Here is a 72,089-nt window from a genome sequence, read left to right as displayed (position 1 = left end):
ACATGTCTCCTAGTCATCATTCTTTCAAGAGCCAACATATTTAACATTCTTAAACAACAACTTCAAAAGACATATGCACTGTTCAAGCATACATTCAGAAAACAAGAAGCATTGTCACCACATCAATATAATTAAACTAAGTTCAAGGATAAATTCGAAACTCATGTACTTCTTGTTCTTTTGAATTAAAAAATTTTTCATTTAAGAGAGGTGATGGATTCATAGGACATTCATATCTTTAAGGCAGAGTTACTAACTACTAATGATCATGTAATGAAGACGCAAACATAGATAAGCACATAACATAGAAAATGAAAAACAGAGAAAGTAAGAATAAGGAATGAGTCCACCTTAGTGATGTCCTTGAGCTCTTCTATGTCTCTTCCTTGTCTTTGCTGCTCCTCCTTCATTGCTTTTAGATCTTCTCTGATTTCATGAAGGATGATGGAGTGCTCTTGATGTTCCACCCTTAGTTGCTTCCAATAATTGTGTGGAAGAAAATGTATCCCCTGAGGTATCTCAGGGATCTCTTGATTTGCAGTCAAATGTTCTACCACTGAGCTTTAGACCCTTGATGGAAGCTTTTGTCTTCCCTTTCCTCTTTCTAGAGGCTTCTCTGGCCTTAGGTGCCATCAATGGTTATGGAAAAAAACAAAAAAGCTATGCTTTTTACCACACCAAACTTAGAATGTTGCTCGCCCTCGAGCAAAAGAAGAAAGAATAGAAGAATAAGAAGAAGATATGGAGGAGATGGAGGGAGTGTGTATTCGGCCATATGGGTGGGATTGGGTGGGAGAGAGATGTTGAATTTTGAAGGTAGTGGGTGTATGGATGTGAGTGGTAAATGGAAAACAGAAGGGATGATCATGAATGGAAAGAGAGATGATGAGGTAGGTGGGGATCCTGTGGGGTCCACAGATCCTGGGATGATCCTGTGGGGTCGACAGATCCTGAGGTGTCAAGGCATTTACATCCCTGCACCAAATTAGGCATATAAAATGCCCTTGCACACAACTCTGGGCGTTCAGCGCCAGGTTGGTGCCCATTTTGGGCGTTCAACGCCCATTTGCTGCCATTTCTGGCGTTGAACGCCAGAACCATGCTTGTTCTGGGCGTTCAGCGCCAGGATGCTCCCATTCTGGGCGTTCAGCGCCAGAACTATGCTCTGTTCTGGCGTTTGAACGCCAGACAGATGCTCCTCCAGGGTGTGATTTTTCTTCTGCTGTTTTTGATTCTGTTTTTGATTTTTTTTGTTTATTTTGTGACTCCACATGATCATGAACCTAAGAAAACATGAAAAACAATAAAAATAAGAATTAGATAAACATTGAGTTGCCTCCCAACAGGCGCTTCTTTAATGTCAATAGCTTGACAGTGGGCTCTCATGGAGCCTCACAGATGTGCAGAGCTTTGTTGAGACTCTCCAACACCAAACTTAGAGTTTGGATATGGGAGTTCAACACCAAACTTAGAGTTTGGTTGTGGCCTCCCAACACCAAACTTAGAGTTTGACTGTGGGGGCTCTGGTTGACTCTGCTTGGAGAGAAGCTTTTTCTGCTTCCTCTCCATGGTTGCAGAGGGAGATCCTTGAGTTTTAAACACAAGGGAGTCCTCATTCCATTGAAGGACTATTTCACCTCTGTCAACATCAATCACAGCTCTTGCTGTGGCCAGGAAAGGTCTTCCTAGGATGATGGATTCATCCTCTTTCTTTCCAGTATCCAGGACTATGAAATCAGCAGGGATGTAAAGGCCCTCAACCTTTACTAATACATCTTCTACTTGTCCATAAGCCTGTTTTCTTGAGCTGTCTGCCATCTCTAGTGAGATTTTAGCAGCTTGCACCCCATAGATTCCCAATTTCTCTATTACAGAGAGGGGCATGAGGTTTATTCCTGAACCAAGGTCACACAGAGCCTTAAAGATCATGGTGCCTATGGTACAGGGTATTATGAACTTTCCAGGATCCTGTCTCTTCTGAGGCAATGTCAGTTGATCCAGATCACTTAGTTCATTGATGAACAAGGGATGTTCAACTTCCCAAGCATCAATGCCAAATAATTTGGCATTCAGCTTCATGATTGCACCAAGAAACTTGGCAGTTTGCTCTTCAGTAACATCCTCATTCTCTTCAGAAGAGGAATACTCATCAGAGCTCATGAAGGGCATAAGGAGGTTCAATGGAAGCTCTATGGTCTCTAGATGAGCCTCAGAGTCCTTTGATTCCCCAGAGGGAAGCTCCTTGTTGATCACTGAACGTCCCAGGAGGTCTTCCTCCTTGGGATTCACGTCCTCTCCTTCCCTTACAGGTTCGGCCATGGCACTTATGTCAATGACCTTGCACTCTCCTTTTGGGTTCTCTTCTGTATTGCTTGGGAGAGTACTAGGAGGGATTTCAGTGATCCTTTTACTCAGCTGGCCCACTTGTGCTTCCAGATTTCTAATGGAAGATCTTGTTTCATTCATGAAACTTACAGTGGCCTTAGATAGATCAGAGACTAGATTTGCTAAATTAGAAGCATTTTGTTCAGAGTTCTCTGTCTGTTGCTGAGTGAATGATGGAAAAGGTTTGCTATTGCTAAACCTGTTTCTTCCACCATTATTAAAGCCTTCTTGGGGCTTTTGATCCTTCCATGAGAAATTTGGATGATTTCTCCATGTTGAGTTATAGGTGTTTCCATAAGGTTCACCTAAGTAATTTACCTCTGCTATTGCAGGGTTCTCAGGATCATAGGCTTCTTCTTCAGAAGATGCCTCTTGAGTACTGTTGGATGCAGCTTGCATTCCATGCAGACTCTGAGAGATCATATTGACTTGCTGAGTCAATATTTTATTCTGAGCCAATATGGCATTCAGAGTATCAACTTCAAGAACTCCCTTCTTCATAGGCGTCCCATTACTCACAGGATTCCTTTCAGAAGTGTACATGAACTGGTTATTAGCAACCATGTCAATGAGTTCTTGAGCTTCTGCAGGCATTTTCTTTAGGTGAATGGATCCACCTGCAGAAGTGTCCAGTGACATCTTTAATAGCTCAGATAAACCATCATAGAATATATCCAGGATGGTCCATTCTGAAAGCATGTCAGAAGGACACTTTTTGGTCAACTGTTTGTATCTTTCCCAAGCTTCATAGAGAGATTCACCTTCTTTCTGTCTGAAGGTTTGAACATCAGCTCTAAGCTTGCTCAGCTTTTGAGGAGGAAAGTACTTGGCTAAGAAAGCCGTGACCAGCTTATCCCAAGAGTTCAGGCTGTCTTTAGGTTGAGAATCCAACCATAATCTAGCTCTGTTTCTTACAGCAAAAGGGAAAAGCATGAGCCTGTAGACTTCAGGATCTACTCCATTAGTCTTAACAGTATCACATATCTGCAAGAATTCAGTTAAGAACTGAAAAGGATCTTCAGATGGAAGTCCATGAAACTTGCAGTTTTGCTGCATTAGAGAAACTAATTGAGGTTTCAGCTCAAAATTGTTTGCTCCAATGGCAGGAATGGAGATGCTTCTTCCATGTAAATTGGAATTAGGTGCAGTAAAGTCACCAAGCATTCTCCTTGCATTGTTGTTGGGTTCGGCTGCCATCTCCTTTACTTGTTCGAAATTTTCAATCAAGTTGTCTCTGGATTGTTGTAATTTAGCTTCTCTTAATTTTCTCTTCAGAGTCCTTTCAGGTTCTGGATCAGCTTCAACAAGAATGCCTTTTTCTCTGTCCCTGCTCATAAGAAAGAGGAGAACAAAAGAAAAGAAGAGGAATCCTCTATGTCACAGTAAAGAAGATCCTTATTGTTAGTAGAAGAAAAGAAGAAGAAATTCGAACACAGATAGAGTAGGGGGTTCGAATTTGGTGATGATGTGAGGAAGTAATGTTAGTTAATGAATGAATAAATAGAATAGGATGAGAGAGAGGGGGGGGAATTTTCGAAAATTATTTTTGAAAAGGAGTTAGTGATTTTTGAAAATTGGTTTTTGAAAGTTGTTAGTATTTTTTTTTTTCGAAATTTTTGAAATTAAAAATAAAAAATAAAAATAATTAGTTAATTAAAAAGAAATTTTTGAAAAAGTGGAAGATATTTTCGAAAATTAGAGAGAGAGAGTTAGTTAGGTAGTTTTGAAAAAGTTAAGAAACAAACAAAAAGTTAGTTAGTTAGTTGAAACAAATTTTGAAAAGATAGGAAGTTAGGAAGTTAGAAAAGATATTTTGAAAAGATATTTTTGAAAAAGAAGGAAGATATTTTCGAAAATTAGAGAGAGAGAGAGTTAGTTAGGAGGTTTTGAAAAAGTTAAGAAACAAACAAAAAGTTAGTTAGTTAGTTGAAACAAATTTTGAAAAGATAAGAAGTTGGGAAGTTAGAGAAGATATTTTGAAATCAAATTTTGAAAAAGATAAGATAAGAAGATAATATATTTTTTTTTTTTTGAAAAGATATGATAGAAATTAGTTTTTGAAAAAGATTTAATTTTTAAAATCACAATTAATGACTTGATTCATAAGAAATCACAAGATATGATTCTAGAACTTAAAGTTTGAATCTTTCTTAACAAGCAAGTAACAAACTTCAAATTTTTGAATCAAAACATTAATTGTTTATGTTATTTTCGAAAATTTAATACAAAAATAAGAAAAAGATTTTTGAAAAATATTTTTGGAATTTTTGAAAATAACTAAGAATTTTGAAAAAGATTTGATTTTTGAAAAAGATTTTGAAAAAGATAAGATTTTCAAATTGAAAATTTGATTTGACTCATAAGAAACAATTTGATTTTAAAAATTTTTTAAAAAGTCAATCCAAATTTTCGAATTTGAGGAGAGAAAAAGGGAAAGATATTTTTTGATTTTTGAATTTTTATGATGCAAGAGAAAAACACTAAAAGGATGCAATGCATGAAATTTTTAGATCAAAACAATGAATGCATGCAAGAATGCTATGAATGTTAAGATGAACACCAAGAACACTATGAAGAACATGATGAACATCAAGAACATTTTTTTGAAAAATTTTTAATGCAAAGAAAACATGCAAGACACCAAACTTAGAATTCTTTAATGCTTACGCACTAAGAATTCAAGAATGCATATGATAAACATGAAAAGACACAAAACAAAAAATCATCAAGATCAAACAAGAAGACTTACCAAGAACAACTTGAAGATCATGAAGAACACTATGAATGCATGATATTTTTGAAAAAATGCAAGATGCATATGCAAGTGACACCAAACTTATGATATGACTCAAGACTCAAACAAGAAACACAAAATATTTTTGATTTTTATGATTTTATGATTTTTTTGGATTTTTAACTTATATTTTTCGAAAATTATTTAAAAAAAAAAAAGAAAAATAAGGATTCAAAATTTTTAATATGAATTCCAGGAATCTTATGCTTTAAAGCTCCAATCAAAGGGTCAGGCATGGCTTAATAGCCAGCCAAGCTTTAGTATGTAACTCAGACATGACACGCCTGACATTCCTTGCATTCAACAGCCAATTGGCTAAGAAAGACAAAGAAGCTCTTCTCTTGAGTATAAGGATTGAGACATGGCTTTACAGCCAGCCAGGCTCCAACATGCTTCATGAAACACTAGAATTCATTCTTAAAAATTCTGAAGCCATAGAATAATTTATTTTTGAAAACATTTTTATTTTTTTTTCTCGAAAACAGATGAGAAAATTTTGAAAATATTTTTGAAAAATTTTTGAAAAGAAAATAAAAAGAAAATTACCTAATCTGAGCAACAAGATGAACCGTCAGTTGTCCAAACTCAAACAATCCCCGGCAACGGCGCCAAAAACTTGGTGCACGAAATTGTGATCTCCAGGTTCTAACAAATCCTGGTAATGGCTCCAAAGCTTGGTGCTCTGATCTTAATTCATAATTGTCACAACTTCGATACAACTAACCAGCAAGTGCACTGGGTCGTCCAAGTAATACCTTACATGAGTAAGGGTCGAATCCCACGGAGATTGTTGGTATGAAGCAAGCTATGGTCACCTTGTAAATCTCAGTCAGGCGGATTTAAACATGATACTTTATTAGATTAAAATAAACAATAAAAGGGATAGAGATACTTATGTAGATTCATTGGCAGGAATTTCAGATAAGCGAATGGAGATGCTTTTCGTTCCTCTGAACCTCTGCTTTCCTGCTATCCTCATCCAATCAGTCTTACTCCTTTCCATGGCTGGCTGTATGCAAGGGCATCACCGTTGTCAGTGGCTACATCCCCTCCTCTCAGTGAATCATATGCTCACGCACCCTGTCACGGCACGTCTATTCATCTGTCGGTTCCCGATCATGCTGGAATAAGATTTACTATCCTTTTGCGTCTGTCACTAACGCCCAACAATCGCGAGTTTGAAGCTCGTCACAGTCATTCAATCATTGAATCCTACTCAGAATACCACAGACAAGGTTTAGACCTTCTGGATTCTCTTGAATGCCGCCATCATTCTAGCTTACGCCACGAAGATTCTGGTTAGGAGATCTAAGAGATACTCATTCTAGCTTAATTCATGTAGAACAGAAGTGTTTGTCAGGCACGCGTTCATAAGGGGGAAGGTGATGAGCGTCACACATAATCATCACCTTCATCACGTTCTTGGGTGCGAATGGATATCTTAGAAGCGAAATAAGAGGAATTGAATAGAAAACAGTAGTACTTGCATTAATCTTTGAGGAACAGCAGAACTCCACACCTTAATCTATGGAGTGTAGAAACTCTACCGTTAAAAATACATAAGTGAAAGGTTCAGGCATGGCCGAGAGGCCAGCCCCTCTGATCTAAGAACCAGGCATCCAAAGATGTCTAATACAATAGTAAAAGGTCCTATTTATAATGAACTAGTCACTAGGGTTTACATGAGTAAGTAATTGATGAATAAATCCACTTCCGGGGCCCACTTGGTGTGTGTTTGGGCTGAGCCTAAGTGTTGCACGTGCAGAGGCCATTTGTGGAGTTGAACGCCAAGTTCTGTGCCAGTTTGGGCGTTCAACTCTGGTTTTGGATCCTTTTCTGGCGCTAGACGCCAGATTTGGGCAGAAGGCTGGCGTTGAACGCCAGTTTACGTCGTCAATTCATGGCCAAAGTATGGATTATTATATATTGCTGGAAAGCCCTGGATGTCTACTTTCCAACGCAATTGGAAGCGCGCCATTTCGAGTTCTGTAGCTCCAGAAAATCCACTTTGAGTGCAGGGAGGTCAGAATCCAACAGCATCAGCAGTCCTTTTTCAACCTCTGAATCTGATTTTTGCTCAAGTCCCTCAATTTCAGCCAGAAAATACCTGAAATCACAGAAGAATATACAAACTCATAGTAAAGTCCAGAAATGTGAATTTAACACAAAATCTATTAAAAACATCCCTAAAAGTAACTAGATCCTACTAAAAACATATTAAAAACAATGTCAAAAAGCGTATAAATTATCCGCTCATCAGACATCTATTTCTGTTCTCTGCTACTTTATTTTATTTTGCACTTTATCTTTTAGATCATTTTGGGATTACTGTACATATTTGCTATGGTGGATACTCTTGTTTTGGTTGTTGCATACTTTTAGTATCTATATATATTTTGCATCTTAGTTTTTGATTGTGATTAGAAAATGTTTTGGGATTGTTAAAAAAATGAAAAAAAAAAATCTATTAACCCTTTTTATATAAGAATTGTGTTTTGATTGAAAAAAAAGGGTAAACTAGGAAAATTTTTAAAATTTTCTAAATCACAACATTGCACTGGAATAAGCTTAGTCAATATGATGAAAATTTCAAAGAAATTCATTTTTAGGGTACCACCCAATTGGTTGAAATTTTTTTTTTTTTTAGAACTTGCTTGAATTATACACTTGTGGATCATGTTTTGAGCAAAGAACACAAGCATGTGAGATTTGAGCCTAATTGTGTGGTTACATCCTATGACCACTTGCTTTCATTCTTGTGTGCATTATTCTCTTCCTATGATTGTAATCTTTGATTTGTTTGATTCTTTATGTCCATTATTTTGTGTATACATGCATTTATATGATTGAGGCCATTGTTCAAATAGCTCACTTACCGAAATAGCCAACCTTTTATCTTCCATTGTTAACCAATCTTGAGCCTATACTTAACCCATTTGTTCATAATTGTAGCACATTACAAGCTTAAGTGAAAAAACAATAAATGTCCCTTGGTTGGATCTTTGATTAGCTTAGGCTAGTGAGAGTGTTCATTACTTAATTTTGGGAAGGTTGGATACATTGGTTAGAGATAAAAGTATGTTTATATTTTGTTGAAAAATTCTCAATAATTGGGTACATACTCATGTATTAATCATATGTAAACCATATGCATTAATGTTCTTTTATATATTTCAACTTATAAAAAAATGAATTTAAAAAATTTACAATGCAACAAGAAGGGAACAAAATGTCCCAAGTTTGAAGTTTAATAATAATCAATGCATATGTGAGGTATTAAAAAAGAAATGCATGATTTGTGAAAAGTGAAGAATGAATAGCTAGGTTTGTTTAGAATTGTTTAGGTTGTCATAGGTTAGGTGAGAAGTTTAAGTTAATCAAAGATTCAAATTTCAAGCTCACTTGACCATATGCATCCTACCTTGACCCTAGCCCCATTACAACCTATGGGAAGTCCTCTTGATATTTGTATGCATGCATAAAGTAATTGTTGATTGTTAGATGAAAAACAAATTTTGGAAAGCATGATTAGGACAGAATTGAGTGAATCAACCCCATACACTTGAGTGCATAGAACGGATACACATCCAGCGAGGGTTCAATCGCTCAATTACATGTTTCCACCCATGATCATCTTTTCTTGCAAGTTTGTGAACTCTTTCAATGATTTAATCCAATTGTGGTTTGCTTTGATTGCTAATACCTAAGCCCTTGTGCTTGCATGTGTATTCTTGAAAATTGATTTATTTTGACTAAGCCATTACATCATGTAGATAGGTTGTAAATAGATAGATTGCATTTAGTTAGTTGCATTGAAAAAATGTTAATACCCTTTGCTTCTTTCTTGATTTTAGCATGAGGACATGCTTAGTTTAAGTGTGGGAAGATTTGATAAACCCCGATTTCGTGATTTATCTTGTGCTTATTTTAGGGGATTTTACCACCTTTTCCCACATTTATTCAATGAAATAGCATGGTTATGTAATTCTCCCTTGAATTTTGCTTAAGTGTAAAAACATGCTTTTTAGACCCTAAATTGGTAATTTTGATTCACTTTAATTCCATTCGATGCCTTGATGCGTGTGTTGAGTGATTTCAGGTTTATAAGGCAAGTATTAGATGGAAGAAATGAGTAGAAAAGCATACAAGGGGAGAATGGATGAAGAAACAAAGATTGGGAATGCATCCAAGGACGCACACGCGCAAAAGTGGTCTCGCCTATAGACGCGCACGCGTACATGCCGCATCCGTGCGGATGGAGAATTTGCCAATCGACGCGCACGCGCCGGAACTCTCACGTGACCCACTTAAAGGCAAAACGCTGAGGGCGATTTCTGAGCTGTTCAGGCCCAAATCCAAATTGTTTCTGAGTGTATTTCATGCAGAATTGAAGTCCAAGCAAAGGGGGAGCAATTAGTTTAGCCAACATGAGCCTTTAGTTAGTTTTCTAGAGAGAGAAGCTCCCTCTTCTCTCTAGAATTAGGTTAGGATTAGGTTAGATTATCTTAGATCCATGTTCAATTATTTGATCTTATCTTGTTTTCTTTACAATTTCATGCTTATACTCTTGATTCTCTTAGTTTGTAGTGTTAATTTTACTTTTATGTCTCTTTTGTGATGATGAACTCATGTTGGATTTGGTTTACATTTAATGTAATTTTGATGTTGATGTTCTTTTTATTGATGAATTGAATTGTGTTCTTACTTTTCTTACATTTAGTAGTTGGTAGATTTTATTATTCTTACAATTTATGATGTTTACTTTTATTGCACTCTATGTGTTTGATGAAATGTTCTCTTTAGTTTTTGAGTATTTTTGTCAACTCTTGGTTTAAGCCAAGGGAATTGGGTAAACTTAAGTCATTGGGTATGATGGATTTGGTGATTTGAGAAACCATGGTGATCAATTTGATACCCATTGACGCTACCCTACTACTAAGTTAATTAGTAGGTAGGTTAGGACTTAAGGGTGGATGTGATCAAACCTATTTAACGTACTTCAAGCTTAGGAGTAAATATTACGTACTTAAAGCTTTTGGGAAGTAGACTTAATGGGTTGGCCTCTCACAATTATCCATATTTGGTTTGTTGACAAGGATGGTGATCTCAGTTACTTAAATCTTAGCCAAGAGTTATTTATCTTGCTTTCTTTACCTACTTACTTAATTTACTTTCTTGCCATCTCATGAACCAAAACACCCCCCTTACCCCTTTATAGCCAATAATTAAGCATTACATTGTTTTCTAGGGAGACGACCCGTAGTCCAAATACTTCGGTTTATAAATTTAGGGGTTTGTTACTTGTGACAACTCAAATTTTTGATTGGGAGAATTGTTTGTTGGTGTAGAACTATACTTGCAACGAGATTTCAATTGTGAAATTCTATACCGACACGACAAATCTTCTGGTAAATCAATGATCTCCTCATTTCTCTTCAAAGGTTCAGAGGAGATCCAATTATAAATAGCTTCTTTCCCAAGACAACTATCCAATTGGATGAAGAACGAAAGCTTTCTAGCAAAATCAAGAGAAAAGAAAGAAGAAGAATAATGAAAACTAATATTGATCCATTGAATTACAGAGAGCTCCCTAACCCAATGAAAGGGGTTTAGTTGTTATAGCTCTTAAAATGGAAAATGGAATTGAAAGATACATCGCTTAATTGAAAGAATTGCCAAAAATTAAATGAGCTGAAAAGTAAAAAGTGAAGTACAAGTCCAGTAAAAGTTTTTTTCTCTAACTTAAATTCTAAGATATTTATACACTTTCTTCCATTGATCTTCAATCTCTGAATTGGGCTTTTGGCCTTGATAGAATTGGGTTGAAGTTGCTCAAATTTGTTTCCCTTGCTGTTGAGAAGAGATCTGTTTGAATTGTAAAGTTCTGGTGCTCAAGTTGGAGTCAACGTTTGATGGCCAACGTTGACTCAAACGCCTTTCTTAAAAACCAGATATACCTGCTGTCATTGGCGTTTGACTCAACGTTAGAAGGCCAACGTTCTGCTACCCACCCGTACGCGTGCACCACGCGTACGCGTGAAGCCTGTGATTTTGCTTATTCACGCGTGCGCGTACACCACGCTTACGCGTGCATTGCCATTTTTTCCATCCACGTGTACACGTCACTGACGCGTGCGCGTCGATTCAAGTTTCTCAATTCCAAATTCTGGTATTCTCATCGCGGACGTTGGAGGCAATGTTGGACCTCCAACGTTCGTTTGGTGACGCGTACGCGTGCCCCACACGTACGCGTGGATGGTCAATTTTTCCATTCCACGTGTGCGCGTGACTCACACTTGCGCGTGGATATAGAAATTTTCCTCTTTCACGCATACGCGTCATAGACGTGTACGCGTCGCTCAAAAATCCTTTAGCTCCAGAATTGAACATTTTCAATGACGTTGGAAGTAACGTTGGTTCACCAACTGATAAACCCCTATTTTATGATTTATCTTGTGCTCAATTGAGTGTTTTTATCAATTCTTCACCCACTTATTCATAAGATTTGCATATTCTATGATATATGTGAAGACATGTTTCCTATGCCTTAAAAATATTAATTTTAATTATCCTTTATTACCATTCGATGCCGTGATCTGTGTGTTAAGTATTTTTAGGCTTCATAGGACAGGAATGGCTTAGAGGACAGAAAGGAAACATGAAAAAATGGAAAGAACGCACAAAATGGAGTTTTGAAGAAAATAGCAGCGACGCGCACGCATGGACGACGCGGACGCGTGCCTAGCGCAAAACGCAAGCGACGCGCACGCATGGACGATGCGGACGCGTGCCTCGTGCAGAGCACAAACGACGCATACGCGTGACTGACACGTACGCGTGGCAAGAAAAATCTCCAAATGACACGCACGCGTGACCTACGCACACGCGTGACGGACGCCACGTGCAGGAAATTGCAGAAAACGCCCTCAGTGATTTCTGGACCCTTTTTCGGCCCAAATCCAAGCCCAGAAACATAGAATAGAGGCTGGAGAATGGGGGAATCAAATAATTCATTCATCATTAATTCATTATAGAGATAATTATAGGTTTTAGATGTAGTTTTCTAGAGAGAGAGGCTCTCTCCTCTTTTTTAGGTTTTAGAGTTAGGATTTCTCTTAGTTTATGGTTTTTTCTTCTTTCCAGGTTCAATGTTCCTTTAATTTATGTTTCTCTTCTATTTTTATTTATTCTAATGCTTTTAATTGTTTATTACTTATGTTGCCAAATTGGCTTATGAACTCTTCATGTTAGATTTGAATATTCTATTTAATGCAATTTGAGGTATTTCAGATTTATGATTGTTTTCTTCTATTTATGATATAAATAATTTAGATTTTTCCCCCTTTGCTCTGGCTGAGTAACTGGTGATACCTGAGTTATCAAACTCAGCAGTTGATTGAAAAATGCAAATTGCTGATTGATTTAGATCCCTCTAAAGCTAGTCTTTCCACAAGAGTTGACTAGGACTTGAGGAATCAAATTGATTAGTCCACTTGACTTTCCTTTATTTAGTAAGGGTTAACTAAGTGGGAGCAATAACAATTCTCATCACACCTGATAAGGATAACTAGGATGGGATTTCCAGTTCTTATACCTTGCCAGGAGTTTTTCTAGTTATTAATTTACTTTCTTGCTATTTAATTTCTCTGTTCAACCTTTCAAAAACCCAAAAACGTACTTTTTTCCATAACCAATAATAATTCATACTTCCCTGCAATTCTTTGAGAGACGACCCGAGGTTTCAATACTTCGGTTATCAATTTTATTGGGTTTGCTTAAGTGACAACCAAAACTTTTGTACGAAAAGATTCTTTGCTGGTTTAGAAACTATACTTACAAGCTGATTATATTTTTATAAAATTCTTTACTAGCAAGAAATCGGTTTGTCACCAACGTTCCCTCCAACGTTGGCACCCATGTTTTCTTCTTTTCCAGAATGTTGCCTTCAACATTGATGGGCCAACGTTGGCTCCAATGATGGCCTCTCCTTCTCTTCTTTCTTGCTCTTTTTTTGTTTCTTTCTTCCTATATCAACCAAACAAACTCATCAAATCCTTGACATAAGTCATGAGATTTCTCATCATTCTTAGCACACAAGTAATTATAGCATAATTCTCATAAAATTGCATCAAATTAACTATGGTTGAATGAATCCAGGCATGCATGAATTTTTACCCCAATTGCCTACTTATAACTCAAGAAAGTACATAAAAATTATTAAAAACAAAGAAAAAAGGCTAGTGAAACTAGCCTAAGATGTCCTGGCATCATTGTCCAAACTCAAACAATCCCCGGCAACGGCGTCAAAAACTTGGTGCACGAGTCTCCACACCTTCGTACAACTATACCAGCAAGTGCACTGGGTCGTCCAAGTAATACCTGAGCGAGTCAGGGTCGATCCCATGATAATTATCGTTTAAAGTAAGCTGTGGTTATCTTGCAGGTCTTAGTCAGGCGAAATCAGAATTTAGTTAGATTGATGTAAAGCCAGACTATTTATAATTTGTATTTGTGAGATTCAGTAATAGGAATATGGTTAAGGATTGGAGTTGCTTAGCCTTTCTGAATTAACTCTGGTAATTACTGTCTTTTTTGCTTGTGAGTGATTTCTTCTATGGCAGGCTGTCTGTGATCAACGCCATTGCCCATAGTCATTGATCTCCCCTGCTCCAGATCAAACAGCATTACTCGTGGTCATCCAATCTGACGGAGGAAGAAGCTCTAGCAGTTCATTCTCTTGGCGATCCTACTCAAAATACCACAGACAAGGTCAAATCTATTGGATCAGAGAATGCTGCTTCTTTGGACTCTAGCCTATACCACGGAGACCCTAATCTTTCTGTAAATTAGCTGAACTGATGTCTCAAGAAGTCCCCAATGAAGTTGTGGATTAGCCGTCTGAGAGATGCATAATCAAGTTGGCTGATCGCGCTTTCCAGCCACGTATTCACACGAACCCAAGTAGACACGGGTAGTTGTCAGGTACGCGGTCCTAGTATGATGAACAAAGCTGATTGTCACTGATCATCCTATTCACCATGTTGAAGAACGAGTATGTATCTTAGAAATAAATCAAACACGGATCGAAGAAGAAATAGTAATACTTTTATTAATTCATAGGACTGAACAGGGCTCCTCCCCTCAACCTAGGAGGTTTAGAAACTCATAATGAAAGGAAAATACAATGTAAAACGTGTAAAGTGGCTGAAGATCCTTCACAAAGAGTGATCTTCTACTATAAATACTAAACTAATGACTAGTAAGGGTAAAACAGTATTTTTGGTGCTAAAATCAACTTCTGGGGCCTACTTGGTGAGCATTTGGGCTGAGCTTTGATGAGATCCATGTGCTATGACACCTCTAGGGCGTTGAACGCTGGCTAGGGGGTCCTCTTTGGGCGTTTGGAAGCTGGTCTCTTCTCCTTGGGCACTGGACGCCTATAAAGGGGCAGGAGGCTGGCGTTGGACGCCAGTTTTGGGCCTTCTAATCTGAAGCAAAGTATAGACTATTATACATTTCTGGAAAGCCCTTGAAGTCAGATTTCCATAACCATTAAGAACGCTCCATTTGGACTTATGTAGCTCCAAAAAATTGCTTCCAAGTGCAAGGAGGTCAGATCCGGACAGCATCTGCAGTGCTTTCTCTGTCTCTGAATCAGACTTTTGCTTCAGCTCCTCAATTTCAGCCAGAAATTACCTGAAATTGCACAAAAACACACATACTCAATGTACAATCCAAAAATGTGAATTTAACACTAAAACCTATAAAAAATTAATAAAAACTAAACAAAACATACTAAAAACCATATGAAAATAATGCCAAAAAGCGTATAAAATATCCGCTCATCAGCCATGGAAAGCATTTTCAGCCTAGAGCCCATAACTTCAAAAGGGATGGACACACTTCTCAAAACCCCTAAGGTCAAGATAGCTTCAGGAGAGCCAACTATGATCATTTTCATTAGGCAAAAGGAAGAGGTAAACAAAGTAAAACTTCTCCAAATTTAACATGTGACTGTTGCAGACATTTTCATCCTTATGATTCATACAAGATGGGTATAGGTGGATGCTTTATATGTGGATTTCCTGGACTCATGTCAAGAGATTGCCCTCGTGGGAGAAACCAGAACGCGATTTGGAACTAATGGTGCGGATTTAGAAAACCACAAACTAACTGGCAAGTGCAGCGAGTCGTACCAAGTAATACCTCAGGTGAGTGAGGGTCGATTCTATGAGGATTGATGGACCAAGCAACGATAATTGAATAATTTACTTAATTCAACAAGCAAATAGTAATAAGAGGATTAAGAAAGCAAATAGTAAATTGGTTGTGAGAATTAAGTGAGAAAACAGTTAATATTTTGGAGTTATTTATTCTTCCGTATTAACAATTCTTATTAACCACTTTGATTATGCAAGGGTATAATTCATAGCAACTTTGAGTGATTAAATTCCAATTTCTTGGTAATTTAATCCTCATCTAACTCAATTAACCGCCAATTCCTTGGTCACTTAATATAATTGAAGGGTTTAAGTTCAAACCCTAGTTTATAGCCACACAAAATCATAAAGATCCAAAGATGATATGGTTATATGTCACTGATAAACCACTATTTTATGATTTATATTGTGTTTAATTGAGTGGTTTTTATCAAGCCATTACCTACTTATTCATATGAATTACATGATTTTATAATTCCTTCCTAGTATTGTTTATGGTTGAAAACTTGTTTCCTAGAAACCTTTAATTAGTACATTTTAACTCTCCTTTATACCATTCGATTCTGTGATCCCTGTGTTAAGTGTTTCAGGCTTCATAGGGCAGGAATAGCTCAGAGAATGGAGAGAAAGCTTGAAAAAATGGAAGGAACACAAGAAACTAAGGAGATGACCAGCGAACACTGACGCAAGCACATGGCTCACACGAGCGCGTGAAATGAAGAAATCGCAGCGACGAGAACGCGTGCCTGACGCGTACGCGTGGATTAGAGTCTGCACGAATGACGCGAACGCGTGGACGACGCGTACGCGTGACAAGGAAAATCGCTAAATGACGCGAACGCGTGGACGACGTGTACGTGTGACCTGCGCGATCTGCAGAAATAACAGAATACGCTGGGGACAATTTCGGGCCGCGTGTTAACCCAGTTTTTGGCCCAGAAATACAGAATAAAACCAGGGAACATGCAGAGACTCAAGAGAGGCAAAAACACACATTTTGATACATTGATATTAGGATTACTTTTAGTTTTAGATCTAAATCTAGATTTGCCTTGCATTCATAGTTTATGCTTTTGCTTTGGATTTTGGATGTTGAAGAGTCATTACCTCCATTGAAGTTACTACTTTAGTTTGTTTCCTTATTCCTTTACTCTTTTCAGTTGATCATTGAAGAACAAAGCTCTCGCGCGATCTAGAATTTTCACAAATAAATTCCCGTTGTAAGTATAGCTGCTAGACCGACAAGAATTCCTTTCTTACAAAAGTTTGGTTGTCACAAGTAACAAAACCCAATAAAATTTTATAACCTAAGTATTTAAACCTCGGGTCATCTTCTCAAGGAATTGCAGGGAGGTATGATTTATTATTGGTTATGTAAAAATATATGTTTTTGGGTTTTTTAAAATAAGGAACAAGTAATTTAAATGACAAGTAAAATAAATTAATAATAATAAAATCTCTTGGCAAGGTATGAGAAATTGAAGTCCTATCCTAATTATCCTTATCAGGTGTGAAGAGAATTGGATTCTGCTCCCACTTTTAATTAACCCTTGCTAAACAAAGGAAAGTCAATTGGACAAATTAATTTGATCCTCAGGTCCTAGTCAACTCCTATGGAGAGACTAGAGTTATTGGATTGCAAATTAACCAGCAAAGAATTCCAATTTCAATCAATGGCTGAGTTGATAACTCAAGTGTTATAAATTACTTAACCAAGGCCAAAAGGGGAAAATAAATCTAATTTGAATTGAAATCATTCATAAATAAATTAAAGCAAAATAAAATCTGAAATACCTCAAAATATATTAATTAAGAAAATCATAACATGAATGGTTCATAAGCCAAATTGAAAAGATAAATGACAATTAAAGTAGTGAAATAAATAAAAGTAGAAAATAAATTAAAGGAATATTGAACCTGTGATTGTAGAAGCAATCCTAAAATAAGAGAAATCCTAAATCCTAATCCTAAGAGAGAGGAGAGAACCTCTCTCTCTAAAACTACATCTAATCCTAAACTTGTGAATGTGTATTAAAGCTTGATTGATGAATGAATGGATTCTCCCACTTTATAGCCTCTAATCTGTGTTTTCTGGGCCGAAAACTGGGCCAGAAACAGCCCAGAAATCGCTGGAGAAGAAATCTGCCACGATGATTTTCGTCACTGCGATACATCCGCGTGGAGCACATGTTCGCGTCGCCTAGATGTATAGCCACTATAGCAAATTAAATATCAAATTGAAGCCCCAGACGTTAGCTTTCCAACGCAACTAGAACCGCATCATTTGGACCTCTTTAGCTCAAGTTATGACCGTTTGAGTGCGAAGAGGTCAGGCTGGACAGCTTAGCAATTTCTTCAACTTCTTGTATTCCTTCCATTTTTGTATGCTTCCTTTCCATCCTCTAAGCCATTCCTGTCCTGTAATCCCTGAAATCACTTAACGCACATATCACGGCATCGAATGGTAATAAGAGAGGATTAATATTAGCAAATATAAGGCCAAAGAAGCATGGTTTCAATCATAGCACAAAATCAGGAAGGAAAAAGTAAAACCATGCAAATAGTATGAATAAGTGGGTAAAGAGTTGATAAAAACCACTCATGAGCACAAGATAAACCATAAAATAGTGGTTTATCAATCATTGACCCTATTCAGATAAGTATGTTGCATTTTGGATTTATTAATATATAGAGTTACCTTTACTTTTAATTAATTATTAATTCTCTATTTTATTTTATTTAATTTATTATGTCTTCTTATATTTTTATGAGTATTATATCCATGTAAATGGAGTAGTTTTTCTACTTGACATGGGGGTTGATTAAGAGGAGACACTTGAGTTGGAAGGCTAAAGTGTCGGTTAAATTGAACGTTGTTGGCTAGTTTTGTATTTACTAACGCTAGACCTTCCTAAGGGAGAGGACTAGGATTTGCGAATAAGAGTTAGCTCAATCACTTGACTTTCCTTTATTTAGTAAGGGTTAACTAAGTGAAAACAATAACCTTTTTAATACTACACTTAAGAGACCCCAACAAGGATAGAACTTCCAATTAATCATTCCTCCAGTCAAGGCTTTTTATTTTAGAATATCAATAATTATTCTTTGTTTATTTTTATTGCTCTAATTTATAATTATTCAATTGCTCATCATTATTCAACTCTCAAACTTTCGGAAAATTCCTAGTTAATAAAATAGCACCCTTTCCTGCAACTCGTTGGGAGACGACCTGGGACTCATACTCCCAGTATTTTTATTCTTAATTTTGTGACATCCTTTTTAAATTGGTGAGGCGGATTTTAGCTGGTTAAGGGCTATACTTGCAACGCTGTTCTCTTATTAAAATTCTCTTAATTAGTCTAACTTCTGCCACGCACCAGTCACGTATCACATTAAATTTAGATAATTAGAGAGTTATGAGAATTCAATTTCAAACGGTTATTCAAGTGAGATAACCTTTCTAAGATTCAATAAGAATTCAAATTAGAAAATAGTTATTTTCCAGTACACTCTAATCCGTAGGATGAAGAACGAAACTAATTCTTGAATATAAATCAATGCATAAATTAGAAGTCGAAAACAATTGTTAATCCATCCAAATAAACAGAGCTCCTAACCTTAACAATGGCTGTTTAAGTTGCTCATGGCTCAGAGAGAGCTAGGGTTCTAAAATTGTGTAAAGTGCGGAATGAGGAAGAGAAGAAAGAAGATCTTGAAGGGCTGAATCTTTTTCCCTTATCAAACCTAATTGATTTGGAAAATAAATAAAATAATAAATTCTAAAACCTGAAAGATTGTGTTTTGTTTTAATAATAATGAAAAGAAAATAAAAAATCAAATTAATAAATAAATCCAAAACCAACGAGCCCTTCTTTGAATTCCAAATACGCGTTACTAGCGCTAAATACCAGCCTCGGCGTTTAGTGTCGCTCAGGCAAAGAAGATTTGAGGGATTTGCTGTCTTCCTGGTGCTAAACGCTAGGGTTGGCATTTAGTGCCACTAGCATGGGGTCTTCTCACTATTTACGAGGTGCCTAGTGCCAAATGCCAAGGCTAGTGCCATACGTAATTATGTAGTACATGTTAGACCTTTTCAGTGTCCTATTACTACACCTTTCTTCGATCCCGATATTCCCTCTGACTTTCCTCTTTCTTGGATGCAACCTGAGGAGGACCCTGAGATCGTAGATATCTCTTCTGGAGGTGAAGAGCCAGATGAGGCATCAGCGAGCGGGTATCACCACCTGCCCAATGGTTGTCTGTGAGAGGCTTTTGGATCAGAGACGAGGAGACTTTTTAAGACGTCTAGTCTAACTCTGATACCTTAGAGTGTCTCCCTCACTTTTGCTAGCATTCTTAGAAGAAATAAGCATATCATAGAGTTAGGCTAGCCTGGTTGCCAGCTTAGGGGCTTTTTGGATAGGCCAGGCCCTAGGACATCTTATGTACATATATGTATAAATTAAATGAGTCACTAACTAAGAGATGCTGTATTTTAGTCTAGTACTTGTTTAACTGAGCTACTCTTATATCATGATGTGTATTATAATGTGATGTTTCATATACTGCTTCCTATTGTTCTATATATGTGTGTGTTTGTTACTCCTCATTACATTGAACGTATCCAACTTTTTAACTACTATTTTTTTTATAAAAAATATACACGTAAACTCGCAAAGTGTTAACAACGAACAGGCTTATACTTATTAATTATTATTACGTATGGAGAAAACAAGTTGGTAACGTTCAGCTTCTAGTATGATCATGACATGCTGGGAGTTGGGCCGTTACATTCAGTGCCAGAGCCTTCGAGTGTAATGCCACCCAGGGGGCTCTGTTTCTCCTCCAGAGTCCTCCGTTCCTATTCTAGACACTTTGCATGACCATTATCCTCATAAAACTAGGGAAAATTATGGAAAAAAACCAAAAATTAATGAAAATAAAATTGAAAGAAAAATTAAAGGATACTCAGGGTTGGGTTGCCTCCCAACAAGCGTTTATTTACCGTCACTAGCTTGACAGTTAGTGCTGCTAAGTCAACGTGTGAGTGGACCTCTGGTGATCAATATCGACTCCAAGATAGTGCTTTACCCTCTAGCCATTGACTGTGAACCTTCTATCTGAATTTTCTTCTTGAAGTTCCACTTGACCATAAGGGGACACTCTGTTTAACGCAAAAGGTCCTGACTACTGGAACTTCAGCTTTCCAGGAAAGAGCTTGAGCCGAGAATTGAATAATAGCACCTTTTGGCCTGGCTCAAACACTCTTGTGGCTATCTTTTTATCATGCCACTTCTTGGTATTTTCCTTGTAGATCTTGGCATTCTCATAAGCAGAGTTTTTGAACTCATCAAGCTCATTCAGTTGGAACAGCCTCCTCTCTCTTGCAGCTTTGGCATCAAAGTTCAGAAACTTTGTTGCCCAATATGCTCTATGCTCCAACTCCACTGGCAAGTGATAGGGTTTTTCATAAACCAACTAGTATGGGAATATTCCAATAGGAGTCTTGAAAGCAGTCTGGTATGTCCAAAGAGCATCATCAAGTTTCCTTGCCCAGTCCTTCCTTGAAGTACTTACAGTCTTCTCCAGGATCCTCTTGATATCCCTGTTGGAGACTTCAACCTGTCTCCTTGTCTGAGGGTGATAGGAGGTTTCCACTTTATGATGGACTCCATATCTCTGCAGTAGCGAGTCTAACAATTTATTGCAGAAGTGGCCTCCACCATCACTAATCAGTGTCGTTGGGACACCAAACCAACTGAAAATATATTTCCACAAGAAGCTCAGCACGACTCTAGCATCATTGGTGGGAAAGGCCATTGATTCCACCCAGTTGGACATATAATCCATAGCTACTACTATGTAAGTATTTGAGTATGAGGGAGAAAAAGGTCCCATGAAGTCAATACCTGATGAGCAGATATTTTATACGCTTTTTGGCATCATTTTCATATAGTTTTTGTTATGTTTTCTTTATGTTTTATTATATTTTCATAGGTTTTAGTGCAAAATTTATATTTTTGGATTCCACTTTGAGTTTGTGTGTTTTTTTATGATTTTAGGTATTTTCTGGCTGAAATTAAGGAGTTTTGGCAAAGTTTGATTCAGAGACAGAGAAAGGACTGCAGATGCTGTCAGATTCTGACCTTCATGCACTTGAAGGAGGATTTCTAGAGCTATAGAAGTCCAAATGGTGTGCTCTCAATGGCTATGGAAATGAAGGCCCAAAACTGGCATTCAACGCCAGCCACCAACCCTATTCCTGGCGTCCAACACCCAAAAGGGAGTAGCTGGTATCTAAGGCCCATTCAGGAGTCCAAAGCTGGTGTCCAATGCCCAAAACGCAATACCAACTCGTGGCTTCACTCAAGCTTAACCCAAACACTCACCAAGTGGGCCCGAAAAGTAGATTTTCACACCACAAGACTAGTTTATCTTATTTCTGTAATCCTTACTTATTAGATTAGTATATATAGGACAAGGATCACTCTTGTTCAAGGACTTTATGCCATATTTTCGAATACATTACTATTTTCTGTAAGTTATAAGTTACTAACTTCCTAGGTTAAGGTTAAGAGCTCTGTTGATTCTTATGGATTAATAATATCACTATTCTATTTCAATCTATGCTTGATTCCATTCTAAGATGTATCTTCGTTCTTCATTCTAATGAATTGGGAGTGTAACTTGACCGTTAGTGCACGAATCCCCACACCTTCGTACAACTGTACCAGCAAGTGCACTGGGTCATCCAAGTAATACCTGAGCGAGTAAGGGTCTATCCCACGAGGATTGTGGTTTGAAGCAAGCTATGGTTATCTTCGTTCTTGCAGAAGGTTGTTGATTTGAAAGATGGAATTACAATGTTTAATTATAAGAATAGGAATAGAGTTGTAGGAAAAATGTCCGAAAGGGGTAAAACCAATTAGATTATGTAATAGGAATAGAGTTGAGAGTTGGAGTTGCTTTGTCTTTCTAAATTAACTCTGGTACTACTGCTCTCCTTGCTTGTGAGTGATTTCTTCAATGGCAGGATGTATGTGATTGACACTAGTTTGAGCAGCTACCAATACTCCTCCAGATCTGAACCCCATGTTTAGTGTGGATCCATTCTGATTGAACGTGAAGCTTCTCAGGATTCTAGCCTCTACCACAGAGACCCTAATCTCCCCGTAAATCGGCTGAACTGATGTCTCGAGAAGTCCCCCATCGAAGTCGTGGATTAGCCGTCTGAGAGACGTGTATTCAAGCTGGTGGTTCATCATTATCCGATGAAATACACACTCCGAACCCATGTAGAATGCGATAACCTTATGCCAGTTCAACGCATTCATATTGATGAAGAACGAATACTAAAAGTAATACTTTTTATTAATTCATAGGACTCAGCAGGGCTCCTCCCCTCAACCTAGGAGGTTTGGAAACTCATAGTGAAAGTAAAATACAATGGTGAAAAGGAAAATAGGGCTGAAGATGTCTGTGATACATGAATTAAATCCTTTAAATACTAAACTAATGACTAGTAAGGGTAAAATAGTCTATTTAGTGCTAAAATCCACTTCTGAGGCCATCTTGGTGAGTGTTTGGGCTGAGCTTTAATGAGATACAAGTTCTATGAGGCTCTTTGGGCATGGAACGCCAGCTAGGAGGTCCTCTCTGAGCCTTTGGATGCTGGGCTCTTCTCTTTGGGCGCTGGACGCCTGGATGAGGGCAGGAAGCTGGCGTTGGACAACAGTTTTAGACCTTCTAATCCGAAGCAAAGTATGGACTATTATATTGCTGGAAAGATCTAGAAGTCAGATTTCCTTATCCGTTGAGAGCTCTCCATTTGGACTTCTGTAGCTCCAGAAAAGCTCTTCTGAATGCAAGCAGGTTAGATCCAGATAGCATCTGCAGTGCTTTCTCTGTCTCTGAATCAGACTTTTGCTCCAACTCCTCAATTTCAGCCAAAAAATACCTAAAATTGTCCAAAAACTCAAAAACTCATAGTAAAATCCAAAAATGTGAATTTAACACTAAAACCTATAAAAACTCAATAAAAACTACTAAAAATTATATGAAAGTGATGTCAAAAAGCATATAAAATATCCGCTCATCACAACACCAAACTTAAACCATTGCTTGTCCCCAAGCAACTAAAAACACAGTAGGTTAAAAAGAAAATTAAGATACAATAAATCTCTAAGTTTCAAATGAAGCTTAGTTACAATTAGATGAGCGGGACTTGGTAGCTCTTTTCTTCTGAATAGTTTTGGCATCTCACTATCCATTGAAACTTAGAATGGTTGGCATCTTTAGGAACTTAGAATCCAGATGATATTAGTGATTCTCTTAATTAAGCTTATTTTGATTCTTGAACACAGCTTTCAGAGTCTTGGCCGTGACCTTAAGCACCTTGATTTCCAGTATTACCACTGGATACAATAATGCCACAGACACTTTACCTGGGTGAACCTTTTCAGATTGTGACTTAGCTTTGCTAGAGTCCATAAATAGAGGTGTCCAGAGTTCTTAAGCACACTCTTTTTGCTTTGGACCACGACTTTAACCGCTCATTCTCAAGCTTTTCAGTTGACACTTTCATGCCACAAGCACATGGTTAGGGACAGCTTGGTTTAGCTGCTTAGGCCAGGATTTTATTCCTTTGGACCCTCCTATCCATTAGTTCTCAAAGCCTTGGGTCCTTCTACCCTTGCCTTTTAGTTTAAAGGGTTACTGGATTCTTCAATCTGCCCTCCTTTTCCTGCATTTTTGGGTAGTAATGGATTTTTCTGCCTTTTTTTTTCTTTTCGCCATTTTTTTCTTTCTTTTTCGCATGCATAATAATTTTTTTCTTTTGCAACATGCTTTTTCTTTTGCTTTTTGCTGCTTTTTCTTGCTTCAAGAATCAATTTTCAAATATTTCAAATTATCAATAATATTTTTCCTTTTTTCTTATTCTTTCAAGAGCCAACATTTTAAAATTTCAACTTCAAACATGCACTGTTTATTTCATACATTTAGAAAACAAAAGCAAATGACACCACATCAACATAACTAAACTAATCTTATTTTAAACTTGAAATTGATGCATCTCTCAAATCCTTACAATAAAAAAATTATTTAAGCAAGGTGAGAAATATATAGAACATTTTACAACTTTAAGACATCAATGCAAATGATCATGCAATTAGAACTAGAGAACAGATAAATAAACAGACAAAAAACAGAAAAATAACAGAGAACGAATCCACTTGAATGATGGTGGCTAGTGCTCCTCATTGAGGATCCAATGCAGTGCTTGATCTCTTCAATGTCACTCCTTTGTCTTTGTTGAGGCGACTACACAGGCTCTTGTCCATGCTTCATAGTTTGCTCCATCCTCTTCTTCCATACTTAGGAGTGGTAGAAATCAAAAAGCAAAGCTTTTGCAACACCAAACTTAAGAGTTTTGCTCGTCCTCGAGCAAAGTAGGGTAGAAGAAGGTGGGGGTAGGTGGAGCTCTGGTGCACGGAAATTGTGATTCACACTTTTCACAACTCTGCACAACTAACCAACAAGTGCACTGGGTCGTCCAAGTAATACCTTACGTGAGTAAGGGTCGATCCCACAGAGATTGTCGGCCTGAAGCAAGCTATGGTCATCTTGTAAATCTCAGTCAGGCGGATTCAATTGGTTATGAGGTTTTGATAATTAAAAGATAAATAAAACATAAAATAAAATAAAGTTACTTATGTAATTCACTGGTGGGAATTTCAGATAAGCGTCTGGAGATGCTTTGTTGCTTTTGAATCTCTGCTTTCCTATTGCCTTCTTCCAACCATGCGTTACTTCCTTCCATGGCAAGCTGTAAGATCCTCTCAGTGGAAATGGTCCTCTACGGTTTCTGCACGGCTAATCAACTGTCGGATTTCTCGTCTTGGATGAAAAATACCAGGTACAGCTACCGCATGGCTAATCATCTATCGGTTCCCGCTAGTGTCGGAATAGAATCCATTGATCCTTTTGCACACTGTCACTTGTGCCCAACATTCGCAGGTTTGAAGCTCGTCACAGTCAACCCTTCCCAGATCCTACTCGAAATACCACAGACAAGGTTTAGACTTTCCGGATCCCAGGAATGCTGCCAATTGTTCTAGCCTATACCACGAAGATACTAATATCACAGACTCGGTCCGTGTATTAGGTATCCAAGAGAATATACTCCGGCTGTCATCCAATGACTACGTTGAACATCATGTAGACCGCTTTATGGTTGTCAGGCACGCGATCTTGGCTAAGCGAGTAACGAAGATTGAGTGATTGTCACGGGTCACCCCTCCATTTTGACTTAACTGAATTAAGTATGAGAGTATATCTTGGAGAAAAAGTAGGCGTGAATTGAATAGAAAATAGTAGTAATTGCATTAATTCATGAAGAACAGCAGAGCTCCACACCTTAATCTATGGGGTGTAGAAACTCCACCATTGAAAATACATAAGAAAAAGTAGTCTAGGCATGGCCGTGTGGCCAACCTCAATTGTCTAAGGACTAAACATCCAGAGATGTAGATACAGTAGTAAAAAGTGCTATTTATACTAAACTAGTAACTTAGGTTTACAGAAAATGAGTAACTAAGTGCAGATAGTGCAGAAATCCACTTTCGGGGGCCACTTGGTGTGTGCTTGGGCTGAGCATTGAAGATTTCTCATGCATAGGCTATTTCTGGAGTTAAACGCCAGGTTTGGTGCCAGTTTGGGCGTTTAACTCCAATTCTGGTGCTAGTATGGGCGTTTTACGCCAAGATATTTTAGGTTGGCTTTGAACGCCAGTTTGGGCCATCAAATCTCAGGCAAAGTATGGACTTTCTAGAAAGCCCAAGATGTCTAATTTCCAATGCAATTGAGAGCGCACCAATTGGGCTTCTGTAGCTCCAGAAAATTCACTTCGAGTGTAGGAGGGTCAGAATCCAACAGCTGCAGTCCTTTTTCAGCCTCTGAATCAGATTTTTGCTCAGGTCCCTCAATTTCAGCCAGAAAATATCTGAAATCACAGAAAAATATACAAATTCATAGTAAAGTTCGGAAATGTGATTTTTGCATAAAAACTAATAAAAATATAATAAAAAGTAACTAAAACATACTAAAAACTATGTAAAAACAATGTCAAAAATGGTATAAATTATCTGCTCATCACAACACCAAACTTAAATTGTTTCTTGTCCCCAAGCAACTAAAAACAAAATAGGGTAAAAAGAAGAGAAAATACAATAAATCTCAAAAATATCAATGAAGATTAGCTTCAATTAGATGAGCGGGACTTGTATCCATTTTGCTTCTGAACAGTTTTGGCATCTCATTTTATCCTTTGAAGTTCAGAATGATTGGCATCCATAGGAACTCAGAATTCAGATAGTGTTATTGATTTTCCTAGTTTAGTATGTTGACTCTTGAACACAGCTACTTTATGAGTCTTGGCCGTGACCCTAAACATTTTGTTTTCCAGTATTACCACCGGATACATAAATGCTACAAACACATAACTGGGTGAACCTTTTCAGATTGTGACTCAGCTTTGCTAGAGTCTCCAGTTAGAGGTGTCCAGAGCTCTTAAGCACACTCTTTTTGCTTTGGACCACGACTTTAACCGCTCAGTCTCAAGCTTTTCACTTGACACCTTCACGCCACAAGCACATGGTTAGGGACAGCTTGATTTAGCCGCTTAGGCCAGGATTTTATTCCTGTGGGCCCTCCTATCCATTAATGATCAAAGCTTTGGATCCTTTTTACCCTTGCCTTTTGGTTTAAAGGGCTATTGGCTTTTTCTGCTTGCTTTTTCTTTTTCTTCTTTTTTTTTTCTTTATTTTTTTAGCATTTTTTCTTCTTTTTTTTCGCAAGCTTTTTCTATTCACTGCTTTTTCTTGCTTCAAGAATCAATTTTATGATTTTTCAGATTATCAATAGTATTTCTCCTTTTTTAGCATTCTTTCAAGAGCCAACAATTTTAACATTCATAAACACAAATTCAAAAATATGCACTGTTCAAGCATTCATTCAGAAAACAAAAAGTATTGCCACCACATCAAAATAATTAAACTAATTTCAAGATAAAATTCGAAATCTATGTACCTCTTGTTCTTTTGCAATTAAAAACATTTTTCATTTAAGAAAGGTGAAGGATTCATAGGACATTCATAGCTTTAAGACATAGACACTAGATACTAATGATCATGTAATAAAGACATAAACATAGACAAAACGTAAAGCATAGAATTCGAAAAATAGAAAAAATAAGAACAAGGAAATTAAAGAACGGGTCCACCTTAGTGATGGCGGCTAGTTCTTCCTCTTGAAGATCTTATGGAGTGCTTGAGCTCCTCTATGTCTCTTCCTTGCCGTTGTTGTTCCTTCCTCATGGCTCTTTGGTCCTTTCTAATTTAATTGAGGATAATAGAGAGCTCTTGGTGCTCCATCCTTAGTTACCCCATATTGGAACTCAGTTCTCCTAAGGAGGTGTTAATTTGCTCTCAATAGTTGTATGGAGAAAAATGCATCCCTTGAGGCATCTCAGGGATTTCTTGATGAGGAATTTTTTCATGCTTTTATTGAGGTTCATGAGTAGGCTCTCTTGTTTTCTCCATCCTCTTCTTAGTGATGGGCTTGTCATCATTAATGAGGATGTCTTCCTCTATGACAATTTCAGTTGAATTGCATGGGTTACAAATGAGATGAGGGAAGGCTAACCTTGCCAAGGTAGAGGGCTTGTCTGCCACCTTGTAGAGTTCTAGGGATATGATCTCATGAACTTCTACTTCCTCTCCAATCATGATGCTATGGATCATGATAGCCCGGTCTATTGTAACTTCAGACCGGTTGCTAGTAGGAATGATAGAGCATTGGATAAACTCCAAACATCCCCTAGCCACGAGCTTGAGGTCAAGCCTTCTTAGTTGAACCGGCTTGCCTCTTGAGTCTCTCTTCCATTGAGCTCCTTCCACACAAATGTCCCTAAGGACTTGGTCCAACCTTTGATCGAAGTTGACCCTTCTAGTGAAAGGGCGAGGATCTCCTTGCATCATTGACAAGTTAAATGCTAACCTCACATTTTCCAGTCTGAAATACAAGTAATTCCCCCGAACCATTACGAGCCAATTCTTTGGGTTCGGGTTCATACTTTGATCATGGTTCTTAGTGATCCATGCATTGGCATAGAACTCTTGAACCATTAAGATTCTGACTTGTTGGATTTGGTTTATCAGAGCTTTCCAACCTCTTCTTTGAATCTCACGTTGGATCTCCGGATATTCACCCTTTTTGAAATTGAAAGGGACTTCGGGAATCACTTTTTTCTTGGCCACAACTTCATAGAAGTGGTCTTGATGGACCTTTCAGATGAATCTCTCTATCTCCCATGACTCGGAGGTGGAAGTAATTGCCTTTCCTTTCCTTTTTCTAGAGGTGTCTCCAGCCTTAGGTGCCATTGATGGTTATGGAAAAACAAAAAGTAAGGCTTTTTCCATACAAAACTTAAAAGGTTTGCTCGTCCTCGAGCAAAAGAAGAAAGAAAAGAGTAAAAGAAGAAGAAATGGAGGAAATAGAGGGAGGTGAGTGGTTCGGCCAAGGGAGGAAGAAGTGTTTGTGATATGTGAAAGTTGAGGTAGTGAGGAGGGTTATTTATAGGGTAGGAAGAAGAGGGGATCCGTGTGAGAATAGGTGGGTTTGGAAGGGAAATGGTTTGAATTTGAATGGTGAGGTAGGTTGGGTTTATGATGGATAGATGTGAATGGTGAAGAGAATATGGGGAAGAGGGTAGGATTTGATAGGGGAAGGGTATTTTGGGAAGAGTTATTGATGGGATTGGTCAAGGATATTTAGAGAAGAGTGTTATAGAGAGGTGTGAAGAGGAGAGAAGAAGAGTTGGGGTAGGTGGAGATCCTGTGGGGTCCACAGATCCTGAGGTGTCAAGGAATTCTGCTCTCTACACCATTCTACCGTTCAAACTCCCTCTGTGTGCCAATTCTGGTGTTAAACGCTAGCTCTGCTACCTTTCCTGGTGTTAAACGCCAGTCTGCTGCCCATTTCTGGTGTTTATCGCCAGCCAGACACCAGACACCCCTTTCTGGCGTTAAACGCCCAGAGTGCTTCCCATTCTGGTGTTTAACTCCCAGAATGCTGCCAGGCTGGGCGTTAAATGCCCATTCTGCTATCCTTACTGGCGTTTAAATGCCAGTAAGCCTGTTCTCCAGGGTGTTCTGTTTTTTATGCTATTTTTCATTTTGCTTTAATTCTACATTTGTTTTTATGACTTCACATGATCATCAACCTAAAGAAAACATAAAGTGACAATGGAAAATAAATAAATATAATTAAATAATATTGGGTTGCCTCCCAACAAGCGCTTCTTTAATGTCAATAGCTTGACAGTGAGCTCTTAGAGAGCTTCACAGAGACTCAGAGCTTAATGGTGGCCTCCCAACACCAAACTTAGAAGTTGAGTGTGGGGGCTCTATTTGACTGTGTACTGAGAGAAGCTTTTCATGCTTCCTCTCCATGGTTACAGAAGAAGATCCTTGAGCCTTAAACACAAGGAAGTCCTCATTCAATTGAAGGATTAACTCTCCTTTTTCCACATCGACCACAGCTATTGCTGTGGCTAAGAAAGGTCTTCCAAGGATGATGGATTCATCCTCTTCCTTCCCAGTGTCTAGGATTATGAAATCAGCAGGGATGTAAAAGCCTTCAACCTTCACTATGACATCCTCTACAAGTCCATAATCCTGTTTCCTTGAATTGTCTGCAATCTCTAGTGAGATTCTTACAGCTTGCACCTCAAAGATCCCTAGTTTCTCAATTACAGAGAGTGGCATGAGGTTTATACTTGAACTATGGTCACACAGAGCCTTCTTAAAGGTCATGGTGCCTATGATGCAAGGTATTAAGAACTTTCCGGGATCCGAGTTCTTCTGAGGTAATTTCTGTTGAACCAAGGTGTTCAGTTCATTGATGAGCAATGGAGGTTCATCCTCCCAAGTCTCATTACCAAATAACTTGGCATTCAGCTTCATGATTGCTCCTAGATACTGGGCAACTTGCTCTTCAATAACATCTTCATCCTCTTCAGAGGAAGAATACTCATCAGAGCTTATGAATGGCAACAATAAGTTCAGTGGAATCTCTATGGTCTCTATATGAGCCTCAGATTCCTTTGGTTCCTTAATGGGGAACTCCTTAGGGGTCAGTGGACATCCATTAAGGACTTCCTCATTGGAAATCACTACCTTTTCCTCCTCTATAGGTTCGGCCATGTTGGTTATATTGATGGCCTTGCACTCTCTTTTTGGATTTTCTTCTGTATTGCTTGGGAGAGTACTAGGAGGAATTTCAGTAACTCTTTTACTTAGTTGACCCACTTGTGCCTCTAAATTTCTAATGGAGGACCTTGTTTCAGTCATGAAACTAAGAGTGGTCTTAGATAGATCAGAGACTATAGTTGCTAAGTCAGAGAGGCTCTGCTAAGAATTCTCTGTCTGTTGCTCAGAAGATGATGGAAAAAGTTTGCTATTGCCAAACCTATTTCTCCCACCATTATTATTATTGAAGCCTTGATTAGGCTTCTGCTGATCCTTCCATGAGAAATTAGGATGATTCCTCCATGAACAATTATAGGTGTTTCCATAGGATTCTCCCATGTAATTCACCTCTTCCATTGCAGGGTTCTTAGGGTCATAAGCTTCTTCTTCAGAGGAAGCTTCTTTAGTACTGCCGGATGCAGCTTGCATTCCAGTCAGACTCTGAGAAATCATATTGACTTGCTGACTCAATATTTTATTCTGAGCCAATATTGCATTCAGAGTATCAATCTCAAGAACTCCTTTATTCTGAGTTGTCGCATTATTCACAGGATTTCTTTCAGAAGTGTACATGAATTGGTTATTTGCAACCATTTCAATGAGTTCCTGGGCTTCTGCAGGCGTCTTCTTCAAATGAAGAGATCCACCATTAGAGTGGTCCAATGACATCTTGGACAATTCAGACAGACCATCATAGAATATACATATGATGCTCCATTCTGAAAGCATGTCAGAAGGACACCTTTTGATCAATTGCTTGTATCTTTCCCAAGCTTCATAGTGGGATTCACCTTCCTTCTATCTGAAGGTTTGGACTTCCACTCTAAGCTTGCTCAACTTTTGAGGTGGAAAGAATTTGGCCAAGAAAGCATTGACCAACTTTTTCCAAGAGTTCAGGCTTTCTTTAGGTTGTGAGTCTAACCATGTCCTAGCTCTGTCTCTTACAACAAAGGGGAAAAGCATAAGTCTGTAGACCTCAGGATTAACACCATTGGTCTTGACAGTGTCACAGATTTGCAAGAATTCAGCCAAGAACTAATGAGGATCTTCCAATAGAAGTCCATGAAACTTGCAATTCTGTTGCATTAGAGAAACTAATTGAGGCTTAAGCTCAAAGTTGTTTGCTCCAATTGTAGGAATTGAGATGCTTCTTCCAGAGAAGTCAGAAGTGGGTGCAGTAAAGTCACCAAGCATCTTCCTTGCATCTCAACCATTGTTGTTATTTTCGGCTGCCATGTCTTCTTCTTTTTCAAAAATTTCTGTTAGGTCCTCTCCAGAGTTTTGTGCTTTAGCTTCTCTTAGTTTCCACTTCAGAGTCCTTTTAGGTTCAGGATCAGCCTCAACAAGAATATTCTTATCCTTGTTCCTGCTCATATGAAAAAGAAGAGAACAGAAAAGAATAGGAATCCTCTATGTCACAGTATAAAGATTCCTTTATGTGAGTAGAATTCGAAAATGAGTAACTAAGTGCAGATAGTGCAGAAATCCACTTCCGGGGCCTATTTGGTGTGTGCTTGGGCTAAGCATTGAAGCTTTTTCGTGCTTAGGCTTTTCCTGGAGTTAAATGCCAGCTTTGGTGCAGTTTGGGCGTTTTACGCCAAGATGTTTTAGGCTAATTTTGAATCCCAGTTTGAGCCATCAAATCTCGGGGAAAGTATGGACTATTATATATTTCTGGAAATCCCAGGCTGTCTACTTTCCAACGCAATTGAGAACTCTCCAATTGAGATTCTGTAGCTACAGAAAATCCACCTCGAGTGTAGGGAGGTCAGAATCCAACAGCATCTGCAGTCCTTTTTCAGCCTCTGAATTAGATTTTTGCTCAGGTTCCTCAATTTCAGCCAGAAAATTCCTGAAATCACAGAAAAACACACAAACTCGTAGTAAAGTCCAGAAATGTGATTTTTGAATAAAAACTAATAAAAATATAATAAAAAGTAATTAAAACATGCTAAAAACTATGTAAAAACAATGCAAAAAAGGGTATAAATTATCCGCTCATCACAACACCAAACTTAAATTGTTGCTTGTCCCCAAGCAACTAAAGATAAAATAGGATAAAAAGAAGAGAATATACAATGAATTCCAAACTTATCAATGAAGATTAGCTTCAATTAGATGAGCGGGACTTGTAGCCTTTTTGCTTCTGAATAGTTTTGGCGTCTCACTTTATCCTTTGAAGTTCAGAATGATTGGCATCTATAGGAACTCAGAATTCAAATAGTGTTATTGATTCTCCTAGTTTAGTATGTTGATTCTTGAACACAGCTACTTTATGAGTCTTGGCCGTGACCCTAAGAATTTTGTTTTCCAGTATTACCACCGGATACATAAATGCCACAGAAACATAACTGGGTGAACCTTTCCAGATTGTGACTCAGCTTTGCTAGAGTCCCCAGTTAGAGGTGTCCAGAGCTCTTAAGCACACTCTTTTTTTTTTTGCTTTGGACCACGACTTTAACCGCTCAGTCTCAAGCTTTTCACTTGACACCTTCACGCCACAAGCACATGGTTAGGGACAGCTTGGTTTAGCCACTTAGGCAAGGATTTTATTCCTATGGGCCCTCCTATCCATTAATGCTCATAGCCTTGGATCCTTTTTACCCTTTTCTTTTGGTTTAAAGGGTTATTGGCTTTTTCTACTTGCTTTTTCTCTTTTTTTTCGCCACTTTATTTTTGCAACCTTTTCACTGCTTTTTCTTGCTTCAAGAATCAATTTTATGATTTTTCAGATTATCAATAACATTTTCCTTTTTCATTATTCTTTCAAGAGCCAACAATTTTAACATTCATAAACAACAAATTCAAAAATATGCACTGTTCAAGCATTCATTCAGAAAACAAAAGGTATTGCCACCACATCAAAATAATTAAACTAATTTCAAGATAAAATTTGAAACCATGTACTTCTTGTTCTTTTGCAATTAAAAACATTTTTCATTTAAGAAAGGTGATGGATTCATAGGACATTTATAGCTTTAAGACATAGACACTAGATACTAATGATCATGTAATAAAGACACAAACATGGATAAAACATAAAGCATAGGGAACGAAAAACAGAAAATAAAGAACAAGGAAATTTAAAGAATGGGTCCACCTTAGTGATGGCGGCTAGTTCTTCCTCTTGAAGATCTTATGGAGTGCTTGAGCTCCTCTATGTCTCTTCCTTGTCTTTGTTGATCCTCCCTCATGGTTCTTTGGTCTTGCCTAATTTCATGGAGGAGGATGGAATACTCTTGGTGCTCCATCCTTAGTTGTCCCATGTTGGAACTCAATTCTCCTATGGAGGTGTTGATTTGCTCCCAGTAGTTTTGTGGAGGAAAGTGTATCCCTTGAGGCATCTCAGGGATTTCATGATGAGGAACTTCCTCATACTCTTATTGAGGTCCATGAGTGGGGCTCTTGTTTGCTCCATCCTTTTCTTAGTGATGGGCTTATCCTCTTCAATGAGGATGTCTTCCTCTATGACAACTCCGGCTGAATTGCATAGGTGACAAATGAGATGAGGGAAGGCTAACCTTGCCAAAGTGGAAGGCTTGTCCGCCACCTTGTAGAGTTCTAGGGAAATGATCTCATGAACTTCTACTTCCTCTCTATTCATAATACTATGGATCATGATAGCCCGGTCTATTGTAACTTCAGACTAGTTGCTAGTAGGAATGATAAAGTGTTGGATGAACTCCAACCATCCCCTAGCCACGGGCTTGAGGTCAAGCCTTCTTAGTTGAACCGGCTTGCCTCTTGAGTCTCTCTTCCATTGAGCGCCTTCCACACAAATGTCCCTAAGGACTTGGTCCAACCTTTGATCAAAGTTGACCCTTCTAGTGAAAGGGTGAGGATCTCCTTGCATCATTGGCAAGTTGAATGCTAGCCTCACATTTTTCGGACTAAAATCCAAGTATTTCCCCCGAACCATTGTGAGCCAATTCTTTGTGTTCGGGTTCATACTTTGGTCATGGTTCTTAGTGATCCATGCATTGGCATAGAACTCTTGAACCATTAAGATTCTGACTTGTTGAAGGGGGTTGGTGAGGATTTCCCAACCTCTTCTTCGAATATCATATCGTATCTCCGGATATTCACTCTTTTTGAGCTTGAAGGGGACCTCGGAGATCACCTTTTTCTTGGCCACAAATTCATAGAAGTGGTCTTGATGGACCTTTGAGATGAATCTCTCCATCTCCCATGACTCGGAGGTGGAAGCAATTGTCTTCCCTTTTCTCTTTCTAGAGCTTTCTCTGGCCTTAGGTGCCATTAGTGGTTATGGAAAACAAAAAGCTTTAGCTTTTCCCACACCAAACATAGAAGATTTGCTCGTCCTTGAGCAAAAGAAGAAAGAAAAGAGTAGAAGAATAAGAAATGGAGGAGATGGAGGGTTGGTGTAGGTTCGGCCAAGGTAGATTGTAGTGTGTATGTTGTGTGAAGATGAAGGTAGTGAGGAGGGGTATTTATAGGGTAAGAGAGGGGGTATTCGGCCATGTGTAGGTGGGTTTGGGAGGGAAATGGTTTGAATTTGGATGGTGAGGTAGGTGGGGTTTAATGATGGATGGATGTGAGTGGTGAAGAGAATATGGGGAAGAGGGTAGGATTTGATAGGTGAAGGGTATTTGGGGAAGAGTTAATGATGGGATTGGTCAAGAATATTTGGGGAAGAGTATTATGGAAAGGTGTGAAGAGGAGAGAAGAAAAAGTGGGGTAGGTGGGGATCCTGTGGGGTCTACAGATCCTGAGGTGTCAAGAAATTTGAGTCCATGTACCATTCTGGCATTCAAACGCCCATTATGTGCCAAATCTGGCATTTAACGCCAGCTCCGCTACCTATCCAGGCATTAAACGCCAGCTCTGCTACATTTCCTAGCGTTAAACACCAGTCTGCTGCCCATTTCTGGCATTAACGCTAGCCAGATGCCCATTTCTGGCGTTTAACACCAGCCAGATGCCAGACAGCCCTTTCTGGTGTTAAACACCCAGAGTGCTTCCCATTCTGGCATTTAACGCCCAGAATGCTGCCAGACTAGGCGTTAAACGCCCATTCTGCTATCCGTACTGGCGTTTAAATGTCAGTAAGCTTATCCTCCAGGGTGTGTTGTTTTTAATGTTGATTTTCATTTTGTTTTTGATTTTTTTGTTGTTTTTGTGACTTCACATGATTATCAACCTAAAGAAAACATAAAATAACAATGGAAAATATTAAAATATAATTAAATAACATTGGGTTGCCTCCCAACAAGTGCTTCTTTAATGTCAATAGCTTGACAGTGAAGCTCTTAGAGAGCTTCACAGAGACTCAGAGTTTAATGATGGCCTCCCAACACCAAACTTAGAAGTTGAGTGTGGGGGCTCTGTTTGACTCTGTATTGAGAGAAGCTTTTCATGCTTCCTCTCCATGGTTACAGAAGAAGATCCTTGAGCCTTAAACACAAGGTAGTCCTCATTCAATTGAAGGACTAGGTCTCCTCTACCCACATCAATCACAGCTCTTGCTGTGGCTAGGAAGGGTCTTCCAAGGATGATGGAATCATCTTCATCCTTCCCAGTGTCTAGGATTATGAAATCAGCAGGGATGTACAGGCCTTCAACCTTCACCAAGACATCCTCTACAAGTCCATAAGCCTGTTTCCTTGAATTATCTTCTATCTCTAATGAGATTCTTGCAGCTTGCACCTCAAAGATCCCTAGTTTCTCCATTACATAGAGGGGCATGAGGTTTTTCCCTGACCCTAGGTCACACAGAGCCTTCTCAAAGGTCATGGTGCCTATGGTACAAGGTATTAAGAACTTTCCAAAATCCTGTTTCTTCTGAGGTAATTTCAGTTGAACTATATCATTTAGTTCATTGATGAGCAATAGGGGTTCATCCTACCAAGTCTCATTACCAAATAACTTGGCATTTAGCCTCATCATTGCTCCTAGAGATTGAGCAACTTGCTCTTCAATAATATCTTCATCCTCTTCAGAGGAAGAATACTCATCAGAGCTCATGAATGGCAACAGTAAGTTCAGTGGAATCTCTATGGTCTCTATATGAGTCTCAGATTCCTTTGGTTCCTCATTAGGGAACTCTTTAGTGGCTAGTGGATGTCCATTGAGGTCTTCCTCATTGGAAATCACTGCCTTTTCTTCCTCTCCAGGTTCGGCCATGTTGGTTATAGTTATGGCCTTGCACTCTCTTTTTGGATTCTCTTCTGTATTGCTTGGGAGAGTACTAGGAGGGAGTTCAGTAACTCTTTTACTTAGCTGACCCACTTGTGCCTCCAAATTTTTAATGGAGGACCTTGTTTCAGTCATGAAACTGTGAGTGGTTTTAGATAGATCAGAGACTATGGTTGCTAAGTTAGAGTGGCTCTGCTTAGAATTCTCTGTCTGTTACTGAGAAGATGATGGAAAAGGTTTGTTATTGCCAAACCTATTTCTCCCACCATTATTGTTATTGAAGCCTTGATTAGGCTTCTGCTGATCCTTCCATGAGAGATTAGGATGATTCCTCCATGAAGGATTATAGGTGTTTCCATAGGATTCTCCCATGTAATTCACCTCTTCAATTGCAGGATTCTCAGGATCATAAGCTTCTCCTTCAGGGGAGGCTTCTTTAGTACTACCTGATGCAGCTTGCATTTTTGTCAAACTCTAAGAAATCATATTGACTTACTGAGTTAATATTTTGTTCTGAGCCAATATTGCATTCAGAGTATCAATCTCAAGAACTTCTTTCTTCTGAGTTGTCCCATTATTCACAGGATTCCTTTCAGAAGTATACATGAACTAGTTATTTACAACCATTTCAATAAGTTCCTGGGCTTCTGTAGTGATCCAATGACATCTTGGACAATTCAGACAGACCATCATAGAATATACATATGATGCTCCATTCTGAAAACATGTCAGAAGGACACCTTCTGATCAATTGCTTGTATCTTTCCCAAGCATCATAGAGGGATTCACCTTCCTTCTGTCTGAAGGTTTGGACTTTCACTCTAAGTGGAAAGAATTTGGCCAAGAAAGCATTGACCAATTTTTCCCAAGAGTTCAGGCTATCTTTAGGTTGTGAGTCCAACCATGTGCTAGCTTTGTCTCTTATAGCAAAGGGGAAAAGCATAAGTCTGTAGACCTCAGTATTAACCCCATTGGTCTTAACAGTGTCACAGATTTGCAAGAATTCAGCTAAGAACTGATGAAGATCTTCCAATGGAAGTCCATGAAACTTGCAGTTCTGCTGCATTAGAGAAACTAATCGAGGCTTAAGCTCAAAGTTGTTTGCTCCAATTGTAGGAATTGAGATGCATCTTCTACAAAAGTCAGAAGAGGGTGCAATAAAGTCACCAAGCATCTTCCTTGCATCTCCACCATTGTTATTGGGTTCGGCCATCTCTTCTTCTTTTTCGAAAAATTCTGTCAGGTCCTCTCTAAAGTGTTGTGCTTAGCTTCTCTTAGATTCCTCTTTAGAGTCCTTTCAGGTTCCAGATCAGTTTCAACAAGAATGTTCTTATCCTTGCTCTTGCATATGAAAAAAAAAAGAGAATAGAAAAGAATAGGAATCCTCTATGTCACATTATAGAGATTCCTTTATATGAGTAGAAGAATAAAAGAGTAGAATGAAGAAGAGAGAAGATGAAGAATTCGAACACAGAAAGGGAGAGAGGGTTCGAATTATAAGAAGAGAAGTGTTAGTAAATAAATAAATAAATAGAAAGAGACGAGAGAGAGATAGAGTTCGAATTTTAAATTAAAATAAAAGGAAAATATTTTTGTTTTTATTTTAATTATTGGTTAGTATTCGAAAATTAAGGGAAGAAATAAAATAAAATTTGAAATAGATATGATTAATTTATTTAGTTTTCAAATTTTAGAGAAAAGATATGATTGAAATAGTAAACTTTTAAAAACAAACAAAAAGTCAAGTAGTTAATTGAAAAAGATTTGAAAATTAATTTTAAAAAGATAAGAAGTTAGAAAAGATTTTGAATTTAAGTTTGAAAAATATATGATTGAAATTTATTTTGAAAAAGATTTGAAAAGGAAATTAAAAAGATTTGATTTTTGAATAAGTTTTGAAAAGATAGGATTTTTAAATTGAAAATTTTGACTTGACTAATAAGAAACAATTAAATTTAAAAATTTTATGACTAAATCAATTCAAATTTTCGAAAGTTATGAGAAGAATAAGGGAAAGATATATTTTTTATTTTTGAATTTTTATGGGGAGAGAGAAAAACTATAAAATGAAACATGACATAAAAATTATGAATCAAAACAAGAAAAATATGCAAGAACACTTTGAAAGTCAAGATGAACACCAAGAACACTTTGAAGATCATGATGAACATCAAGAACATATTTTTGAATTTTCTTAAGAAAAGAAAAACATGCAAAACACCAAACTTAAAAATTTTTATTCTTTAGACACTAATAATTCAAGAATGTATATGAAAAATAAGAAAAGACACCAAACAAGAAAATTTAAAGATCAAACAAAGAGAATCATCAAGAACAACTTGAAGATCAATGAAGAACACCATGAATGAATTTTCGAAAATAATAAAAATACAATTGACACCAAACTTAAAATTTGACACTATACTCAAACAAGAAACACAAAATTTTCGGTTTTTATGATTTTATGAAATTTTTTTGTAATTTTTCGAATAATTGGAAAAGAAGAAAATAAATAAGTTCAAAATTTTTAATAGGAATTCCAGGAATCATGCAATGTTAGTCTAAAGCTTCAGTCTAAAAAGATTAGACATGGCTAGCTAAGCTTCAGCAGGACATTACATACAACAGCCAAATTGATGGGAATCAACTAGCTCCTGTGATGATAAAAGCATCATCTGAAATTCTAGAATTCATTCTTAAAAATTCAGAAGAACATCGAAAATAAAAATAAAAATAAAATGCTTAAACATAAAATAAAATTACCTAATCTGAGCAACAAGATGAACTGTCAGTTGTCCAAACTCGAACAATCCCCGGCAACGACGCTAAAAACTTGGTGCACGAAATTGTGATTTCAATGGCGCCAACAACTTGGTACGCACAATTGTAATCTCAACTCTTTTTCACAACTTCGCACAACTAACCAGCAAGTGCACTGGGTCGTCCAAGTAATAAACCTTACGTGAGTAAGGTTTGATCCCACGAAGATTGTCGGCTTGAAGCAAGCTATGGTCATCCTTGTAAATCTCAGTCAGGCAGATTCAAATGGTTATGAAGTTTTGATAATTAAAATATAAATAAGGGTAAAGTATATCCTTTGTCTCTGAAGTTTGATAAAAGTTTCAAAAATACCTCTAAGTTTTATTTTGTTTTATATTTGTCCCAGAAGTTTTCGATTTACATCAAATATACCCCTGACAGCTAATTTTTCAAAAAATTTAAGACCAATTCAACAACAATTTCATAAGAACAATCCTCAACACAAACAAATCAAGCATAATTTTCATGCATTATTGTTAAATTGGTCTTAAATTTTTTGAAAATTTAGCCGTCGAGGGTATATTTGATGCAAATCGAAAACTTTTGGGACAAAATTGAAATAAAATAAAACTTAGGGGTATTTTTGAAACTTTTTCCAAACTTCAGGGACAAAAAGTATACTTTACCCTATAAATAAAATATAAAATAAGAATAAGTTACTCATGTAATTCATTGGTGGGAATTTCAGATAAGCGTCTGGAGATGCTTTGTTGCTTCTGAACGTCTGCTTTCCTACTGCCTCTTCTCCAAACATGCATGGCTTCCTTCCATGGCAAGCTGTATGATCCTCTCGGATGAAAACAAATCCATATGCGCTGTCACCGCACGGCTAATCATCTGTCGGTTCCCGCTAGCGTCGAAATAAGACCATTGTCTTTTTGCACACTGTCACTTGTGCCCCACATTTACAGGTTTGAAGCTCGTCACAGTCATCCCTTCCCAGATCCTACTCGGAATATGACGTGGCAGAAATTAGCGAGTTAAGCAATTGTTATAAGAGATACGTTGCAAGTACAGTTCTTAACCAACCAAAAATTCACTTATCAATTTAGAAGGGTTGTCACAAAATCAAAATTAAAATACTGGGAGTATGAGTCCCAGGTCGTCTCCCAATGAGTTGCAGAAAGATGTGCTATTTTATTAATCAGATGTTTTCAAAAAATGGTTTGAGTTGATAAACAGGAAATTAAATCAGAGAATTTAGATAATTTAAATAAAATCCTTGACTGGGAGTAGATTAGTTGGAAGCCCTATTCTTGTTGAAGTACTCTCAAGATTAATTGATAATTGGGGATTGCTCTTCTTAGTTATCCCTTAATAGGTAGAGGAAAGTCAAGCAAGTGGGAAAGCTATTTCTAGTCAAAAGTCCTAATCCTCTCCCTTGGGAAGGACTACTATCAATGACTAGAGGGTGATCCAACAATGACCCAATTACAATTTTTCTCTTGAGTAATCCAACTCAAGGTTTCCTTTCAATCGTCTTCCAATCAAGTTATGGAACTACTCGCTCATTATGTTTGTTAAATCCACAGAATAAGAAAAGGAAATATTGAAAGACATGATAAATAATAATCAAATGAATCAATTAAAAATAAAAATAGCTCTTGTATTAATAAATTCTAAAAATAATCCAATAATAATTCTAAGTAAATAAAGAACATGGAAGAGTAAGTGACAGGTAAGGAAACAAACTAGAAGGACGAAGTCTTGACGGAGGTGATAACTCTTCCCAATATCCCGATCTAAAAAGCAATAAAATCAAAATCCTAAGAACTATGAATGTGTAGAGAGAAAACCTAGAGGAGAGGAAAAATCAGATCTAAAACTAAAAATTATGCGGAATGAATGTTGTTCTCTGGTTTCTGCATGTTCCCTGGCTCTAGTCTGCTTTTCTGGGCCAAAAACTGGGTCAAATAGGGCCCAAAATTGCCCCAGCGAATTCTTCAGATTTTGCAGATCGCGCATGCCACACGATCGCGTCATTCACGCGGACGCGTCATCCAGCGTTTTGCCTTGCCACGCGTGCATGTCGTTCACGCCTTCGCGTCACTTGTGCAGTTTCCAATCCGCGCGGTCGCGTGAGCCATGCGTCCGCGTCACTTCAATTTCCTCTATGTCGCGCGGTCGCGTGAGCCATGCGTTCGCGTCACTTCTCGCTGGTCATCTCCTTAATTTCTTGTGTTCCTTCCATTTTTGTAGGCTTCCTTCCTAATCTCCGAGTCATTCATGCCCTATAAAACCTGAAACACTCAACACACAGATCACGGCATCGAATGGAATAAAGGAGAATTAAAATACAAAATTAAAAGTCTCTAGGAAGCAAGTTTTCAACCATGAAGTATTTTTAGGAAGGACTTATGAATGCATGCTTATTAAATGAATAAGTGGGTAAAGATTTGATAAAACCACACAATTAAACACAATAAAAACCATAAAATAATGGTTTATCAACCTCCCCACACTTAGATATTAGCAAGTCCTCATGCTTAGTTGAAGGAGATAAACATAGCTTATCAATTATTGAATATTTTTGGATTTTTTTTAAACATAAATATAAAAATAAACATAGCTTATCAATGCACATAGATTTTTGATTCTTATGGTTTCACATGAGCAAGTACCCAAATTTCCTTTATATTATCGTGAGACATTCCCTCATTATCTTTTGTTCCTACAATTTTCCCATACTTAATTAACACACAATTATATCTTAAGCTAACCAAAGATTCAATTGGGATATATAATTGTTTTTCCGCTTAAGGCTAGTAATGTGGTAAAATAAAGAACAAACGGGATTTAAAGGCTCAAAGTGGCTAACAAAGGTAATTGCAAGGGTAGGCTTAATTTGGATAAGTGAGCTAAACAAATAATGGCCTCAATCATATGCAAGTATATAAATATATTAAACGTTGGACATATAGGATGAAACAAAATATAAATTACAATCATAGAGAGGTAAACACACAAGAACAAAATCATCATGGTTAAATAGTGTAACCATGTAAATAAGCTCAAAATCTCACAGGTTGTGTGTTCTTTAGCTCAAAAACCATGTTCCAAATACAAATTCAAGCAAATTTATCATAAAAGTTTAGATTAAAATTAGTGAAATTTTGTTCTAAAAATAGGGTCTTAGAAGAAACTTATTGTCTTTTCAATCAAGTAGAACATGCATGCAACTAATCTATTACTATGTAATCTATCCTATTCTACAAAAGAAAAACTAACTAAATATCCTATTTTATTGGTGTTAGGGAAGAGAAATTACCTCCGGAAGTCAGGTACTGACCAACCTCCCCACACTTAAGGCTTTGCACCGTCCTCGGTGCCATCTGTCAGGAACAAAGGTGGGCTGGCAGCAGTATCTCCACAGTCGGGACCATCATGGCTCCTTGTGCTGGTAAAGGAAGTAGAGTTCGGGGTGTCTGAGTCTCTATATTTTCCTTTAAGTAGCTCCTTGAGGTATGTGAATCAGCTCTTGTTATGGCGCTCTCTTAGCTTTGCTTTGTGTTCCAGCCGATCCAACCTTTCAAGTATCTGATGGAGCAGTTGATTGGTTGTAGGTGCTTGTGGTGTTGAAGGAGGAAGCTCTTCAGCCGGTTCAGGGGGCTGGCTTGTAGTGGCTGCTGGAGGTCTGATGTATTTCCCGTTAGGAACATACTGATCATCCCGTGGAAGCATGGCTTTGGTGTCCCCAACTCTGTAGGAGACTCCGGCTGCTGAGATAAGATCTGAGACCAAGGCAGGAAAAGGTAAGTTGCCCGCAATTTGTACGTGTCCCATGGTATTCCGGATGTGTCTTGGTAGGTTCAGAGGTTGGTCTGTAAGGATGCACCATAGTAGAACGGCCATGTCTGCAGTGAAGGAGGACTCGTGGGTGCTTAGAAATACGTAATGGGACATAATCTATGCCCATACGCGAGCCTCCAAGGTAAGTGCAGAAGCCAATATTCCCTTAGGACGGGAACGATGGTATCCGTAGATCCATCTGCTGCCAGCGTCCCAGTCAAATTGGTCCATCTGGCGCTTGAGTGCGGCTTCTTGAAATGCGTCCGGTCCTTCTGGAGTAGGGGGAAGATCCAGAGATCATTGAATAGCCTCTTTTGTAATGGGAACTTGCTTCTGTCGGACATAGACAGACTGCAGGGTTGGCAGGTGGAAGTTGGAGTAGAACTCGACAACCCAAGAAAGATTAACCTGCCGTGGCTGTTTCTGGAAGAAACCCCATTTTCTTCGTGCAATTGTGGCTCAACAAATTCAGTAATATGGTTTGGGAGGATAAGAAGGTGTTCGTTGTTGTAACTCCTTTCTACCAGGATGGGGAACATCTGCTCACAATAGCGATTGGTAAATCGCACAGTGTCCTTTGCTGGGAAGGCTTTCTCTTTATCATCAACCTTTATAATCCTCTTAATTCTCTTTGTTGAGGGTTTGACTACAGTTGAAGATGGCTCTGCCACTAATGCTCATTTAGTACCTCTCCTTGCTGTTGATTTGGGAGTAACTTTCTCTTTTCCTTTCTTGGTGGCCATCCTGAAAGGGAGAAAAGAGAAAGTATGTCAAAGTGTAAAGGGGTAGAGCAAAGAAGATGATGGTATGGGTGGTAATCAATGCACATTAAAAGATAAATGATGTTAACACATGGTCATGACTACATGTGAAAAGTTATCAATGGAAAATAGCTAGTGCATGTGATGACAATGGAATGCAAGGTATTTATTGGCATGCAGGCAAAGGCATGAGTAGCATAGATCAAGCATTCAATGTTCATGTCAAATTACCACAGAGTTCAAACTAACAGCCTGTTTGTAATAACAATTATATTAAATTAATAAAATATGAAATAGGGTTTTGTGAAAAGCAGGCATTTAGAGTAGTAGAATAAAAGAGATCCAAAAATAGTGCACAATGCCATACGGGCGTTTTCACAAACACATAGCATGCATGGTAAGTAAGCTATTGAAAATAATAAATGGAACATGCAAGCAACCCTTTTAAAATTGATATATAATTGCCAAACAAGTTCTTAACAATCCACAAGCAACCATAAGGAATAATAATGACCCTACTAAATATCTAACACCAACTAAAAGAAAAATAAAGAAAAAGGAAAATATGGATAATGCAAGGAAAAAGAAAAAACAAAAGAAGAAGAAAACATAAATTAAGGAGGAGAATAGAAAAGTAAAGAGGAGAGAAGAAAAGAAAACCTTGTTAATGGTGGTGAGAGAGAGAAGGTAGAAAGTGAGAAAGAAGGAAGAAGGAAGAAGTAAGGAGGGAAAAGAAAAAGTAGGATTTGGGGAAGAGAAAGATATGATATTTTGTCATATTAGGTTAAGCTGTGCGGCGCAAACGACGCGGACGCGTGGGGGACGCGTTCGTGCGACTTGTGCTTTAAATTAGTGGACGCGGTCGCGTCGGTCACGCGGATGCGTGACTCGTTTTGTGCTACTGGCGCGAGGTTAGCCTCGCGCTTGCACAACTCTCTGTTCGAAATCTTATTTTGCCAAATTTATGGGTGATGCAATCGCGTGGGTCATGTGATCGCGTGAGTGGCCAATATTGGAATATGACGCGAACGCGTAGGGCACGCATTCACGTGGTAAGGTTTGTGCGTATAGCGCCAGTCCAGCACCACTCTAGCATAACTTTCGGCTGTGCACCCTTTTCACGTCGATTTTCAGGTCACACGGCAGCGTGGGTGACGCGGACGCGTGGGAGGCCAATGTTCCCACATGACGCGGATGCGTCAGCGACGCGGTCGCGTGGGGTGATTTATGCCAAAGGCACGCCTCCAGCCACACTCTTGCGTGACTCTCTGTTCGTTTTCTTATTCTTTCTGAACCACTTGCGACGCGGACGCGTTGACGATGCGGTCGCGTCGTGTGAATTTTTTTTTTGAAATAAAAATGCAAATGCAGATGCAAGCTGAAAGTGCCAAAAAAGAGAAGAGTTATTGAAAAATAAAACTAAGAAGAAAGAAAGGAACGATCATACCACGGTGGGTTGTCTCCCACCTAGCACTTTGCTTTAACGTCCTTAAGTTGGACACTCCATTAGCTCAGTCTTCTGCTGTGAGTGGATCCTCCAAGAGGAAGATATCTAACTCTTTGTTTTTTGTCACCTTCTCCCCATGATAGAGCTTCAAACGATGTCTATTAACTTGGATGAGTTCAGGGCTTGAAGGGTGACTTAGGTGAAAAACTCCGTACGGCTCAGCCTTCTCGTCTCTATATGGACCTTCCCACCTTGATCTCAACTTGCCTGGCATGAGTCTCAGTCTAGAGTTGTAAAGGAGGACTAAATCCCCAAGTTGGAACTCTTTCCTCTTGATATGCTGATCATGTACAGCCTTCATCTTTTCCTTGTACAGCCGTGAGTTCTCATATGCTTCTAGGTGAAGGCTCTCCAATTCTTGCAGTTGCAACTTCCTTTCAGCTCTGGCTTTCTCAAATCCTATGTTGCACTCTTTTACTGTCCAAAAGGCTTTGTGCTCTACTTCAACTGAAAGATGACAGGCTTTTCCATAAACCAAACAGAAGGGACTCATCCCAATGGGTGTCTTGTATGCTGTTCTGTATGCCCAAAGTGCGTCATGTAGCCTGGTGCTCCAGTCTCTTCTATGAGGTTTGACTATCTTCTGCAATATACGCTTTATCTCTCTGTTTGACACCTCAGCTTGCCCATTAGTCTGAGGATGGTAGGCTGTTGCTACTTTATGAATTATCCCATGCTTCTTCAGTAATCCTGTTAGTCTCCTGTTACAAAAATGGGTGGCTTGATCGCTCACGATTGCTCGTGGTGATCCAAAGCGATAAATGATATGGTTTCTAACAAAGGAAACAACAGTGTTAGCATCATCAGTGCGGGTAGGAATTGCTTCCACCCATTTGGAAACGTAATCCACAGCTAACAATATATAAAAATAACCATTAGAATTTGGGAATGGACCCATGAAGTCAATGCCCCAAACATCAAAAATTTCACAGAAAAGCATAATTTGTTGAGGCATCCCATCCTTCTTGGATATATTACCAAATTTTTGGCATGGGAAACAAGATTTACAGAATTTAGCAGCGTCTTTAAAAAGAGTAGGCCACCAGAATCCTCAGTCTAGGATTTTTCTAGCTTTTCTTTGAGGGCCAAAATGTCCTCTACTCTCAGATGAGTGACAGGCCTCTAAAATGGACTGGAATTCTGATTGAGGCACACACCTTTTAATTACCTGGTCAACGCCACATCTCCATAAATATGGGTCATCCCATATATAATATTTAGACTCGCTTTTCAGCTTGTCTCTTTGATGCTTAGTAAAGTTTGGAGGAAAGGTATGGCTAACTAGATAATTAGCTACAAGTGCATACCAAGGGACTACCTCAGATACTGCTTGCAGGTTATCAAATGGGAAATTATCAGCTAGGAGTGGAGTCATCCTTAATGTGCTCAAGGCGACTCAAGTGGTCTGCAACTAGATTCTGGTTACCACTCCTATCCTTAATTTCTAAATCAAATTCTTGTAGTAGCAGTATCCAACTTATAAGCCTTGGTTTGGACTCCTTTTTAGCTAATAAATACTTTAGAGCTACGTGGTCTGAATACACTACTACTTTAGTACCAAGTAAATAGGCTCGGAATTTATCCAGAGCGAAAAGAATAGCAAGAAGCTCTTTCTCAGTAGTAGTGTAGTTAGATTGAGTAGTGTCTAAAGTCTTAGACGCATAAGCAATAACAAAAGGATCCTTACCTTCACGCTGAGCTAGCGCTGCTCCTACTGCATGATTAGAAGCATCGCACATGATTTCAAATGGCTGGCTCCAGTCTGGTCCTCTCACAATTGGAGTTTGAGTCAGGGCAGTCTTCAGTTTATCAAACGCTTGTTTGCAATCCTCACTGAACTCGAACTCGATATCTTTCTGCAGTAATCTGGATAAGGGAAGTGCTACCTTACTAAAATCCTTAATGAATCTCCTGTAAAAACCTGCATGGCCAAGGAACGAACGGACTTCCCTCACAGAGGAGGGGTAAGGTAAAATAGAAATAACATCCACCTTTGCTGGATCTACAGAAATGCCAGTATTAGACACAACATGTCCTAGTACAATCCTTTGTTTAACCATAAAGTGACATTTTTCAAAATTCAATACAAGCTTTGTACTGAGACATCTATCTAATACTCTAAATAAACTATCCAAGCAAAGGCTAAAGGAGTCACCATAAACGCTAAAATCATCCATAAAAACCTCCATACAGTCCTCAATAAGATCAGAGAAAAGACTCATCATGCACCTTTGGAAAGTAGCTGGTGCATTGCACAAGCCAAAGGGCATTCTCTTATAAGAATAAGTCCCAAAAGGACATGTAAAAGTGGTTTTTTCCTGATCTTCAGGAGCTATATGAATCTGGAAATAGCCTGTGTAACCACCTAAAAAGCAATAATGTGATTTACCTGACAGGCGATCCAGCATTTGATCAATGAATGGAAGAGGATAGTGATCCTTACGAGTGGCTTGGTTGAGATGCCTGTAATCAATGCAGACTCTCCAGGCGTTCTGTACTCTGGTTGTTATGAGCTCTCCGTGCTCATTCTTTACTGTAGTGACTCCAGACTTCTTGGGCACCACTTGTACTGGGCTTACCCATTCACTGTCTGACATGGGATAGATGATATCTGCCTCCAGTAGTCTGGTCACTTCCTTCTTGACAACCTCTAAGATAGTGGGGTTCAGTCTTCTCTGGGGTTGAAGAACAGGCCTGGCTCCCTCTTTTAAAAATATTCTATGCTCACAAACTTGAGGGTTGATGCCTACTATGTCTGGCAAACACCACCCAATTGCCTTCTTGTGCCTCCTCAGCACACTAAGTAACTGCTCTTCTTGTTGAGAAGTGAGTTCCCGTGCAATGATAACTGGAAACTTCTGCTTGTCCTCAAGGTAGGCATATTTGAGGTGTAGAGGGAGGGGTTTCAATTCTAACTTCTGCTCATGGTCAGGCTCTGGATTGTCTGGAGATGGTGGCAATGGTAAAGTACTTTCATTGTCCTCAGAAAGTGTCCCCACACTCGGACCTTGTCCTATGTACTTCTCTTCTAACTCCTCTTGGTAAACTTCAGCTACGGTTTCATCTATAATGTCACACTAGAGGATAGAATGATCTTCTGGAGGGTGCTTCATAACTCCATTCAGATTGAAGCTTACTACTCGCCCGTCTATTTCAAAAGAGTATGTTCCTGAAAAAGCATCCAATTTGAACTTCGATGTCTTCAGGAATGGTCTTCCGAGTAGGATTGATGATGGCCTTTCTAAGTCATTTTGGGGCATCTCTAGGATATAAAAATCAATGGGAATGTGAGCCCCTTAATACCCACTTATACATCTTCAGCAACTCCAGCCACTATAATAATGCTTTTATCTGCTAACACAAAATGAGCTGCCGACCTTTTTAAGGGAGGGAGCCTCAAAATACCATATATAGACAAAGGCATTATACTAACACATGCTCCTAAATCACACATGCAGTCAGAAAAATATCATACCACCAATAGTACAATTAACCATACATGGACCTGGGTCACTACACTTTTCAGGTAAACCTCCCATTAAAGTAGATATGGAACTACCTAAAGGAATAGTTTCTAATTCATTAATTTTATCTTTATGTATGCATAAATCTTTTAGAAACTTTGCATATTTAGGTACCTGTTGAATGATATCAAAAAGGGGAACAATTACCTTAACCTTTTTGAATATTTCTACCATTTTGGGATTAGGTTCCAACTGCTTCCTGGGCTTCCTTGCAAGTTGTGGAAATGGAATAGGAATGGCGTTTTCTACAGTGTCCACGCCCTTTTGTGCTTCTTCCTGTGATTGAGCTTCTTCTTCTTCAGCCATGTCCTGTATGTCCTCTTCCTCTTCAACATCTTCTACTTCCACTACCTCCTTAGCTGAGGCGTGTTCTGGTGGGTTTGGCTCCTCCTGATTCCTCTCTTGCAGTGTAGTTCCGGACCTTAGGGTGATGGCATTGATGCCACCCTTCGGATTGGGTAAGGGTTGAGAAGGAATTCCACTGGAGTTTGCTTGTTGAGTGTTTGAAATACTGGGTGGTGCCAGCTGAGAGATGAGAGCTTGTATAGCGGATGCTAGGCCATTAAGTGAACTTTCCATGTTCCTTTGTTCTTGTGCAATAGATTGAATGGCCTCTTCACTTGGAGAGGAATTAGATTGAGTGATCTGCAGAACTTGTTGTTGGTTGTGCTGTGGTCCTTGGGACTGCCTCAGGTGAGGTGCTCTGTTATGCTGGTTTTGGTTCTGCTGCCTGTTGTTGTTATTATTCCACCTCTGATATCCTTGATTGTCTCTGTCTCTTCTATTATTGTTGTCCCTCCAGTTCTGGTTAGAATTGTCTTGCCATCCATGGTTGTAACTGCCACCTTGATTGTACCCTTGGTTGGGGCGGTCATAGAAGTTATGAGTGGATGCCACAGTGTTGTCTTCCTGTTGGAGCTGCGGGCATTCATCAGTATAATGGCTGTAATCAGCACAGATTCCGCACACTCTCTGTGGGACTAGCTGTTGGCTTTTATGCGCTTGTTGTTGACTCAATTGCATCTGTTTCAGTAAGGTGGTCATTTCACTTATACTCTGAACCAGAGCAGTAGTCTCCTTGCTAGAAGATACATCTACAATAGCTTTTGACCGGCCTTGTTTCTGCCTATGATTCCTTGTAGATTCAGCTAAGTCACTGATCAATTGCCATGCCTCATCAATGGTCTTGTACTTTTTCATAGACCCATTGCAGGCACTTTCCAATGTGGTCTTATCTTGGGCCCTCATGCCTTGTGTGACGTAGTCGAGCAACACTATCTTGTCAATCATATGGTGGGGGCATGCTTCTAGAAGGTTGTTGAATCACTCCCAATATTCATAGAGAGTCTCGGATTCGTCCTGAACAATCATGGAGATGTCTTTCCTCAGTTTGTCAGAAACTTCAGCTGGAAAGAATTTTTCCAAAAATTCTCTTCTAAGCGTATCCCAGTTAGAGACAGTTGCTGCGGGTTGAGTGTAGTACCACTCTCTCGCCTTTTCCTCAAGAGAGAACGGGAAAGCTTTCAACAAAATAGAAGTTTCATTCGCACCATCGCGCCTGACAGTAGAACAGGCTGCTTGGAAATCTCTCAGGTGCTTGATAGGCTCTTGAGCAGGTAAGCCATGAAACTTAGGCATCAAGTTGAGCAATGCAATCTTGATTTCAAAGTCTGTAGCCACTGCTGGGTGATGCGCTTGAAATGGTTGCATTGTGAAATCAGGGGCTCCAGCCTCCTGGATAGTAACTCTCCTAGGTGCTGCCATGTCACCTATACGTAAATCAACCGAATCAGTAGAACGGGGGCTTGTTTCTTCCTCAAATGACATTTCAGATCCGCCCTCAGAGAGGACTAACCGACGCCGAGCTTGCCTTATACGTGAAATAGTTCTTTCAATCTCAGGATCGAATAATCGCAAGCTTGGATCAGGAAGTGAACGCGTCATTTAACGAAAGAAACATGCGGCACATAGTAACAAAATAAAATAAAATGCAAATAAATAAAATCCAATCAATAACTTAGCACTCTATTGCAATTCCCCGGCAACGGCGCCAAAAATTGACGTGGCGGAAATTGGCGAGTTAAGAAATTGTTATAAGAGGTACGTTGCAAGTACAGTTCTTAACCAACCAAAAATCCACTTATCAATTTAGAAGGGTTGTCACAAAATCAAAATTAAAATACTGGTAGTATGAGTCCCAGGTCGTCTCCCAACGAGTTGCAGAAAGATGTGCTATTTTATTAATCAGATGTTTTCAAAAAATGGTTTGAGTTGATAAACAGGAAATTAAATCAGAGAATTTAGATAATTTAAATAAAAGCCTTGACTGGGAGTAGATTAGTTGGAAGCCCTATTCTTGTTGAAGTACTCTCAAGATTAATTGATAATTGGGGGTTGCTCTACTTAGTTATCCCATACTAGGTAGAGGAAAGTCAAGCAAGTTGGAAAGCTATTTCTAGTCACAAGTCCTAATCCTCTCCCTTGGGAAGGACTAGTGTCAATGACTAGAGGGTGATCCAACAATAACCCAATTATAATTTTTCTCTTGAGTAATCCAACTGAAGGTTTCCTTTCAATCGTCTCCCAATCAAGTTATGGAACTACTCGCTCATTATGTTTGTAAAATCCACGGAATAAGAAAAGGAAATATTGAAAGACATGATAAATAATAATCAAAGGAATCAATTAAAAACAAAAATAGCTCTTGTATTAATAAATTTTAAAAATAATCCAATAATAATTCTAAGTAAATAAAGAACATGGAAGAGTAAGTGACAGGTAAGGAAACAAACTAGAAGGACGAAGTCTTGACGGAGGTGATAACTCTTCCCAATATCCCGATCCAAAAAGCAATAAAATCAAAATCCTAAGAACTATGAATGTGTAGAGAGAAAACCTAGAGGAGAGGAAAAATCAGATCTAAAACTAAAAATTATGCAGAATGAATGTTGTTCTCTGGTTTTTGCATGTTCCCTGGCTCTAGTCTGCTTTTCTGGGCCAAAAATTGGGTCAAAATAAGGCCCAAAATCGCCCTCAGCAAATTCTGCAGATTTTGCAGATCGCGCACGCCATGCGATCGCGTCATTCACGTGGACGCGTCATCCAGCGTTTTACCTTGCCACGCGTGCGCGTCGTTCACGCCTTTGCATCACTTGTGCAGTTTCCAATCCGCGCGGTCGCGTGAGCCATGCGTCCGCGTCACTTCTCGCTGGTCATCTCCTTAATTTCTTGTGTTCCTTCCATTTTTGCAGGCTTCCTTTCTAATCTTCGAGTCATTCATGCCCTATAAAACCTGAAACACTCAACACATAGATCACGGCATCGAATGGAATAAAGGAGAATTAAAATACAAAATTAAAAGTCTCTAGGAAGCAAGTTTTCAACCATGAAGTATTTTTAGGAAGGACTTATGAATGCATGCTTATTTAATGAATAAGTGGGTAAAGATTTGATAAAACCACACAATTAAACACAATAAAAACCATAAAATAATGGTTTATCAGAATACCACAGACAAGGTTTAGACTTTCCGGATCTTGGATCCTACTCGGAATACCATAGACAAGGTTTAGACTTTTCGGATCCCAGGAATGGCTGCCAATAATTCTAGCCTATACCACGAAGGTTCTAATCTTAGATTATAAACCCAAGCGAATATACTCCAGCTGTCGTCCAATGACTACGTTGAACATCATGTAGATCGCTTTGTGGTTGTCAGGCACACGACCTTGGCTAAGCGAGTAACAAACATTGGGTGATTGTCACGGGTCACCCCTTCATTCTGACTTAACTGAATTAAGTACGAGAGTATATCTTGGAGAAGAAGTAGGCGTGAATTGAATAGAAAAACAATAATACTTGTATTAATTCATGAAGAACAGCAGAGCTCCACACCTTAATCTATGAGTGTAGAAACTCCACTGTTGAAAATACATAAGTGAAAAAGGTCTAGGCATGGCCGTGAGGCCAGCCTCCAAACGTGTACAATAGTCTATGATAGCATAAAACTGATCAAAGATCAAAGTGATCAAAGATGTAAAATAAACCTCTAAAAGTAGTTTTTATACTTCCGGGGCCCACTTGGTGTGTTCTTGGGCTGAGCATTGATACTTTTTCGTGCTTAGGCTTTTCCTAGAGTTAAAAGCCAGCTTTGGTGCCAGTTTGGGCGTTTAACTCCAATTCTGGTGCCAGTTTGGGCGTTTTACACCAAGATGTTTTAAGCTGATTTTGAACGCCAGTTTGGGCCATCAAACCTCGAGAAAAGTATAGACTATTATATACTGCTAGAAAGCCCAAGATGTCTGCTTTCCAACGCAATTGAGAATGCTCCAATTGGGCTTCTTTAGCTCCAGAAATTCTACTTCGAGTGCAGGAAGGTCAGAATCCAACAGCATCTGCAGTCCTTTTTCAGCCTCTGAATCAAATTTTTGCTTAGGTCCCTCAATTTCATCCAGAAAATTTTTGAAATCATAGAAAAACACACAAACTCATAGTAAAGTTCAGAAATGTGATTTTTGAATAAAAAAATAAAAATATAATAAAAAGTAATTAAAACATGCTAAAAACTATGTAAAAACAATGCCAAAAAGGGTATAAATTATCCGCTCATCACTATTACTTCAACCCATTTAGACACATAATCTAATGCCACAAGGATGTAGGTGTTTGAGTATGAAGGAGGGAATGATCCCATAAAATCTATGCCTCATACGTCAAACAACTCAATCTCTAGAATTCCTTGTTGAGGCATGTTGTGACCATGAGGAAGATTGCCAGCCCTCTGGCAACTATCACAGTTACGGACGAACTCTCTAGAATCTTTGAAGAGAGTAGGCCAGTAAAAGCCACTTTGGAGTACCTTAGTGGCTGTCCGCTCACCTCCAAATTGTCCTACATAGTCAGAGTCATGGCAATGCCATAGAATTCTCTGTGCCTCTTCTTCAGACACACAGCGTCGGATTATTCCATCCGAGCATCTCTTAAACAGGTATGGCTCATCCCATAGGTAATATTTTGCATTATACATGAGTTTTCGGGCTTACTGCCTGGTAAACTCCTTGGGAATGAACCCTACCAAGGTGCTGTTTGAATGGCATAGAGTTGCTCATCTGGAAAGGATTCGGATATGTCAGTGGAGGGAGAATAAGTCCCTGCTACTGGCTCAATCCGGGACAAATGATCAGCCACCTGATTTTCTGTCCTTTTTCTGTCTCTAATTTCTATATCAAACTCTTGCAGGAGTAATACCCATCTTATAAGTCTGGGTTTAGACTCCTACTTAATGAGTAGATACTTTAGAGCAGCATGGTCAGTATAAATAATGACCTTAGATCCTACTAGATAGGATCTGAACTTGTCAATGGCATAAACCACAGCAAGTAGCTCCTTTTCTGTAGTAGTATAGTTTTTCTATGCATCATTTAATACGCGACTAGCATAATAAATGACATGCAGAAGCTTGTCATGTCTCTGCCCTAGGACTGCGCCAATTGCATGATCACTTGCATCACACATTAGCTCAAATGGCAAGTCCCAATTGGGTGTAGAGATGATAGAAGCAGTGACAAGCTTAGCTTTTAGAGTTTCAAATGCATCCAGGCACTCTTGGTCAAAGACGAATGGAACATCAGTGGTCAAGAGATTACACATGGGTTTGGCGATTTTAGAAAAATCCTTTATGAACTGCCTATAAAATCCTGCATGTCCTAGGAAACTTCTGATTGCCTTGATATTATTAGGTGGGGGCAAACGTTCTATCACTTCCACTTTAACTCGATCCATCTCTATCCCCTTATTTGAGATCCGATGCCCAAGAACAATGCCTTCAGTTACCATGAAATGGCATTTCTCTCAATTTAGAACTAAGTTTGTTTCTTGGCATCTTTTTAGGACCAGGGTCAGATGATCAAGATAGGAGTCAAATGAGTCTCCATAAACAGAGAAGTCATCCATGAATACTTTAAGGAATTTCTCTACCATATCAGAGAAGATGGATAGCATGCATCTCTAAAAGGTGGCAGGCGCATTGCACAGGCCAAATAGCATTCGTCTATAGGCAAACACGCCAGATGGAGATGTGAATGCTGTCTTCTCTTGATCCTGTGGATCTACTGCTATTTAATTGTAGCCGGAATATCCATCCAAGAAACAATAAAAAGCATGACCTGCTAGTCTTTCTAGCATTTGGTCAATGAAGGGTAAAGGAAAGTAATATTTCTTGGTGGCGTCATTGAGCCTTCTGTAGTCAATGCATATACGCCACCCTGTGACTGTCCTTTTTGGGATCAGCTCATTCTTTTTATTATGCACCACTGTCATCCCTCCCTTCTTGGGGATAACTTGGATAGGGCTCACCCAAGGGCTATCAGAAATGGGATAAATGATCATAGCTTCCCAGAGTTTAGTGACTTCCTTCTGTACTACTTCCTTCATAGTTGGATTCAAACGCCTCTGTGGTTGTACCACTGGTTTGGCATTATCCTCCAACAGGATTTTATGCATGCATCAGGCCGGGCTAATGCCCTTAAAGTCACTTATAGTCCATCCAAGGGCAGTCCTATGTATTTTAAGCACTTGGATTAGTGCTTCTTCTTCCTGTGGCTTTAGTGTAGAGTTTATGATCACAGGAAAGGTATCTCCATCTCCCATAAATGCATATTTTAGGGAGGATGGTAGTGGCTTAAGCTCAAGCTTTGGAGGCTTCTCCTTTTTCTCAAAGGTTTTCAGAGGTTCCTCTGAATTAGGTTGAGTATCATCAAGGATATTATCTAGCCCTTGCTTGAGGCTTTCGGCCATGTTGACCTCTTCCACTAGGGAATCAATAAGGTCAATGTTCATGCATTCCTCAGGAATGTCTGGATGCCGCATAGCCTTGACAGCATTCAGTACGAACTTTTTCTCATTGACTCTCAGGGTTACTTCCCCTTTTTCAACATCAATAACGGTTCGTCCTGTAATTAGGAAGGGTCTTCCTAGGATAAGGGATGCACTCTTGTGCCCCTCCATGTCCAACACCACAATATCAGAACAAATCTAGCATTATAAATTATAATAACAAAGCTTAGACCTTAATCCTAGTTTAGAAAAAAAAAAGTTTAGAAGCATTACCAGAACCAGTCCACCAACTCTTGCTGACAGAGATATCAACTCCCCCTTCACAATTTTATTTGATCCCTTCCACCACAGCAACTGTTGAAAATGCCCAACAACTCCCTTCACAATAATACATAAAACATCATTCAAATTCTTTTAGGGGAATTAATATTATAGAGCATCAAAATTAAACCCTAATTTAATGTGCTAACCGCATTGGCCTTGATCCTTAAGGGGGGAGACAACACCCTTCTCCATCCAATCAATAGAAGTAGGCAACTCATCACAGAATGCGTAACGGTCACCGTTCCTATTGCCAGAGAGCAATCGCTGTTGCTGGGAGGAGCTGCAGGGTTTGGTGCCGAGGTACCTGGCACTCTACTCTTCATTGGGGAAATCGGTGAACTTGTTCAAGCCAAGCTTGTAGGGTTTGTTCCCAGTGTTGTTATGTTCGTGAATGAACCGTAGGTTATCCTTGAAGATTTCGAACCTTCTTTCTTTCTCTTCCAACGATTGACATCAACGATTCGGAACAAGCACTAAATGCACAAACACGCATAATCACAAAATATAAACAACAGAAATAAATAGCAAGTAAAACAAATAGCAAGTAGGCAGGTTATTCAATTAGGCATAACTCAAGTAATCAAAGCAAGCAAGCATGTAAAAGATGCATATGATGAATGTCTATCCTATTTGGCTTGTGATATTACTTGTCGGTTCAACTGCGAACTTGACACATCTTTTTAGATGTAGCCTTTCTGCCACGACTAGGGATATAGTGCCCCACTCACTCTTTCTTTGCGCTTCCTGGTGCATAATGTCCAAGACTTTTTCTTGCGCCCGTCGATATAGTGCATGACACACTCTTTTGGGTTATACTGCCCGAGTTCACTCTGGCGGCAAAGAAGGTTATGTGAGCGGGAGACTACCACAATCTTCACATCTGAACGTAGGCAGGAGACTGTCACAGCTCCTACGCTGGTGCGCTACCTCGATAAACAAGATTCACCACTGTCCTTCCCCGAGGTGCATAGCAACTTACCATATCTCAGCAAATCAATAGTATATAAATTAGTCTCAGTGATCACTGCTCATAGCATAAATCCAACAATATTCATCTCATCAATTCCAACCACCTCAATCAATCATGTTTCCCAAATCATTGTCACTTCGACACTCTACCAAGACACTCAAGGTATTCCATCCATAGAACTTCCCAAGCCTAAGTATCTATTTTTAAACTCTTAACATAATTATCTAATCTTAATTCATCTAACTCAACCTCAATAGTCTCAAGTCCTAACAACTAGTTATAAGTCTTAAATAGAAGTTAACGAATTTTAGAAAGCCAGAGGAACTATTGGAATGAAGAAAAACAAGTTTTCAGCAAACATGGATCATGCGTACACATGCCCTGTCTGCGTACGTGATATAGAGAATTATGTTGGCTCGGAGTTTCAAAATTAATTCTGTTGCTAGTATAGTCCAAACTGACAACTAACTCTCACAATCAAAGTTTAATTTTGTTTGTCACAAGTGCAAATCAATAAAAATACCGAGAGTATTAGATCTCGTGTCGTCTCTCAAAGGAATTGTAATGAGGTATACATGTTATCGGTTATGAGATTCATGGGGTGGTTTGCGATTAAGAAGACAAGAATCTAAATGACAAGAAAATAAAGAAAACAACTAAAGATAAGAATTACTAAAGAGACATTCATGGCAAGGATTGAGAATCAATGTTTTCTATCCTAGTCATTAATCATAACACAATAATTACCAAGAGTTAAGCCTATTACGTTATCTCTGGGAAAAAGTCAAATATGCCTAGTTAACCCCAATCCATAAGTAATGCCAATGGAAACAAGATTAACTAATAACTCTAGATCACCAACACAAGTTGGGTATTAATGACTAAAGATTACCTAGCTTCTCTTTCCAAGCCAAGAATGCTCAAAATCTACTCTAAAACTAAGCCAAGCATTTTATCAAATACTTGGTGTGCTTGAAAGTAAAAACATGATAAAATTGCAAGAAATATAAAATCTAAGGCTACCAAAAGCAAGAAAATAATAATAACAACTCAAATAAACATCAATAACATCAAAACATCAAAATTGCATTAAAAAAATCCAAATCCAACAATAGTGCATGAACATAAAAGTGACCAAATAAAGAAAATAACAAGTAAAATTAAGAGAGCAAAGATGTAATAACAAGAAATTACAAAGAAAAGTAAATTAAAGCAAGAGAAAAACCTAAATCTAAGATGAAATTAACCTAAATCTACCCTAATTCTAGAGAGAAAATGGAGCTTCTCTCTCTAGAAAATGACCTAAGACATGTTTCTACACTACCCTAATTGCTCCCCCTTGTTTCTTCTTGAATCTGGCTTCAAATACTTCAGAAATGAGTTGGATTTGGGCTTAGATGAGCTCAGAAATTGCCCCCGGCGTGTTTCTTTAATGAGGTCACGTGACAAGTGTCACGCATATGCGTGAGTCACGCGTACGAGTTGATTGGTGAATTTTTGGTCACGCGTACGCGAAACTGGACAGATTTCCAAACTTCATTTCTTCATGAAGTCTCCACTTTTACATGCTTTTTCTTCATTCCTTCAATCCAATCTATGCCTTCAAAACCTGGAATCACTTAACAAACACATCAAGGCATCGAATGGAATTAAAGTGAATTAAACTTAGCAAATTAAGAGCCTAAAAATCATGTTTTTACTCTTAAGTGCAATTTAGGAGAAATTCACAAAACCATGCTATATCATTGAATAAATGTGAGATAAGTTGATAAAATCCACTAAATACAACACAGGATAAACCACAAAATTGGGGTTCATTAGTATGCGTGGGTGTCAAAAATGGCCATGTCACGTACGCATGTTACACTCACGTACGTGAGTCCTCAAAACAGCAAGGGAAGCTTGCGTCGCGTGCACTGTCCGCGCACGCATGGCCTTAAAAACTTAGAAAATTTTTGAAAAGCTGTAGAGTTCAGATTTTAGTACCGAACTTCAAACACCCATAACTTCCTCGTTTTAAAATATTTTTCATCCGTTTCTCAAACATCTTAAATCTCTCGGACCAAATTTTTATTTGAATCAAGTTTTTTTCAAAATTAAGGGTCAGGAAGCCATGTTATGACTTGTCAAAGTTCATCAAAAACAAGGTTTTACTAAAACATTGTAAAAGCCTATAGTTTTCCAAACTCCAAAACCAAACCAACTTCAACATACATAAAAGGAATCCAAAATCCATAATGTGCACTCTCCAACCACTTCTCAATCACATAGCTATCAAAACCATTCAATCCTCACAATTTCCTTAAATTCTTTCAACATAAACATTACAAAGCATCACCAATCATTCACTCAAATCCATGATAATTCTTATTCCTCAATTCAATCACCATTAAACCCACAATCACCACCCAACGAGATCAAAATCAAAAATCATATTCAATACCCATTATCATCATCAATATTCTCAACAATAAACATTAATCAACAACATTTATTAACAACCAATATCAACTCAATCCTACCCTAAGGTCCATTAGCCTATATTTCATGAAACATTACATATTACCTAAAGAAAACTAAAACTATACCTTGGCTGATTCCCAACACGCACAAAACACGAAAACAAGGCCACCAAGCTTAATCCGAAAGCTTCAAACTCAATCTCAAAGCTCCAAGTAGCCAAAACAACTCCAATAATCTCCAAACCTCAATCTAACATAATATAAAATACCAAAATCAATACTAAGGCTAACCAAAACATCAAACCACAAGGGTTTCAAAGAGACTTACCTTACCCAATGGTTTTAGGGGAAAAACCCAACAATATTCCAATGCTAGGTCACCCCTAAACAACCGAAATCACAAAATCTATTCAAAAACCAAACCCAAAAATGCAAAACTGTTAGGGAAGAAAACTAGAGCATGGATTTCGAGTTCTTACCTACTTTGTTTAAATAGAAATGACGAGCTCAATGAGAGCTTTACATGCCCACAAACGGCATGTGAATCGGAGCACCAAAGCTCAAGTTATGAGCGAAACAAGGTGATGATGAATAGTGTTTTGTGTTCTTCACTCTCCTCTCTCACAACCAGTGCCCCCTCTCTTGTGTGTGCTGAAATGAGCTAAAAGCTCATTAAATGTGTATTTATATGTTGGGCCTTAGTCCCAACTTGGGCCCGGTCTACCTGCGCAGCATTTTAGGTTCGTTTGGCCCAACTTTAGGCCAAAACCTTTAGAATTAGTGCCTGATTTTTAATTCTAAATATTTTCCTAAGTTTTTTTACTGTTTTATTTTCTCTCAAGCAGTGCCGGGCAGACTTAAGCTGGTACTGCCGGCTAAATCACCGATACGTGTTTTTACGCAATGTTTCATAGAAAATTACATTTTCTCACTTGGAAAAATCTACTGAATCCAAATCTCACTTTTAAATTTTCTAATTAACATTTTTAAATTTTTTAACCTATTTTGGACACTTATTATTTTATTTTATCTAAGCATTTAATTCGATTATGGTTCTTACATTTTGGTGCATTTGTAAGTCCTATATATTAATTGTGGTATATTAAATGTGTATAGCTTAAATTTGGTGATTTTTTGAGTTGCTTGTGGCATTTGGATTGACTTTGGTGGCTAAAGCTTTGTGAAAGCTTGTTTGGAAGTCAATTTTGGTGTTTTCTACGTGTTGAAAATTGGCCAAGGTATGGTTTTGGTTTTCTTTAGGTAATATGTAATGTTTCATGAAACTTAGGCTAGTGGACCTTAGGATAGGATTGAATTGATATTGGTTGTTGATGATTATTGATGATTGATGATGATTATTGAGGGTTTTGATGTTGATGATTGATGATGAATAATGATGTTGTTGATAATTGATGATGAACATTGATTGGTGTTGATAAATGATGCGGATTAAGGGTTTTAACAACGATGAAATTGATGAATAATGATTTGTGATGGTTTGAATTAGTAATTATTGAGAGTGGAAGTTGTAGAAGTAGTTGTAAATCCTGAAACTAAATGGTTAGGTATGGTGTGGTTGAATAATGATGGAGTGTAATTGGAAATGTGTAGAAATGAGTAGGATTAGAATTGATTTTTGTATGGATTTAGTTTGGTTTGAAGTTTTGAAAACTAGAGAACTTTGCAAGTTTTGGTAAAACCGTGTTTTTGATGAACTTTGACGAGGCATAACTTGTGTTCCAGACCCTCAATTTTGATGAAATTTCATTTAAATGAAAGTTAGGTCTGAGAGTTTTAAGACGTTCAAAGAATGGATGAAACATATTTTAAAACAAAGAAGTTATGCGCGTTTGAAGTTTGATACAAAAATCTGAATTCTCCAGCTTTTAAATTTTTGTAAGGGAAAAAAAATGCCTGCGTACGCTGATAGTGCACGCGACGCAGGGGTTGGCTACTACCAAGCACTCTCGCGTACGTGACACTGGCATGTGTATGCGAGAATGTCACTTTTATATAAACTAAAAGACTAAAGATATTGAAAATCATGTAAAGGACATAAAATAAACAACAGAAAATAGGAAATAATAAAATAAGAACAAGAAGGGGGGTAAGAACAAAAAGGAACTCAACCGCCTCAGTTTTTGGTGGCCATCTCATCCCTTAGGTTATGCTTCTGTGAAGATGATTCGCCTCCCTTTGGTGCCATTGAGGATAATATAAACAGAGAGCTCGCTCTACATCACCAAACTTAAAAGTTTGCTTGTCTCCAAGCAAAGAAAAACTGAAAATGGGAAATAGCATAAAAAATGCATGGATGAGTAAAAAAAGATTATTGCAAAAGAAAGAAGGGAGTGATAAAAGGGAAAGAAGAAATTTTTTTTAGAAACGAGGGGTCGTCGCCAAACGCCTTAGCGCCGGACAAGCCGAATACTTTTTGAAAATTATGCCATCTTGGGAGCTAAAAGCCAACGTTCCTGGTTCTTAGCGCCAAGCAAACAGAAGCAACTCCACTTTTCATGCCATTTCTAGCGCTAAATGCCCACCAAAATAGAGAGTTTCTTGAAATTTGTGCCATTTCTGGCGCTGAACGCCCAGCCTGGCGTTTAGCACCAGAGCACCCGAATGAACTCCTCTCTATGGTGTTCTGTTCTTCCTTCAGATTTTTCCTATTCCTGTTTTAAAGACTTTGCATGACCACAAACATTAATAATCAAAGAGAAAGTATGAATAAAAATCATAAATAAATGAAAATCGAAATGAACACAAAATCAAAGGATACTGAGGGTTGGGTTGCCTCCCAACAAGCACTTCTTGCAATGTCACTAGCTTGATGGCTATTCTTGAATTTTCTTCCTCTTCTTCCAGTTGATTAAAAGAAATGACTCCAAGGAAAGAGAGGAGAAAATTAGTGCCCTCAGATTTAAATTCCTCCTAACAAGCTTTATTTTATTGTTATTAGCTTGATTCACCTTGCTTGTTGGGGTAAGGGTTGGATTTCTTTTTTCTTTTTCATGGACATTATCTTTTGTTTCTTGGTTACAATCCCCTTGTCAGTACTTTCCTTTATGGCCTTCACCTCTCTGATTTCAAGCCTTTGGTGTTGTGTAATGGTTAGAGTATCCCCTTCATCAAGAACTTCTTGGATTGGTGGTTTAATTAAATCAACCACCATGCACTTTCCTAATTCATTGGAGTATGGACTCCCTTGGTTACTCTCCTCTCTTTTTTGTATGAGTTTGCAATGATTCTTTTGAGAGGGACTTTGCATGTTCTTTTGCCACCTCTTGTAGCCTCTGCGGATATAGAATCCTAGGCTTGTATTCCTCCACTGCCTCCTTCTTTATTAGAATTTCACTTGATACAGGGGCCTCTTGATCTTGCTCTTGCACTTCTAACTCCTCTCTTGTCGCCTCAAGTTGGCCTTCATTGTTCTTGCTAAACACTATTCCACTCTTCAAGCTCATGGCCTTTCTATCAGAAAGAGATTTTGTCATCCGAGCCATTTGTACTTCTATATATCTTCTTGAGGCTCTGGACTCTTCAATGAAGATGTTGACATCTTGAGAAAATTGTTCTACGGCCAGCTCCAGAGATGAAAGTTTGGAAGGATTTTGTGGATATGTGGGTGCTATGATGAGAGTGAATTGGGGGGTATCAAAGGAGTTTTGTGGGTTATAAAATGTATTTTGTGAATTTTGAGAGGGTTGTGTTAATGCAAGTTCATATGGTGAAAGTTTTTGAAATGAGTAAGCAGGGGTGAGGTTGGAAATTTTTGCAAAATTTTATCTATTGTTTGCTATATTTTTTGGCAGGAAAGATCAAAAGACGATGGTTCTTAGTACGAATAAGGAGGTGATGGTTCCTGATATGAACAAAAAGATAATGGTTCTTGATATGGATAGAGAGTTGGTGGTTCTTGGTGTGAATATGTAGATGGTAGTTCTTGATATGAATAAGGAGATTTGATAGATGGAATATGAATCACTAAAGTTTCTTTGGTCTTGATTTTCCCAACCAAAATTCAGGTATTTTCTCCATCCACAATAATATGAGTTACTCCTTAGGTGTGAGTAGTAACCCACGTGATCTCTCTCTATTGTTTTCCTTAACACAAAACACAAAATAAAATTAAACGCACCATGTGGTAAACAGAAAAGCAAAGAAGAAAGAACAGAAAGAATTTTTAAACAAACTAAGATTAAATTTTTAAAAATTAAAGAACAAAAATAAATAAAAATTAAAATTAAGAATGTCTAATCTAAGCAATCAAACAACTGGTAGTTGTCAATTATACATTCAATTCTCGGCAACGACGCCAAAAACTTAGTGGCAGAATTAGAATGTCCACAACTAAACCGGCAAGTGCAACGGGTTGTACCAAGTAATACCTCAGGTGAGTGAGGGTCAATCCCATGAGGATTGATGGACTGAGCAACGATAGTCGAATGACTCACTTAGTCAGGCAAGCAGAAATTGGTGTTTTGGGGTTCAAAAGCATTAAAACACTAGAGCAGAGAATTAAACAAGCAAACAGTAGAATTGGTGTGAAATATATGTGAAAAAATAGTTAAGGTATTGTAGATGTTTATTCTTCCAGATTAAGTTTTCCTAGCAACTAATTTAATCAAGCAAGATTCATTTCGTGGCAAACTGTCAGTGACTAAACCCTAACGTCTTAGTGATTTAGTCTCCTCTAACCTAGTTAACTGCCAATGTCTTGGTCACTTAATTTCGATTAGAGGGTTAGGTTTAATTCTAGTTTATAGGCCACAAAAACCTTAATTATCCAGATATAAGAGGATTATATGTCACGTATCCCGTTAAGTCCAAGTAATTAGCAATTTGGGAGGAAATTACTTTTAAGCTAGTGTTCAAGTGAGATAAATCTTCCAAGAATTACAAGAACGCATATAGAATAAGAGTTATTCTTCCGATCTGCCCATATTCATAAGATGAAGAATGAAAATATTCCCTAAAACTGAATCAATACATTAATTAAAATAGAACAATAATTATCCTAATCCATAAAAATAAACAGAGCTCCTAACTTCAATTGAGGAGGTTTAGTGGCTCATGACTCTGAGAGAAAAACTAGGGTTTAGAAAATGTGAAAGTTTTGAAGAGAGAAGATAAAAGAGATCCCCCCCGAAGGGCTAAATCTTTTCCCTTTTAAAGTAGCATCCAAATAGGGTTCAAACACTAAAATCTAAATAAAACTCATTAAATTTATATCTAAAATAATAAGAAAATAATGAAAAGATGCTCACACATCACATGCCAGCATACGCAGTGACTTTGCCAATTTGACACCCATGCGTACGTACGCATACCCCCTGTTTTGCTGAAAACTTATTTTCTTGACATTTTAATGGTTCTTCTAGCTTTCTAAACTTCTCTAACCTCTATTTAAGACTCATAACTAATGTTTAGGCTTTGAGACTAGTAAGAATGAGTTAGGTGATCTAAAATTGGTATTTTTTGTTAGTGAGTTTAAAAGACGGTGACATAGTCCTGTTATGTATGTTGGATGGATTTCTTATGTGAGTTGATGGAGTGCCAGATTGATGATGAACTTATGAAATTAAGAACTGATGATGAGTTTGGAACTTGGAAATGAATGATTGTGGTTGATGAGATTGATGAGATGAGTATTAAAGAACTTGTGCTGTATGAGCAGTGATCATTGAGATTGATTATACATTATTGATATACTGAGATTGATGAGTCATTATGTGCTTGGAAAGGACGGTGGTTAATCCTGCTTGTCGAGGTTCCGGTGCCAGTGTAAGGATGGTGGTTAATCTCGCTAACGTTAAGATGTGAGGTCTGAGGCTGAGTAACCCACTCGCATCCTTTCGACTCATAAGAGTGTGCCGGGCACTATATCCCTAGGGTACCAATTATTAGTGACCCAAAGGTGACATCCCAAGGGGATGTGTCGCGTTGGCAGTTGAACTGACAAGTGATATAACGGCCAATAGGACAGGCATTCATCATGTGCATTTTCGATGTGTTTGTTTGCTTTGTCTAATTGCATCTGTTGCCTAAATGTATAACATGCCTATTTGCTTCCTGTATTATTTGCTGTAAATGTATATTGGCTGTGTTTTACTTGCTTGCATCTACGTGTGTTTTCTGCTGGGATTGAGGAGGTTCGGTAGGCGGTGGTGATAGAATCACCTGGAGAATAGGATGGCGAAGGTTGTGAGATAGCGTTGTTTCTTTTAGATTAGAATTCCCTTAAGTTGGATTACCCTATTATTGGTTTAAGTTATATATTTCTTTAAGCTTGAATATCTTGTAATCGATATGAAGTTCTAGTATTGCCTTTGGCATCCTGGAACCTTATATCATATCTATTGGGCACTGTTACCATACTGAGAGCCTCCGGTTCTCATACCGTATGTTGTTGTTGTTTTTCATATGCAGGTGGCAATCCACCTCAGTGACTTTGTGGAATGGTGACAGAGAAGAGGATCGCTTGTTATCTTTTTGTATTTTTTCTTTAATATTCTCTCACTTTTGTATATTGTATCTTGTTGCCTTAGAGGCTTACTTTAAGACATAGGATGTTGCTGTTTTATTTCAAAAATTTTGTTGTATTCTGTGAGCTAGCCAGCCTAAACTCCCCAAGCTGTGACTAGTTCTCTTTTATATATATATATATATATATATATATATATATATATATATATATATATATATATATATATATATATATATATACCTTGATTATCTTGTATCTATGATCCTTATCTTAACTTTACGCATTTGTTTATCGTGTGAACGCTTCATGCTTTTGTATCTCTATTTTCTGTGTCTTTGAGCTTTATTTCTTCATCAGGTTTCTAGTATTTTTACTTCCTTATATATATATATATATATATATCATTGTATGAGCTTTAGAACTATTGTGGCACTTTGTTATCCTTTGATTTACGGCTAGAGGTAAGGCTTAGGGTGATAAGGTCTTACACTTAGTGGTATCAGAGAGGTTCATCTTTGTGAGCCTGAAGGATGAACCGATTGTGCTTTATTACAAATGCTGGGTCATTTTTATTTCATGATATTTCGGATATCTGTTTGATATGCATAGCATAATTGTTTGTGACTGCCTTTTTGGGATAATTGAAGCACTAGACTTGAGATACTGAGACTGATCCCCTTGATATCGATTGTTTGGTTTAGACAGGACCCTTAATGGTAACTCACAGATGAGGTCGGTCATGTACACAGAGAGATAATAAGGATGACCAACCGGCCGATAAGCATTCTAAGTTCATGGCGGCGATGACTAATATGGCGAACTCGATGCAAGTGAGTGCTGCTGCAACTATGCAAGCTATGGAAAGGTTGGGGCAACCAGCCAGAAATGAAAACGGAGAAGGGACCGGGAACAACTTAGGAGATGCTCCGATGACACTAGCTGCTTTCCTAAAGGTTAATCCACTAACTTTTAGAGGGATGACAAATCCTATTGAAGTAAATAACTGGTTCCAAGCCATGGTGCATACCCTGCAGACTCAACATGTCCCCGATAATCAATTTTTAGAGTTTGTAGCTTATCAGCTGACGGGAGAGGCTTAGCATTGGTGGCAGGGAGAATGCCAACTGTTGTAACTTCAAAACACGAATATTCCTTAGGATTTATTTTAGACGGCTTTCTTGGAGAAATATTTTCCATAGTTCGTAAGGGAGGCCAGAGAGTTCGATCCTATGCAGCTGAAGCAAGGTTCTATGTCTGTAGCCGAGTATACCAGTAAGTTTGAGTAACTTTGCAGGTTCTCAAGGATATGTCAGGGAGTCCCTGAGTCTTATGAGGGTTGGAAGTACATCAAGTACCAGAGAGGTCTTCGGGAGAACATTATGAGTGTTGTGGCTCCATTAGAGATTCAGATATTTTTTTAGTTACTGAAAAAACCGAGGGTTGTTGAGGATTGTGCGAAGAAGGTGGCGTTGGCAAGGGACACTCGTGGAGGCAACAAGAACAGAAGCCATTGGTGCACGAGTCCCCACACCTTCGTATAGCTATACCAGCAAGTGCACTGGGTTGTCCAAGTAATACCTGAGTGAGTCAGGGTCGATCCCACGAGGATTGTGGTTTGAAGCAAGCTATGTTTGTCTCTCAGGTCCTAGTCAGGTGAAATCAGAATTCAGTTGGATTGATGTAAGGTCAGACTATTCATAATTTGCATTTGTGAGATTCAGTAATAGGAATATGGTTAAGGATTGGAGTTGCTTAGCCTTTCTAAATTAACTCTGGTAATTACTGTCTTATTTGCTTGTGAGTGATTTCTTCTATGGCAGGCTGTGTGTGATCAATGCCATTGCCTGTGGTCATTGATCTCCCCTGCTCCAGATCAAACACCATTGCCCGTGGTCATCTAATCTGACGGAGGGTGAAGCTCTAGTAGTTCATTCTCTTAGCGATCCTACTAAAAATGCCATAGACAAAGTCGAATCTTCCGGATCAGAGAATGTTGCTTCTTTGGATTGTAGCCTATACAACAGAGACCCTAATCTCCCCGGAAATCGACTGAACTGGTATCTCAAGAAGTCCCCAACGAAGTCCTGGATTAGCCGTCTGAGAGATGCATAATCAAACTAGCGATTCGTGCTTTCCAGCCATGTATTCACACGAACCCAAGTAGACACGGGTGGTTGTCAGGCATGCGATCCTAGTATCATGAACAGAGCTGATTGTCACTGAAAACTGAAAATACTTAACACACAAATCACGGCATCGAATGGTAATAAAGGATAATTAAAATTAATATTTTTAAGGCATAGGAAACATGTTTTCACATATATCATAAAATAAGGAAGGAATAGTAAAACCATGAAATTCATATGAATAAGTGGGTGAAGAATTGATAAAAACACTTAATTGAGCACAAGATGAATCATAAAATAGGGGTTTATCAGTCACTGATCATCCTATTCACCATGTTGAAGAACGAGTATGCATTTTAGAAATAAATCAAACACGGATCGAAGAAGAAACAATAATACTTTTATTATTTCATAGAACTCAGTAGGGCTCCTCCCCTCAACCTAGGAGGTTTAGAAACTCATACTGAAAGGAAAATACAATGAAAAATGTGTAAAGTGGCTGAAGATCCTTAATAAAGAGTGATCTTCTACTATAAATACTAAACTAATGACTAGTAAGGGTAAAATAGTATTTTTGGTGCTAAAATCCACTTTTGGGGCCTACTTGGTGAGTGTTTGGGGTGAGATTTGATGAGATCCACGTGCTATGAGGCCTCTAAGGCATTGAACGCTGGCTAGGGGTTCCTCTTTGGGCGTTTGGACGCTGGTCTCTTCTCCTTGGGCGCTGGACGCTTGGAAGGGGGCAGGAGGCTGGCGTTGGACACCAGTTTTGGGCCTTCTAATCTGAAGCAAAGTATGAACTATTATACATTGCTAGAAAGCTCTCGAAGTCAAATTTCCATAACCATTGAGAACGCGCCATTTGAGTATCTGTAGCTCCAGAAAAGCTCTTCGGAGTACAAGGAGGTTAGATCCGGACAACATCTGCAGTGCTTTTTCTGTATCTGAATCAGACTTTTGCTCCAGCTCCTCAATTTCAGCCAGAAATTACCTGAAATTGCATAAAAGCACACATACTCAAAGTAGAATCCAAAAATATGAATTTAGCACTAAAACCTATAAAAACTAAACAAAACATACTAAAAACTATATGAAAACAATGCCAAAAAGCGTATAAAATATCCGCTCATCACAACACCAAACTTAAACTGTTGCTTGTCCCCAAGCAACTAAAAATACAGTAGGATAAAAAGAAAATTAAGATACAATAAATTTCTAAGTTTCCAATGAAGCTCAGTTACAATTAGATAAGCGGAACTTAGTAGCTTTTTGCTTCTGAATAGTTTTGGCATCTCACTATCCATTGAAACCTATAATGGTTGGCATCTTTAAGAACTTAGAATCCAGATAATATTTTTGACTCTCCTAGTTCATTTCTTTTTTATTCTTGAACACAGTGATGAGAGGTCTTTTGTTTAGCTTAGAATTCACAATAAATTCTCGTTGCAATATAGTTTCTAAACCAACAATAATCCTTTCATACAAAAATTTAGTTGTCACAAGTACAAACCCCTAAATTTATAAACTGAAGTATTGAACCTCGGGTCGTTCTCCCTAGGAATTGCAATAAAGTGCCTTGTTATTGGTTATGGAGCTATGTTGGGGTTTTTTTTGAGATATTAGACATGAAAGGTGAATGGCAATGAAAATAAACTAACAACTAGAAAGCTCTTGGCAAGGTTGTGAGAATTAGAAGTCCTATCCTAGTTATTCTCCTCAATTGTGGCCACAATTATGCATTTCTACCACTTAGTTAACCTCTAATCATGGAGGAAAGTCAAGTGGATGAATCAACTTGATTCCACAAGTCCTAGCCAACTCCAAAGGGAAAGACTAGCTTTAGTGGTATCCAAATCAATTAGCAACTTCTAATTATCAATTTACAAAGGAATTAGATAACTCAAGCGTCACTAATTACTCTACCAAAGCCAAGAGGAACAAAATCTACACTAAAATCCAACCAAGCATTTCATCAAACACTTGGAAGGCGTAAAAGGAAAGCAAAGTAAATTGATAACAACAATGAAATATAACAACTACTTATTGCAAGGAATTTATAACAACAATAAAAAAAACACAATTATTATGAATTACCTCAAATTGAATTGGAAGAAAATAGAAGGAACAAGAGTAGATCTATAATAAAACATAGAAATAACAAAAAGGAAATTACAATAAAAGAATAGTGGAACCATAAATGCAACAACAAAGAATTGAGAAGAAGAAGAAGAAAGCATGAATTGAAACCTAGATCTAGATTATTGAACTAAACCTAATCCTAATCCTAATTCTAGAGAGAAGTTAGAGCTTCTCTCTCTAAAACTAACCTAAACTAAACTAATGATCAAAAGTGTCTAAAAGTATGTTGATTTCCCTTCAATCCTTGGTTTAAATAGCATCAGAAAATGAGTTGGATTGGGCCCACAAGGCTTTAGAATTCGCTGGCCACGTATTGCTTTAAGTGGATCATATGGCAGCAACGACGCGTGCGCATACAGTGCACGTACACGTCACCATACGTATAGCAATGGAGCACGAATTGTGAATCACACTTTTCACAACTCGTACCACTAACCAGCAAGTGCACTGGGTCGTCCAAGTAATACCTTACGTGAGTAAGGGTCGAATCCCACGGAGATTGTTGGTCTGAAGCAATCTATGGTTATCTTGTACTTCTTAGTCAGGATATTAATTATACTTATCAGTTTGAATTGCGAAAAATAAAAGAGCTTGAAATAAATACTTGTTCTGCAGTAATGGAGAATATGTTGGAGTTTTGGAGATGCTTTATCTTCTGAATCTCTGCTTTCCGCCTGTCTTCTTCTTCACGCACGCAAGGTTCCTCCTATGGCAAGCTGTATGTTGGTGGATCACCGTTGTCAATGGCTACCATCCGTCCTCTTAGTGAAAATGGTCCAGGTGCGCTGTCACCGCACGGCTAATCATCTGTCGGTTCTCACTCAAGCTGGAATAGGATCCATTGGTCCTTTTGTGTCTGTCACTACGCCCAACCCTTGTGAGATTGAAGCTTGTCACAGTCATCCAATCCCTGAATCCTACTCAGAATACCACAGACAAGGTTTAGACTTTTCGGATTCTCAAGGATGCTGCCAATGGGTTCTAGCTTATACCACGAAGATTCTGATTAAGAAATCTAAGAGATACTCATTCAATCGAAGGTAGAATGAAAGTGATTTTCAGTCACGCGTTCATAGGTTGAGGATGGTGATGAGTGTCACGAATCACCACATCCATCATCTTAAAATGCGAATGAACATCTTAGGTAGAAACAAGCGTGTTTGAATAAAAAACAGAAATAATTGCATTAATTCATCAAGACACAGCAGACCTCCTCACCCCCAACAATGGAGTTTAGAGACTAATGCCATCAAAGAGTACAAAGTTCAGATCTAAAAATGTCATGAGATGCAAAATAATCCTCTAAAAGTTGTTTAAATACTAAACAAGTAACCTAGGTTTACAGAAAAATGAATAAGCTATGATAGATAGTGCATAAATTCACTTCTGGGGCCCACTTGGTGTGTGCTGGGGCTGAGACTTGAGCTTTACACGTGCCTAGGCTGTTTCTGGAGTTAAACGCCAGGTTGTAACCTGTTTTGGG

The 72,089-nt window shown here is 38.4% G+C and overlaps 1 non-coding gene and 1 pseudogene across 1 annotated transcript; one reads left to right on the top strand and one right to left on the bottom strand.

Annotated features, from left to right (window-relative positions):
* Positions 1–3,078: 3,078 nt before the first annotated feature.
* LOC148553639 (small nucleolar RNA R71) lies at positions 3,079–3,186 on the top strand. The gene has a single exon (XR_015893819.1). It is a non-coding gene; the product is annotated as a small nucleolar RNA R71 (small nucleolar RNA).
* Positions 3,187–20,586: 17,400 nt separating this feature from the next.
* On the bottom strand, positions 20,587–36,998 carry LOC107607428 (uncharacterized; annotated as a pseudogene).
* Between the last annotated feature and the right edge of the window lie 35,091 nt (positions 36,999–72,089).

The sequence above is a fragment of the Arachis ipaensis genome, chromosome B7, assembly GCF_059453495.1.
Source record: "Arachis ipaensis isolate K30076 ecotype BB chromosome B7, ASM5945349v1, whole genome shotgun sequence".
In the NCBI taxonomy this organism is placed as follows: Eukaryota; Viridiplantae; Streptophyta; class Magnoliopsida; order Fabales; family Fabaceae; genus Arachis; species Arachis ipaensis.
The sequence above is the reverse complement of the archived record's forward strand: the minus strand, read 5'-3'. Positions and strand labels throughout refer to the sequence as shown.